The sequence below is a fragment of the Mercenaria mercenaria genome, chromosome 15 (genome assembly GCF_021730395.1).
Source record: "Mercenaria mercenaria strain notata chromosome 15, MADL_Memer_1, whole genome shotgun sequence".
NCBI classification, from domain to species: domain Eukaryota; kingdom Metazoa; phylum Mollusca; class Bivalvia; order Venerida; family Veneridae; genus Mercenaria; species Mercenaria mercenaria.
In genome coordinates, this window is record NC_069375.1 from 34,146,444 (window position 1) to 34,218,532 (window position 72,089).

General features: G+C 34.3%; 2 protein-coding genes across 2 annotated transcripts in view; one reads left to right on the forward strand and one right to left on the reverse strand.

Moving 5' to 3' along the window:
• The first annotated feature begins 18,675 nt into the window (after positions 1–18,675).
• On the forward strand, positions 18,676–35,828 carry LOC123550737 (L-amino-acid oxidase-like). The gene is made up of 7 exons (XM_053524965.1): positions 18,676–18,815; positions 19,449–19,670; positions 22,011–22,125; positions 23,016–23,144; positions 25,582–25,750; positions 26,341–26,507; positions 28,651–35,828. Exons 1-7 carry the CDS (start codon positions 18,808–18,810, stop codon positions 28,846–28,848), a joined length of 1,008 nt encoding a protein of 335 aa, XP_053380940.1. The 5' UTR covers positions 18,676–18,807; the 3' UTR covers positions 28,849–35,828.
• A 31,172-nt stretch (positions 35,829–67,000) lies between these two features.
• LOC123550695 (GTPase IMAP family member 9-like) overlaps positions 67,001–72,089 on the reverse strand; it is a 5,246-nt gene continuing 157 nt past the window's right edge. The window contains exons 1-3 of the mRNA XM_045339125.2: positions 72,053–72,089; positions 70,115–70,245; positions 67,001–68,814 (exon numbers count right to left, since the gene is read on the reverse strand). The exon at positions 72,053–72,089 is cut by the window's right edge and continues 157 nt beyond it. Coding sequence (XP_045195060.2) covers positions 68,380–68,814; positions 70,115–70,245; positions 72,053–72,077 — 591 coding nt within the window. The 5' untranslated portion in view covers positions 72,078–72,089 and the 3' untranslated portion in view covers positions 67,001–68,379. The remainder of the gene's footprint in view (positions 68,815–70,114; positions 70,246–72,052) is intronic.

Here is a 72,089-nt window from a genome sequence, read left to right on the forward strand (position 1 = left end):
GTTCATGAGAGGTAATGAAATGTGCAAAACTCTTAAGACAGTAGCGCTGTCTTTAGCGGAAATCTATTATACATAAATATAATACTATAATAATAGACGTACGTATTGATCTCAAAGGACGAAAAAGGTATAACAACACCGATTTAATGATATCTAAAATATTTTTCAGCCTACATTCTTTGATGCAGTTAGCTACACATATATCTAAAATAAATAGTTCCTATTATGTTTGCAGCTGATATTTTAACATACATGTTTACATAACTGATTTTAGGTGTGCTTTGCATTTTTGCAAGGATGATTTTAGATATGCTTTACATTATGCAGTGTGTTTTACATTTTTGAGTGGATGTTTTTAGGTCTGTTTTACATGTTTACATAAATGTTTATGCTTTACAATTGGCGTTTGCAATGTGGGCTCTTCTCCGCGATATATGACCATTTTGTGTCGATTCGCCGTAAAACCCGACTTACTCACTCACTCACTCACTATTTGAACTTTGTGTTTTAGTTACACTGCATATATTCTGATTAACATTAACATAACTAATTCGTCGCCGGTTTCAAATTTGTAGTGGACGGAGAAGCTGAAAGCCATGCACTTCCTGTTTTGGAATTGAGTTTGGGGTAGTTTTCACAGTAAAATTAAATCATTATATCGTCTTGCCAAGCTATCATAAAATATCAAAACGAAACCAATGGATATTCAATAAGTATAAACTCTGACGGGGAATCTTGACAGCCATTTTGAATTTGGAAAACTGTCAGGCGAGCTACATCTAGTGTTAAAGTGATATAAGGGCACTATATTTCACGTTTTTGAACTTTATTCAATAAGATTTTCAACAAAAGATGAAACATGGGAAAACTATTTTAGATATTTGAAAATTTTATTTTTTTGCAAAATTATGTCGGCCATTTTGAATTGTGTCGGCCATTGTGAATATAGGCTTTCAAAATAGGCTTTCAAAATCTTACTTTTTCGAAAATTAGATATAAGGATTTCATTATCAAATCCCATTTTGTCTACTTCTAACATAAAATATTACTTAAATGATCATTTTAAACAAGTCTTAGAAAATTGGCGGCCATCTTGGCGGCCATTTTGAATTTCAGACGCCATGTTGTTTTTGACGCTTGGTTCTCGATAGAAAAATTATTGTATAGTTTCAAACAATAAACATGCAAAGTTATTTGCTTGTAGAATTATATGAACGACTTTTTGTATTATCACTCTAACTATATCATCTTGTTTTGTGTGCATGAACACGGTAAGTGTTTCTGTGAATAAAGATTGTTTAGGTACAAAGATGCAAATATATACTTAATTATGAAACTGCATGTGTCGCAATTGTCCTGCCAATCAACTTCATACCCATTCATCTATTTAGACGTATACATGAACATATAATTTACACAAAGACAGATAAAAGGTATACCTGTATTTACCAGCCGAATTAAATCAGATACAAAGCTCAAATTTCAGGACTCTTTCTAGAGAACATTTTATATTAAGTTCGCATGGTTTATTTAGTAATGATTGTACTGTTTCTATTAAATATGACAATACATTTGTTACAGATTTCGTAATACATCAAATTTAAACAGGAGGTGCTTCAACCTATAGAAATTATGACGCACATAGACATTTCGGACCACAGAGGATATTGGCAACATCATGTTAATAAGGACGAATTAATTACTGTTATGAGACGTAGGCGTTTATTGAAAAGGGTGAAAATTATTGTGCATATTTAGTCTCCAAAATTCAAACAAATAAAATGAAAATATACAAAACAGATATCACATCATCTATCAAATTGCAAAATGCACATTTGCATTAATTTCCATAATATATTCAATTCGTCTTTTTATTAAACCATTATTAGTCTTTCATTTCCCATTTCTTAAGAGTTTTCAGATTAACAAGGGAAATCAATTTGATAGATAGCGGCTTTTGGCAAAAATAATTCAAAAGAAATCATACATTTGCATCAGCATGAAGCTTTCATCATTATAAAAGTACAAATATTAACTGATAATAGAAGATCAATTGATAATGCCAGTGGAAAACGAATTAGATTTATTTGTTTCCGGGTAAGTTCAAAATGATCATTCTTCACCGAGTGATCAAAAGATGCATATTTTCAGAAATAAATTCCTTCTCATAGCAAACTTATGAGAATCTATTAATTTAGTCTGATTGATTAAGGCTATGCCAAAAAGAGATGCCACTGATTTTTTTTTTTCGGAATCTATATGTAATGGAATGAATCGGAGGGATTACACGCTATAAATGTATGATAGAGACTATTGGTTTATAATTATGGATTGAAACATTTTTCTTTTATTTTAGAGATACGCATTTAATATTCTTAAAACGTTTTTTAATGATTATTTGCAAATGAGTTTCTTCTTTCCATCTTTGCTTATCACCATTTTAATATTAGTCTCTTCTCAGTATCGAGCAGGCAGGTGAATAGCTATTTCTGAAACAAAAGATTGCCAAATTGTATAACGTTAACCGCGCCATTAAAGGAAGATACTTTTGCCATTAAGAATACCATTCTGTTTCGCAAACTTTGCTTAAAAGCAGATAGAGCTCAAAATATGTTGTTAATTTCAACGAAATATTCACATAAAAAAGTTCATAATTAAAAACTTAGACCCATTTTAAGGTTTTTATCATATTGTTCTTTAATTTAAGTATAGAGTTGGTATTATTTATCTTACAGAGTCTGTGAAAAAATTATATGAACATGTCCTTGAATCACTCTGGCCATAGATTTATCAGATCAAGTGGTTCCAACGGTGTTTGAGCGGTGAATTTAACGCAGATCTGATGGCGAAATATGGCCGATACTATAAATTCCCGGTCTTGTAAGTACGATTTAAAGGAATTTCTACCCATTAAATAACGAATCAAATGTCTGGAGCGCAAATGTGTCCACTTTTTAGCACATGTGTCCATTAAGCTGTGATTTGTGCCATTTATTGAAACACTTCTTTACAGTCCGACGGGGAAGGAGATTTTTTACAGTTTTTGACAATATCGCATCAAATATAGTGTTAATCGGGAACAAGTAGGTATCAAAACACTTTCTATGTAAAGGGCTTCCTCTTAAAATAAATCGAGTATAAAAGAAACAATCGGGTTTGTTTCTGAAAAAGTTGGCCGAAAAACCTAATGCAACGCAGTTTCGATTGTATCGCTTCGCAACGCAATCAAGTGGATACCGTTCTGTGTCTTACTTGCTTCCGTCTTTAGAAAGTCATTAGAGTCTCACTATGAATAAATTTAGAGCGTTCTATATCATTATAATGATCCCGCCATTTCTAATATATTGTACTTTTACATATTTACATTCAGTATTGCATTATCTGTAATATTGTCATGTGTCTGGTTGTTCTTTATTTCTGATGTTAATCCACAGTCTTTCCCGAAATTGAGAAATTTTAGCCCAGGACACGATGAAGATTATTCGATTAAACCTTTACTGAGTTGAGCTATCAAAGAAAGGTCAAACGTATACTATACGGCGTCTACAAAAACGATGTATTGTACACTTTACGCATGTAACTTTTATATTTACTGTTTTTGTATTTAACCTGAGGGAAATATTGATTAAACGATGGAATATATGCGGTGATTGTTGTTTTATATGTACGGTAAATGCTTTCCTGAAGACAATAATAACATGACACGTTTGATTAATAAAACAAGACTTTACCAAATAAATAAAGATCGGCAATAAATCTCCCTCATTCAGTGTACGCGCGCATTGAATGTATACTATCAAACCTGTGTAATACCTAAACATAACCATTAAATTCAATAGGGGCGATTTAATGTTGGTGTTAAATAACATTGCTGACAATTAAAGCACGAAGTACTTTGAATGCCTACTGGAGGTAAGATTTTTCCAAAAGTACCTTTATTCCAGTTCGAGACGTTCGCCGTCCGGTTCTTGGTTCACCCGTCCATCCGTCCGTACGAAATTAAAAGTGCTTATACATGTAAATGAAAAAGTATTTGTCTTTTCCTAACAAGTTATTTACAATTTAGAAACGAACAAATTGCGCTCTGAAAATGCAACGGAAGCTCTCAGTGGTTGCTAATGCTCAGGTGCTCAAGGGGGCCTCGTATCGCCTCCGGCCTCCAGGACCTTCGGCTCCACCGGGGAAGACCCCAGGTAGGCCCCAGGACTCCTGCCTGAGGTTTTTTTCCTACGGCCGTGCTGTTCGCTTGACGTATCATGACGTTGTCACTATGATATATAATATGACGTAATTATTTCAACCTATTCATTCTCAAATAATTTCCTTATGAAATTATATTCAAGATATATTTCCTGCTGGTATGCAATCATGGCTGCATTTCCTCAAGCAAATTTCAAATGGACACTTATACATGTATTATACTGCTCAAATAAATGTTGAAGTACAGTGCCGATTTTTTAGCTTTCAAATTTAAATCATGTATTCCTACGTTTGTCCAGAATGCGGGAAGTCATATAAGCATCAGAAAACTCTAAACAGACATACAGCTTCACATATTGGGGGCAGGCCTCATGAATGTGCCATTTGTGGCATTGGGTCTTAAGAAACGAAGTGTACATAAATTATTCAAAGAATCATGACACGGCAAACCCTTCCTTTATGTGCCAAACTTGCGATAAATGCTTTACGACGGAATCCACACTTTATCAACACGCAATAATTCCCGGTTCAGTGTAGTAAATGTGAAAAGTTCTACCTAACGTCATCAGCTCTGAGAAAACATTACCAAGTTCATGAAGAGATAAAGAAGTACAACAAATGTTCCAAGCACTTTATACATCTGGATGAACACATCAAGTCAAGCGGACTAAAAATATATGTATGCATAACATTTTACTGTTAATTAAAATGTTATACACCAATAATTTGTGTATAGTGTTAAAGCAACGTTACGAATAAATCCCTTGTGCGTTTTATATGCTAATAACGTAATACAGGCCTTAGCTTTTTATGGCTAGGCACTAATGACTTTTTGTAGGACGGATATAACTTCGCAAGTAAGACACAGAACGGTATCCACTTGAAAGCGTTGCGTAGCGACCCACTCGAAACTACGTTGTATTAGGTTTTCGGCCGATTTTTCAGAAATAAACACGAATAATTCTATGAAAATACACACGCGTTGTTTTAAGAGGTAGCCCTTTAAATAAAAAATGTTTTAATGACTACTTGTTCCCGATAAACACTATATTTGATGCGATATTGTCAAAATCTGTCAAAAATCTCCTTCCCCCTTCGGACTGTACAGCAGTGTTTGAATAAACGGCACAAAACGCAGCTAAATGGACACATGTGCTAAAAAGTGGACACATTTGCGCTCCAGGTGCATCCACCGTTTTCATTTGATTCGTTATTTAACGAGTAGAACATCCTTTTAATCATACCTACCAGACCGGAAATTTATAGTATTGGCCATATTTCGCCATCTAAATTTGCGTAAAATTCACCGCTCAAACACCGTTTGACCTACTTATCTTATAAAGCTATAGCCAGTGTGTGAATATGAATGTTAGATTGTAGTCAAATGTGTTGATATCCTTTTTAGCTAAAAAACTTAAATATTAAGATGTTTATTGTCCAATATGAAATAATTTCTTGCCAAAATTAAGAAGTTAACATTCAGATGATTGCATAAATATGTAACTGAACACAAACATCTCCGTGGAATCCTGTGAAATGGTTGCTGCTGGGATTCTCCATATTACATTAAGTGAAAATTGAAATTATCATTTGATCAAAGCTCTGCATATGTAGATTTAAGAAATAATTCATAGCAACAAAATGCTTTAACACTATGCACGACGTGTGGTTATACGTCGGGCGTAATAATTATTTGAACGAAGTATTACCACCCGAGTGTATAAATAGTGTTAAAGCACGTTTGTGCTATAAATCATTTCGATTCTAATATGCCCTTAATCCCAAACACTAAATAAAATATAGAAGCGCTCTTTTTTGGTCGCAACAAAATCTTCGACGTCACCGCACGTTAACGTGGCGTTATTCTAGCGTAAGAGTGTTTTAACAGAGACAAACATATTAGAATACTTCATAAGACCTATGCTAATGTGGTGAAGAACAACTGTACTAAATACAAATTCGATCAACTAATTATTTGTGCACGCATCGCGTTTTAAGCTACTGAACTTGTTTCACTGGACAACTGACAGAGTGAAATACGCGGGAATACACGACAAATCAGATGTCTTCAACACAGGCTAAAGCCAAAATCACAAAGTAGATCTGCCGCCGTACGGCGAGTATTTGAGTGATATTCTGGCAACATTTTCCAGCATCCACCAAGCAGCAGGTTAAATCAAATGGCGGAATAGTATATAAATTTGGCCCATCGGACTGCATTCGGGGAAAATTGAAATGCAGCGGCGAGCCTGAGTATTTTTGGCCTTTGTTTAACCCGTCAACACATCGTCCGACTATTGGAAGAGGACTGGGATGGTGCTTGCTTAAATTGGGTAGTGACAAAAACAATGCGATTTCTGTTAAATGCTTTCAGAATCGAGCGGCGACCGTACTGTCACCGTCCAGACATCTGTAGCTGTCCTAACAGGAAATTCCGATGTACAGTAATCGACCTAATATCTGATGATGTCCGTCAGAGCGCATGGCATCGTTCATTTTATGACCATGACCTAAACTGGAGGTTAACCTATGATCTCTAGGTTGATGAAATATGCCGCTTAGGCAAACAATTATGCTATATATGATTTAGGCCCACTTGAACACAAGCAGTTCTCCCGAATCGTATACCAGAAGAAATGTTCACTGTGAGTAATAAATTATTATAATATAAAAATAGAAAAAACTGCTTGTAAATATATACCTTTGTACGTATACATAATATGTGAAGACTTCATTTCTGGTAAGTTTAAAATGTAACTTTGACTTTCTTGGTATAATTACCTTTTACCAAGAGTATCGTTTCCATAAGGGCTTAAAATAGCGATTTTGTTGTTCATTTTCACTGTCTGGTATAACTATAAATATTGATTCTCAGTGGACTTCTTTCTCCATGATTAAGGTAAGTAAATAACATTGCCGCTCCGTTTAGTTATAATACTATAATGCTTATGGAAGTTATTTACTATTCGAAGCAAAATATAATATATATATATTTTTGTTTAGATTTTCGTTATGATTTATTTTATTTTGACGTTATGTTATGTAAACGTAAATTGATGATGAAATAATTTAGATGATTAATGAATTAAAAGGGTATTTAGGGTACAAAATGCGTTGATTGGAAATGGATAAACGATTACTATGTTCAAGTTTAAATCTATTTTCTGACCCTAATCATATAACTAATTTAAAATGTAATTGATTAAACAACAGAAATTATATTTTAGAGAGAAAGCAATTTCTGCTAAGGGTAATACTTAGATAATGAGCTATGATCGGAGCAAAACCGTTTCTCCTATTTATATTTTTCTTACTCACATTGATTAAAGAGTACGAGCAATTCGGTTAATAGCTGCATTTGCCACATACTGTCTAGTAAAAATGTGTAAACATCTCATTCATTTTTATGACAGTTCCGATAATAAGCCCCTAAAGTAATACTTGTTTGAAATATTGTCTTCAAAATTGTACCTTTTATAGCCCCATATGTTCGATCTATAACTAGGTTTTATAAAAAGAAATTTTTAATTGATTCTAAGGTTCGAAACAAGTTCATAGTTATTCCTATGAATGATATAGTCATCGCACCCTTGTGGCAATAAATGGAAATGGCAGTGCTTTGATAGCTATTGACGACGAAATATGGTTGGTTTTAGAAGAAAGGTACGTTGTTTCTCTTAGTCAGAGATGTTAGTTTCCAATGTGTGTTCATTGATACTTTACATGTGTTATATGCAACATGTCGTTTGCTTTTGTTCAGTTATCAAAAACAGCGACATAATGATAGGTCATGATCCCAAATGCCTCTCTAATACTTATTTTGTAACCTGTAAGCACCTGAAAAAATACACTGACCTACTAGTTGAATGGTTTCCTCACATAAGAATATACACCCCTTTAGGACAAAAACGTGCACTCCATAACCGCGACCACACGATACATCTGTATATAATTTATACACAAAATTGTACATACAGAAATGAGGACAAAAACCTTATTGAACAACCGGTGGGAGTTTTTTTACGTTTGCTGCGGACCAAATCTCCTTATAATAAAATGTACAAGGGTCCATGCTCAGTTGCAAATGTTTTGTTTTTGACAGTGGCGAAGAAATAAACGTGAATATTCAGTGTTGTGATTCTTGAACTGCGATGCATGTCAAAGTTGGAAATACATGTTTTTGTACAAATCACGCAGTATGACTTGCTAACTTCAGTGTTAGGTTTCAGTTTTGTATACATACATTTTTCAAAGATACATCCAATAAAAAAGCTTGAAGAATTATGAGCGATTTTCATGGTCTTTTTCAAAGTTCGTTTGTATGCTCAGACTCAGTCGGTACTTTTGTAATGTTCAGTGTTTCTTTATCCTGACCTTAGCATTCAATATAATAATGGAATTTTTAAAACATAAGGGAAAGAAATGTTTGACTGTAAAAAAGTGTATTTCATTAAGATGTATTCATTTTTTATTTCTTGTAAACATGCAGACTACAAATAGAATACGATATCACACTGCAAAATATACTAACCCGGAAGTTAGTTTGACGAGTTATAATGTCGTTTAATGACAAATGCAATTGTCTTCATAATATTGTTTGTTTTGTTGGATTTAACGTCGCACCGACACAGGATAGGTCATATGGCGACTTTCCAGCTTTAATGGTGGAGGAAGACCCCAGGTGCCCCTCCGTGCATTATTTCAACACGAGCGGGCACCTGGGTAGAACCACCGACCTTCCGTAAGCCAGCTGGATGGCTTCCTCACATGAAGAATTCAACGCCCCGAGTGAGGCTCGAACCCACATCGATGAGGGGCAAGTGATTTGAAGTCAGCGACCCTAACCACTCGGCCACGGAGGCCCCCTGTCTTCATAATAGTCTGGAATCATTTAACTTTAATGACATCATTTAAAGAAGAGGTTTAAACAAGAAATACAGTAAAAGTTGCTTTAGCGGTCGCCTCTTTTAAGCAGGTAACCTGTCTTAAGCAGCCAGTGTCTCATTTCACACAATGGTCATTCATTCATTTTAAAAACTACCTGCATTAAGCAGCCATCTGCGGTAAGCAGTCATTTTTTCCCACTCCCTTGGCTGGCAACTTAAGACAGGTTTTTCTGTATCTTTAAAAAGAGATATTTGGCGTTGGTAAGCTTACCAGTGGGGGTTTAATATATTGAAAATGTTGGATTGCAGTACATTGTTACAGTACATATAAATAACAGTCTCCTGCGCGATATGTACATAAGAAGACGAAATTGAGACGCTTTGTACGAGTTCGAAAATACCTATGCAGTTTTAAATTAATACTGCATTTCTGACACTTTTCGGTAGATAAACCAAACATTTTGTGATTCAAAGACATGTGAAGCACCTTATTTTATTACTATTAGTTTAATCGAGCGGCTGAAATCAATCCGAAAGTACATAACAGAGTTCGCGGAGATAGCCGAGCCCACCACAAACGCCAACTACACTGTACATAAAAATACACAAATTTAAAGTTCCAAGATTTTTGTACAAAAACCAGTTATAATTCAGGTACAACTCCAATATAGCGTGTATAAGTACATCCTGTCTCACCGTAATCTTCTGTGCTTCTCCAACAAATGTCGTAAGAGAAGTATCTACTGTATCTATGTAATAATCTGCTGAAATGCAACGAAAGTTTTGAGACTCGGTTTTTTATTTCAGCCAATAAAAATACTCATGTATCCATTTCGGTCCATCCTGCTGATTTTTTACGGTTGAAGAATTATCAAAGTAGGTTGAAACAGCTAGACCAAACAACTTCCAAGATTGGACTTGCTGAGTAATTCTGTATTGAAAAGATTTATGATACAAAACATACATTACAGACAGGAAGAAAATGTAATAAACTATACTGAAGCATGGAAAATGTATATTATACAGCTATATTATGGTAGGCACAACAGAAAAACTAATAATTTAGTCTAAAATTTTGGTAACTATAGCAAAACCAGTATATTCCGGTAGGGGACCTTTATTGCTGATCAACAGTGGTTGGAAAGGCTGTTGTTTGTTTGAAAATGGTGAATGTAATGCTTTTAAACAGTTTTACACAATTTATTCATTATGCCACTAAAGTGGCGCTTGTTTATATTTGTTCCTCAGTTATCCATTATATGATCATAGATTTTCACATTGTTCACAATGCATAAAACAGAATATTATTTTAAAACTCATGCGCATATTGCTTCGATAGCAATAGATGACGTTGTTGCTATGATATTGATAAATATCTCTTATGAAATTTACATAAGATGCACAGGATTGGTGGATGCATAAATGAGACCTCTACAGATGGAGAAACTTTGGATAAAACCGTACCAGACAGCCATCTTCAGGCATAAAGTCTATCAAATGTTTTGTAAAGTACTAAAGTGACTAATAATAATGAAATGAATGGAAACAAGATGCTTTCTTTGGAAATGACGATCGCTCTTTGGTTGATTGTCTTAGGAGGTTTGTTCGACTTTTAGTAGATATTATTAATTTTCATTATGAATATTCCTAAGGAGAAAACATGTATTTCTGTAATGACTATTTATTTTAAAAGTCATATTTATTTATAAGAAAACAACAACCACAATGATAATAATAATATTAATCATAATAGTAATATTAATAATAATAACAATACTAAAGTAACTTTATTTGAAGTGGATGTCATAGCGGGGTTTTAGCCAGGCTATTATAGGGTGTTCAAAACGTACATGCAATACAAAGGTCGTATCCTGCATCCGAACACCCGAAATTAAATTAATCTTAGAGTGATTGCAATTCCTGTCAGAGTTTGCTTTTTTTTGACAAGCATGACCAAAGTGCAGCAACTTCTTTAATCTTGAAAGTTTATCTAATGGTACACGGGTTTCCATTTAAACTGAGTGTAATTTTAGCTCCATAAATCTGATAGTTTGAATATATTTCATTACAAAGGAATAAATACATGTTTGTAATAGAATTATTCACTTTTGTTATTTTAACAGATATATATTTTTTGAAAAGTATGTTAAGGAACATATATTCTGAAATCAGGGACAAAAGGGTCTGGCCTAAAGTTTTCTAACATTAGCGACGACCCTTCCCCAATAGCAGGTTAACATAACAGATGGATCTATAACTTAATATAAAATGCATTTTTATACAAAGAATCATGATACAAACTTTCGATGGCTAGACAAAAAGAAAAAAAATTCTAATTTTGGAATTTGATCACCCTCGATTCCTCTTGCCTTGTGTGCCCAAGGATAAAGATCAGCGACTGAGTACTTCCAATTATGGTATACAGTATATAAACCACATCAGTTACTGGAAGTTTCAAAGCGTCTGGTTAATTTAATAGATCACTAGACTTCTTTGAAAAGAGCAGAATTGTCTTAATCGGATAAATGATAAATACGAAAAACGTAGTATTTTTTTCTGTTCAGAGGATAATATTGTAGGGTACTGGTAAATAACTAAAATCTTTGGTTTGTTTATAAGAACAATTTTTAGCATCTTCATACAAATTGCCGCACGTACATTGTGGAATTGTAACGTAGATGATAGCTGAAAAGATCGTTGTTTAAGCTACTGCATTTTTTTTTGTATTCGGGCAAGATTCAATTGCAGGAAATGGTCACCTACAGGAAAATGTTGGAACGAAGGATGGGTTAAATAGTTTAATCAGCTTTATTTTGAATGACGAGGGAGTGTCTATATTCCGACGTTTTATATCTAAGACATTTAAAAGCGTAATAGAAGACGTTAGTACTGAATATCAGATGTAGAATTAATTTCAAGACGGCGGGCAACAGTTTCGTAATAGATATAGTTTTTCAGGCTGTATGAATTTGTACCTTTAACCGTACTAGGTAAAAGGTCATTTAAGTGGTTTGGTAAATCGGCATTATTGTATTTGAAAATAAGAAATAGTTGCTGTAATTAACGTCTGTCGGATCATGAAATAAAGCCAATTAATTTAATTTATCATGATATTTATGGAAGCATATCTTGTTACTGTTCTAGCGATGATGTTGGATTTTCTCAAATGATTTGTTTTCGTATGATGTACACTTATCCCAAAATAATAGAGGCATACTCTTGCATTGGCCTCACGTAGGATGTGTACATTTGATTGAGACATGCTCCTTTAAATTTAAATTTTAAAACTTTTATTTTTCTTAATACTTTAGATGCTAAAGATGTAGTTTAGACCAAAAAGTCTGCTGAGACATAACCTTGGAGCTATTGTGACAGCATACTTATTTTGATTGGTGTCACAAGTTTTGAATCATATGTCAACTTAATTGCCCCATGTGATTTTGGAACAACTTGTGAGTGAAAACAATTGTATCATCCTTTTATGGTCGTAAGAGTCGACAAAAGGGGTCTTAATACTTGCTTTTTGCTGTATCTATGTGATTCCAGCATGTATAAAACTTTTGATTCCATAACTCATATTTTCATTTCGATGTGAATGAGAAGTGGAACCAAAACATTTTCTCAAGTCTAATATATCAACGGGTATTATCAACAAATCTGACTCGGATTCATTACATGTAATAGAAAGAGCATTGAAACTCGAGGGTAAATGATTTGTACGAGGGGGCGTAGCCCCCGAGTATAAATCGTTTACCCGAGAGTTTTAATGTTCTTTCTGTTTTGTATCATAGCCATCCATATATGGTAGTTCAGTAGGCGTTCCACATTGCCATACACAGCTTAAAATCCTTGCTTTACCAATGTGTAAAGCTCAGGTAAAATAAACCAATGCTAGCACAGAAAATCAATACTGAAATGCATGTCGCTGTCTGCTATTAGAGACACGCCCATACACATTGGCATACTTTCCTATCCAACAGTGCGGTAACTAGCGTGCGGGTATTTAATACCAGCACACTTTTACTTACCCCACCCTGCGCTCAATGTATACGATTTACCTGCACCAAATTTGTTAAGAAAAAACACCGAGCTATGATACAAGTTATAAAAATATTCTGTTCTGATTTGATTACTTTCAAAACATGCTACAGTAATAATAGGTTTTGAAATAAGAAATTTTTATTATTTGTACCAGAAAGAGGAAGATAATTGGAATCTTCAATTTTGGCTTCCATTCATAGACAAGGGAAACGATTACCGTGCCTCATGCTGGCAGCTTAGAGATGACCAAAATGAATACATTGGGGACCGGAGGCGTACACAATTCCTTCGATACCATGCTGTAGTCTATCTATTTAGAAAATCTATCCATTTTTAGTAACACAATTTCATCAAGTGTATATGTGCGGCTGTTTTCTTTGAATGGCGCTTTCTTTTTGAACTTTTGTATTTGTTTCATTTTTGGTGTTTAACATCTTTCAAAGCCAAATTCATAGTATGTCTTGAACTTAAGAAAAGTAAACATAAAGCAGCTAAAAAGCCTAATGATATTAATAGCGTTTATTTTGCATTTCTTCCAATTTCGGACAGTGTTCAAAGTTTCCAAAACGTAGCTTTAACATTGAAATTTAAATACTTAAATGGTCAAGTTAAAAATTTTATTGAGCATTTCCTTCTACACTAAATCAAATTAATATCTTCGGTGTTATGTTTTCGATTTAATTATCTTTCACAGTCTTTCATCCTAACACAAGTACTTTGTGTACACGAAACTGTGTTTGCATTGTCGGAGAGGGGGAACAATCATATACATGTAAATATTATTTTTCGACTCGTGATCAGTCAATTTATCTTTTCTAAAGATAGCCCACTTTATTTCTATTGCCGCTTCTCGGAAGTAAAAGTAACAACAAGATACACTTTTTGACTGCCATTTATAGTTGTGGAGAGTAAGCGCTTACCAGAGCTTATAACGAACTGAAGATAAACGGGTTGGGGGCGAAAAACATTGTTGATGTTAGGAGGTATCCGCTCGTCAGAGGTTCCTTGACAGTTGGTTGTACAGTTCATACTATGACGACAAGTCGATCAATTTCAATATATTCAATAGGCCTCTTAACTTGTTAAAGAGCTGCAGTAGTTATTGACTGATGTCCACTATTCATAAATTTAATCATGAAGAGGGTTTCCATTGTGCGGAAAAGGGCAAAGGACGGCTTGTTTTTAAATCAATTTTCATTCTCTTGTAAATATATTTAGTAGAGGTCCAGAATGTTCTTTTGTGGAAATCATGTTACAACATGATACAGAAGTAAACAGTTCTAATGTTTTAAAAACGAAAACCATAGACTTGTTCGTAGTAAGAATGTGATCATGTTTGTTTGTACAACCAAGTAGTTTCATTAAATTAACATGGCTCGTGTGTCACTGTATGAATATTTTCTTAGGACTAAAAATGCAACACAGTAGTTACTTGTAATTATGAACAATACATACCACAATCGCCATACCAAATTACTTCTTAACAATTTATCTCTCGACTACGTATATACAGTAGATAATGTACTTGGACATAGACATCAAACATAGACAGAGAAAATGTATACCTACAAATAAATGAAAAGAAACAAAAATAAGTTGCATCAGTAGCATTTAATATGCTATATAAGAAGCTTGAGTTGAGTTAATAAGACATAATAGTTATCCCACCAATAGCAAAATGCACAAAACATTTCAGATTTTCATTAATTGCCATAATATATCAAGGCGTCTTTTTTCACTAAACGATTAATAGTCTTTCATTTTCCATTTCTTAAGGGTTTGCAGACTAACAAGGGAAATAAATTAAGTGGATAGATAATTAAAAATGCCGACGGAAAACGATTTAAATTTATTTTATTGTTATATTATATAATATTATTGTTTAAGGGTAAGATAAAAATTATTCTTCAATTAGTGATAAAAAATGCAATATTTTCAGTTATGGCGCAGCCACAAAGAAAGTAATCCCCATAAGCAGCAAACTTATGAAAATTCATGCATTTAATCTGATTGATTAAGGCTATACTAAGAAGAGAAGTCTCTGATTCTGTTTGCAGAATATAATTTGTATACCTGAGGTAAATGAACACAGACATTTCGTTGTATTCCTATTAATTAATTTTGCTGCTGGCATTCCACATCTTACGTTACGTGTAAATTGAAATTCTCATTTGACCGTAGATCTCTTAAAACTGTTTATCCTTCATCATAATACTTGTTCTTGAATATGCTGATGCGGTGTAAAACAAATGTACCAAATACAAACCGGTTCAACTTATGAATAGTCACGCATCACCTCTTAAGCTACTTCCCTGGATTATCTGGGCAACCGTAGTGAGATACACTAGGACACACTTTCCGACAGCCGGCCACAAGTTTATCGTGATCATATATAACCAAGCATTGACACACCTTACAACTTTATTCATATGATTTTTACGGTGTATCCGCTAGAACATCATTTTATTTAATTCATCTGTATGTGATTGGAATCCTGTTGAGTTTTGATACCCACAGCTTTCAAATACATCATCAGGGAAACACTCGAACTATAAATTATGAAGGCCCTGTTGAAGAGAGCACTAAACTATATGCAGAATAAATCAAAATAATCATTATATATATATATATATATATATATATATATATATATATATATATATATATATATATATCACTTTTACCAAACGGATGAGGATATACTATATTTTAATGAACGTTTTCTAGAAGGAGAAATGCAGGTTATGTTTTCTGAAGTAGGTGAAGAAATAACCCTTAGTGAAATAAGTAAGGCTATAAAGCAACTTAGATCGAACACTAGTGGTGGACCCGATTCATATCTAAACGAATTTTTTATACACGGAACAGACACATTAACTTTGTATTTTCATCGATTGTTTAATACATGTTTACGGACAGGTTATTTTCCCGAAACTTGGTCAGAAGGTTTCATCGTTCCTTTACATAAAGGGGGTGATTTCAATGACCCTGCGAATTATAGAGGCATAACGTTACTTAGTACATTGGGGAAACATTTTACACGAATTTTAAACGAAAGGTTAAGTAGCTGGGCTGAAAAATATTTCATATATATTGAAGCTCAGGCGGGTTTTCGAGAAGGAATGAGTACTGTGGATAATATATCTATTCTTAATTCACTAATAAGTCATTGTTTTGACAAGGGAGATACACTTTTTTTTGCGCATTTGTGGACTTCAAAAAGGCCTTTGATTTTGTTGTTAGGGATATTCTTTGGTTCAAACTTATTAAATATGGTGTACGCGGTAATATACTTAATGTTATTAAATCTATGTATAATAATGTCAAGTCCAAAATTAAAAGCATGGAGTCGTTAAGTGAAAGTTTCTCCTGTTCGCTAGGAGTTAGAAGGTGGGGAGAGATTATCTCCCTTTCTATTTAGCATATATTTAAATGATATTGAAGAGACCTTTTTATTGAAAGGCATTGAAAGGATAGACATTGGTAGCATAAAAATTTGATTATTGTTATATGCAGATGATATCATTTTATTTGCGAAACCAGCACATGATCTGCAAGAATCTTTAAACGTTTTAGCCGAATATTGTGATAGATGGAAACTAACTGTTAATACAGAAAAGACAAAAGTTATGATTTTTAGAAAAGGGGGAAGGCTAAGCCATAATATCAATTTCAGATATAAGAATATTCAGTTAGAAATAGTGAGTAAATTTAAATATCTTGGTATCTTATTTACCTCAGGTGGCTCTTTTAATGAGACTGACAAAATGCTTTCAGGACAGGCACTTTTTAAAGAGAATTCCGATAATTTTTTTCCTTTCATAGAATTTTTTTAAATTCATATATATGATAGGAAAATGTGTGCTGAAAACAATGAACAAATAAAAATAATAGGTCACCAGGTTTATTTTTGTGAAAAATTGCTTTGAACACACCCACTGTTGCTGAAACTGCCAGCGATTTTTGAACATTTTCATAATTTTCTGCTTTTTTTATAAATACCAACCAAAATATACAACCAGGCAGCACAATACGGTTTTTTTCTTATTACAGATTTTATCATATACTTACTTGATATCATAGTCATATTTGTAATACTCTATCCTTACAATGATGGGTACAAATGAAAAAAAAATATTGTTTCATATTTACTTTTGTGAACTTTTTCCAATGAAAAATACCCATAGTGAAGAATATTTTTTAAATTTTTTTCACAGATGTTGTTTCATTTTACGTTTTGAACGGTATATAGTTTCCCTAATTCTATTCAGTTGTAAAATGTTTTAAAATAGATTTTATTATTTAACGCCGGACATTGCATACACCCAGAATGTTATTGAGAATTCCGTAGACAGTCACGAGATTACTCGGCTAATCACAATTTTCAGAGCATCCCTTGTTGAACCGAACTGTGCATGAGCTCGGACTAAATATGGTGGACTTTGTGTTAGGTTACGGAGTTGGAGGTGATACTCTGTACTACCTCCGTGGGGAGCACCTCAAATACTCGGAACTTCCGACGAAAGCACCTTACAAGCTTCCAGATAAATCGCGTATTGATTTCAATACACTTCTTTGGTATGTTCCAAAAATAGAAACTGGCATATACACTTAAAGATATTCATCATTAACCTTCATCCTATTTAGCAAGAGGCGTTCTTTGCTCACCTTCCATTCACATTTACATAATCATTCTTTCAAGATTTCTTGCTTTTACCTTTTCTCTTTAAGTTACATTTAAAGTCTCATTTTAAGTTATTTTCGACGTCTCATTTACGTTACTTACGTTACTTTCAACCTCTCATTTACGGTACTTTCAATGTCTCATTTACGTTACTTACGTTACTTTCACCGTCTCATTTACATTACTTTCAACGTCTCATTTACGTTACTTTCAACGTCTCAGTATGAATTAAGTATAGGGTACGAATGACTTCCAACAGACGAATTGCCTTTTAGGAGCTATGTACAAATATCATTAGCTTTTCCCGGTGATCACGATCTGTAGGCATGTTCTTTCTACTGAGCTACTATTATCCGGTCGGTTTGAACATTGATAAGATCCTGAAAACAATCAACTGAGGACTGCTATTAAATAACGGAGTTGCTAGTTACCCGCTACATCTCTGCTGGTAATATGTCATTACAGTTCCGTTATCCGTACCAATCCAAGGCTATTTCGTCGATCTCCGTATCATTTCAGTTTCCGTATCATCAATTGAATATTTCAAATATCATGAATAACATAAACACTGAATGTACAGGCCCGGTTTAAGGGTCGCCCTTCTCTCCCAGTTGGCCGAGAAGTGACATATACTCATTAAAATTGCACCCAGCTATTTTGGCAAAGGAAAAATATTTTCTCGAAATTTAGACCCAAGAATGCACCAGAAGCCACCATTTCATACCTTAATTTCAAAATTGTCCATGGGGAGATACATATATTTATTGTCAAATAGTCGTTGTCAGTTGAGCGATTTACGGTCACTATGGCCCTCTTGTTTAACAATTAATAAGCCAAAAACTAGATATAATCAGTGTCACATTGTTTGCTTTAGATATTTTTTCTTTTTTTCAGGGAGTTTTCGATAACTTTACCACATCGGAGTACAGCGGCAATGAAAAGCTACTCCCGGAGAACAGGCAAAAAATCAAATCTTTAGACGGAATAGAGCTGACAATGCAAAGGTTTTACCTCACAGATATTCTCGTTACGATGTGATAACAATGATGCTATATTGTATATCAAGTTAAATAAAGCCTAAAAAGCTTATATACTCCTCAAATGCTATATTCGATAGACTATTTTCCAGTATTATACATGAAGAATGTTTATCATTTCATGAAAAGACGAACACTTCCGTATCACCATTGCTGTAATAACGTCCTTTCACAAAACTACCATTATTGCAGGATTTGAACTAGCAGTCATAAAATTTGCAAGACATTTAAAATTCGTTTCCTAAAGCTGTCGTTGGTGGAGACCTTCGAAATTATTTTCTAATGCTTTTTATAAGTTATATTTTCAGTTTGTACGCTTATTTTTGGGCTTGTTGTCAGTGATTCCATATACCTTAAACTTCTTTTACCCCTTCTATATCGTGAATATCTCATTAAACTGACCGTATAACATTTGCAAAGAAATTGTTTTTAGCCTAACTGGCATGTCAGTATTCATGGTCAGAGGGCTCGACTCTAAGCGTCATGTAAAAAGTACTCTTTGAATGCAACATGACTTAGCGTTTGTTGTTTTGATAGTCGCATTACTGTTGAATTATTGAAATTAACTACTAAAATATGTTTTTTTTCTTTGTAAAATAGCCGACGTCTTTTCGATGCCAAATACTTGGATACAGAAACTGCGCAGTACATTTCAGACGCGAGCTCGTTCAAAAACGAACACAGCGGATTGAGTGCCGCAAACTGGCTACCTATAAGCGACCCTAGTTTACCGTCAGGTCCGAATCCCGTGAAAACCGTGCAACAAGGGTTTCAGGCTATTCCAGAGACTATGGTTCAACAGTTCCTGGATGCAAGTTCAGCGTAAGATTTAGATACTTTGGATCGTAAAATCTTTCCTAATTTTCTATCCGTCAAGATATTACAAACCTAAGTTCTGTATTGGCTTCACTTTCCACTGACCCAACCAAGACTATAGATGTTATTACAATAAATACGTTCATTTTACAACACTTTTCAAACGTACCCGTAGTATTGCCATATAAGAGTGTATAATGGAATTTTATTGTTACAGTACTGATACAACATTTTGTATCTTTTTCGTCTTATTTGATTTCATGCCTGTTTTTATTAATTCATGTCTAGTTACTGCACATCAGTTTTCAGATGAGATTCTGTATGCGATAAGAGAATGAGAAATAAATATTGTAAATTCCTATTGTTAATATCACTATCGCTGCCACCGCCACTGCTGCTGCTCCTATTCACCACTCATCTCCGTCGCCTCCCTCCATCATCAACTCCTCTTCACTCTCCATCACCTCATCAGCCTCTTTTCTACCACCACGACCTCCTCATTCTCTCATCCATCTCAACCACCTCATCTTTCACACCTCTTCCTCTCCACCACCTACTCATCCTCTCCTCTCTCAAGTATCTCCACCGGCTCCTCATCTTCTACTCTGTCATACATCTCCCGCGCCTTCTCATCTTCTCCTCCATCTTCATAGTCGCCTCATCCTCTCCTCCATCTCGTCCGCCTCCTCAACCTCTCCTCCAATTACACCGCCTCCTCTTCCTCTCTTCCATCTCCACCGCTTTCTCATCATCTCCTCCATCTTCTTTGTCTCCTCACCTCCACTATCTCCATCTCCTCTTCTTCCTCTCCTCCATCTCCACGGCCTCTTCATCCTCTCTGTCATCTCATTTGTCTCCTCTTACTCTTCTCCATCTCCATCGCCTCCTCACCCACCCCTCCATCTGTACCGTTTCCATATCCTCTCCTACATCTCTACTGCCTTCTCATCCTCTCCTCCATCTCACCGCCTCCACATCCTGTCGTCCATCTCGGCCGCCACTTCAACCTCTCCTCTCTCTGCTCCGCCTCCTCCTCCTCTCTTCCATCATCACCGCTTTCTCATCATCTCCTCCATCTTCACTGTCTCCTCACCTTCCTCTCCGTCACGACCTCCTCTTCTTCCTTTCCTCCATCTCGACAGCCACCTCATACTCTCAACCACCTCCTTTGCCTCCCGTTACTCTCATCATTCTCCACCGCCTCTTCATCTACTCCTTCATCTATACTGTCTCCTCATCCTCTCCATCATCTCTGCTGCCTCCTCATCCTCTCCTCCATCTCACCCTCCCCTCATCTATATGCACCGCCTTCTCATCCTCTCCTCCATGTCACCGCCTCCTCATCCTGTCTTCCATCTCCACGGACACCTCAATCTCCTCCATCTCACCGCGTCCTCATTCACTCTTCAGTCTCCGCCGCCTCCTTATTCTCCCATCTATCTCCACTGCCCCCTCATCCTGTCCTCCATCTCCACCGCCTCTTCATCCTATCCTCCTCCATTGCCACCTCACCTTCTTCATCACCACCTCATCTTTCTCTCCTTCATCTCCGCCGCCTCCTTGCCCTCTCCTTCATCTCCACCGCCTCCTCATCCTCTCCTTCATCTCCACCGCCTTCTCATCTACTCCTTATCCTGTTCTCCATTTTTACCAACTCCTACTTCTCTCCTCCATCTCCACCGCCTCCTTATTCATTCCTCCATCTCCTCTGCCCCTTAATCCTATCTACAATCTCCACCGCATCTTCATCCTATCATCCTTCTCCAGACTCTCATCCTCTCCTTCATCTCCACCTCATCTTCTTCCTCTCCTCCATCTTCACCTCCGCCTTGCCCTCTCCTTTATCTCCAACGCCTCCTTATCCTCTCCTTCATCTCCACCGCCTCCTTATCCCTCCTTCATCTCCACCGCCTCCTTATCCTCTCCTCCATCTTTACCATCTCCTTATCTACTCCATCTACACGCCTCCTAATTCATTCATCCATCTCCGCCGCCTCTTCATTCTGTACTCCATATCCATTGCCTCCTTATTCTCTCTTCTATCTCCATCGTCTCCTTATCCTCTCCTCTATATCCAGCGCCTCCTTATCCTCTCCTCCATCTCCACCGCCTCCTTATCCTCTCCTCTATCTCCATCGCCTCCTCATTCTGTACTCCATCTCCACCGCCTTCTCATCTGTTCCACCATCTCCACCGCCTCCTCATCTTTTCCACCATCTCCACCACTTCCTCATCTGCTCCACCATCTCCAACGCCTCTTCATCTTCCACTAACGTGAGGTTGTAAATTGATAAAAATTGGGATCGTTATAAGCATATATACATAACAACATTGTGTTTATTTTAGAAACAGGTTTCATCGCAACCACCACCTACGAAGTATATCTAAGAATGAGGACGGGAATTACGTACTGACATTCCAGCCCACAGAAACACAAGCAGGCGTGACCTCGGATGACAAGGTCTTTTGTAATGTTTGAAATCCTAAATCTTGTTTAATTAATTCTAATTTATTTTAGACTGTATTTTAGACAGCATAATTCTTACTGACTTATTCTCGAATCCACTGGCACATCGTCACCAGTGGGGTATTACCTCTGATTTTACGACCCATACCTTTACCATTGGACTATGACTGTTTTATTTTGATCTGGGAATATTGATCACTTTCAAATAAAGACTGTCCAAATCGTGGATTTTATAAACAGGCTTGTCAGTTGACCAGTTTTATACCCTAAACAGTTTTATACCTAAAATGTAGTGTCGCTGAACCCCTTCTATTAAGATATTACATGTACATTTTAATTTACATATGATAAGGAACACACGCATCTATATTGTATTTAAGTTCCCAGAATTGTAAATATTACTTTAATGTATTCCCGATATTTTCTTTAAAACTTTAACATTTTAACGTTTTAAAACAGGTGAACGAGATTCTAAAATGCATTATGATTTAGAAAGAAATTACCAGTAGAAAAATGTTTAAGTGTAATTGATATAAAGGCATCCAAGACTGAAATGTAATACACACGACCTGAAGTCTGACATCAAACTATGATAGCCATTGGTCACTAGATGGTCCTTATTGCTTTTTAAATCGATTACGGATTCAAAAGAGCCCAACCGCTTAGCTCAATAGGGATAGCGCAGATCTACGGATCGCGGAGTCGTGAGTTCGATCCCCAGGCGAGGCGTATGTTGCCTTTGGTCAGTTGATAACCTGTATTGTTTTGGAATAATTAGATCAAAAGCTGAAGTAACATTTACCTCGAAACTGAAAATCACCTACCCAGTTACATAGCTGTTACGGAGCGGAGGTGAGTGTGTTTACTAACAGTCTTTATTACAGTCTGCATCGACAAAGCGTGCATGTGCCAGAAAGGTTGTACTGGCAATTCCTAAACTAGCGTTACAACACCTAGATTGGAAGGGTCTGAAGGAAGACACGGTGAAGGATATGCTCGACAACGCTGTTAGGGTATAGTATGCTTAGACATAATAACACTTTATGGACCGTTGTCAAAAAATTACATTTATAGCCCTTTGTAAAGATATTTGATTTACATTTTTGGGGTCATAGTCATTACATTACGTTTGGTGAACCATAACATGTAGATTTAATTTATCAAATAATCAAGGCCTTCGAGTGATTTATCAGTCAGAAATCAGATGCGCTGGAAATGAACCGCGAGGTCATGAGCCGAAGTGATTAAATACCTGCATCTGAACAATAAACCACACGAAGACATTGACTATTTTCATTCCTACTTGCTCTTTAAAATGTTTTAATAATTTATTTATCTGAGTAGTGATGAACCGGGCGTCATGTGAAAAATTGACGTCATAATTGACGTCATAATATTCTCTGACCGGTCTGTGCGGCAACTGTTGTTTAAGGTAGTTCTTCACGTTTGATAAGCCGGATGTGATGGCGTAAAGTCATTTATCCGGACAACGCAGAATAAAGCCTGGATTAGGCGTACTGAAATAAAAATCAATTTTTGAATTAATAGTAACCCGTGAGAAGTGGCACTGTTACTATCTTTCTAAAGTTAAATATCTGACACGTTAAATAATTCTAAAAAAATGTCTTAAAATTAGCTTGAAAAGTGCGGTTCCCTTTAAGCATAGTCAGATGTCTCTTATATAAGCAGACGGACCGTTACATTTTATTTCACGACATTATAGACCATATACTTATTTACGACTGTAAGAAGTTTCAATTAATTTTACATTGTAGAAAAATTTCTATTCACGAAAATGTTATGGAAGTTGTGATTTTCCCATAAACTCCCATTATGAAAAACTGCCTGAGGACCAGATTTTTCAAATCAGTCTAGCAAAAAAATTAAAAAAAAAAACAAACAAGCACGTGACCCTATCTTTTTTATTAGCTTAATTTTCTAGCTATATTCTGAAGTTTTGAAAAAAATCAGGGTTTAACCAAATTCTACGCTGTAGAAAAAGTTTTGATCTGAAGGTGCAGAACTGCCTCAACGCAGACTATATAGAGTTTGACCTTCTTCTTTGTTTAATTAGCAATCAAATCGGGCCCTGTTAGAATATGGTTTATATCTGTGATGTTCAGACCAGAGAATTATTTCCAGTCTGTTCTAGATATAAGACTTGCTGAAATAAGTACTGATGTACAAATTGTCTGTATAGGCCTGCTGGTATAATAGAAATACGGGCACATTAAGATGTTTACCGGTAAGAATTTAGCAACTCTGTTTCAGATGTAGTCGAGATGAAATCAAACATTTAGAAGTAGCACGGGTTTATTTGCAGATTCGTTCATTTTAGTTATGCTATAATAGTACACCGAGCAGTGACAATGTGTTCAGTGTGAATTATTATGATAAATCACTGTCCGTCTTCCGTCGTACTTTTATTTTGTCTTAAACGCCATCAAAGAAAGTCACGAAATTTTGCATAACTATTTGTTGGCTCTTCAAATGTGTTCAAATGGAATATTTAGTGTATGACCCTCTACCAAGATTTTGATATTTTACGTTCGTCTAAAACGTGGAAGGCATATTCACTATTGCCCATTGAGTTAAGCATCTGGAACATTAAAACTCTTCTTGTCAAAAACTGCTCACCCAATTTCAAAATTATTTCACGCAAGTGCTTCTTGGTTGATCCGCAAAACACATGTCTGTGAAGGGCGTAGCCACATTTCCCTGAGTGAATATTTTTGAAATTTAAAAAATATGTACATTAGATATTGATTGCCCGATTTTGAAATGCTTTCACATAAATATACATTAATTTTGATTACCATCTTTCAAGTTATTGTGATCGTCAAAACCACAGCCGCCAGATAGCATTGCCACTTTTTATATAGGCCTATTTAGTAGAAACAGGCCCAATTTCAAAATAATTACACAAAAATATTTTTTATTTTTGGTCATTATGGAATCACATATTTAAGTTTAATATATTCGCAGGATAGCCCAGGAGCTGTGGTTGGTCATTATGGAATTACAATATCTTTAGAGCAGAGGTTTGGTCACTATGAATTGTGACATATCTTTTGAGTTAGGATATGTAAAGGATAGCACAGGAGCTGTTATTTTGGTCATTATGGAAACACAAATTGAATTTTGACAAATCTTTTAAGTTAAGTATATTTGTTGGAAAGCACAGGAGCTGTGTTGTGGTCATTATGGAATCACGAATTGTGAATTAATTTTCAAGTTCAGTGTATTTGCAGGATAGCCAATAAGCTGTTATTTTGGTCATTATGGAATAATAAATTGAATCACGACATATCTTTTTAGTTAATTATATATGATAAATAGCCCAGGAGCTATTTTTCAAGGTCAGTATATATTTGTATATATTGTCAGTATGGTCCTTAAAGAATCACAGATGACATTGAGGCATATCTTTTAAGTTTAGTATATTTGCAGGATAGTCCAGGAGCTAAGATGTATTTTGGATATGATGATGCGTGGTGGAGAAACTTGAGTCTTGCAGCGCCATTTGCTGTATCAACGACGCCTCTCAGACAAACATATGACTATGCCGAGTCCAAATCAACGGCTAAAGCAGTGCTAAATCCCTCATATACTGACATGTGTGAGTGCATGTATTCTATAATATGTAAACTCGATTACGCGAAAGCCATTTCGACAACACCCAAACGGAAAAAAAAAATTGCACATCGGACTTGTTAACCTTGAAACATAAGTTACAGTCAAAGATCTAGTACAGGCAAAACATATACCAAAGGAGACGACCTGTAAGTAAACTTCCAGTTTACAGAGAAACATTACGTTTTAACCTGTGAATATGACAATTTGCAGTCATTTAAGATCCATTGTTATGAAATCTCTTGATCCTAAAACATAGAAATTGACTGTACTTTTGTCAGCTCACAGTCATATGGGATGCATGCATTTTACCGGATGTTATTCCTGGAGAGCGTTAGTTGTTGCGCTGAACATAGAAACAAAAGCTCGACGAGTTGAAACAACCTGATTGAAAAAGTAAACAAAATTGTGAATATAAGATTGATTTTCGGTCTGAGTAATTTTCATTTAGGTATGAGATATAGGGTTAATTATAAAGTACAAATGGAATCCATCAGTCTCTGTATGATATTAAAATTTCCCATGAATTCCGTATCACACGCAAATTAGGCTGAATATGATATTTTCATTTTGAAGATATGCCCTTTTGGGAAGAAATAGTAAGGAACGGAGATTTTCTACCATCTACCGATACCGGGGACATGTCTATCGCAATGTCTAATACAAGCGTCTACCTAGCCAGAAAATTGTATGCCGAGATCTTCAATTTGACAGTTGACGATGTACCTCAGCCCAAATCAGCAGTAAGTATTAGGGTTCAATCATGTTTGAGTCTGATCCTGATTTGTTTTCTTTGCAGTTTGCTTTGAAATGTGTATTTAAATATTTACTGTTTAAGAAAATATAAAATTCCATGTGAATTTATGGTTAAGCATTTGAAAAATAACTAATAAACCACAAGATGTATGTAAAACATTAACGAAACGTCGCTCAGTAATATGATCTATAATTGACGACACCTGTTTATATTTTATTACTCGTAGAATACACACACGCCATCGTACAAAATTAAAAAGAAACTGGATGCTAGTTCCAGTAGCATCAGGACTTGTATTCATCAACGTACATTCCAGACACGTCTATGTACACATCTATCACAATTAGGGCAGCTTTAACAATACAGTTAACATTGAAAGAACGGAATTAAAGTTCAGCATTTAAAGTCTAAGTTATGGAACGCCGATACGCCTTGCTAATTGCTAAATGTCAAGTAGTTAATACCGAACGACTGTATTCAATCAAATATTCTACCGTACACTAATTGCCAAACAATAAATGAACAAAAGTATGTTTAAAATACTAGTTTTCAAATACTTAAGGATCTGTATCTCTATATGACTAGCTGCTATTGTAAATGAAAATGACTTTCAATATTAGAAGAAATATTTATTCTACTAGACTGATATGAAGTAATAACAAGTTCTACCGGTCATGCGAACAAATGACCATACGTTTCCATCGAAAACGTTTTGGAACATTTGAGAAGAGAAAAATATGTATCGAAGGCCAATAAACATTAGAAGAATGATTCCTTCATTTTTACAAAATTATAATATTCTGAGCTTTTCATTAAGGAAAGAAAAACGCATTTCACATTTCACGGAAGGCCGATGATGCTAATTATCAGTAACTGTTGCTAAATGCGAAATACGTAAGGCCAAATGTTAATTGCGAATACTAAACATTAAACATCGAATGTCGAATGCTACAGAATCTTGTCTCTTTTAAGAACAAATTACTTAAAGTTTGAGACTAAATATTGCCAATCCAATATTTACATGTTCAAATCAGGCTGGTTGAACATTATATGTCTTCAAATAATTGGAATCTATTTTCACAAGTTTAAGAGAAAATGTCATTTACCTCTGGTTGAAGAATTTGAGTAACATTTTTCATTTGGCAATTGGCATCAAATATTTGACATTTAATATAAAGCATTTAGTATTCGCCATTTGGCATTAAAGCGACTGGCCTCCAGATCGTTCGACAACAAAAAAAAATAATATTTTTTTAGATATCTTGAAATAAATGCTATATTTCTTAAGAAGGCTTTAAAACTTAATTACTGACAAACTTTATGTTACGGAAACACATGAGACTTTGCTGTTTTTACTACTTTTTACGATGAAAATCGAAAAGCGTTTGCCATGCTTTTACTCCAGGTAAACTGTCTCGATTATAAATATCTATATTTTGTAGACATTTCTTTTACTACTTCAGCTATAGCGCTATTGGTTACGACGCAGGGTAAATGTCTTTATTGCCGTGGAGGTCAGGGGTTCGATTCCCGACGCGGTCATCTTTTTTTCTTGATTTGGAATTTTAAAGATATTTTAGAAACAAAAACTCATATTCTATTGTTCATAATATGACCAAACTTCAATTTGAAAGAAAGATTATTTTTAGACAAATCTGGAGGTCAGTGCCTTTAAGCAGCATAGTACATCGGTCTTCTGTAAACTCGTCGTTGGCAAAAAAAAGCATGGTGCAATTGGTGCCTGAAATTAACCATTTGGAATATAACGTGTGTTTGGCATTTTGCATGGCGCGATGACAGTTTCAAACTCTGAATGTTGATGAATATGGGATTTTACAAGATTTCTAATATTATGACGTTTGACCTGCATGTATTTGAAACTTTGCAATGAATAACCGAAGGCCAAGAGCAATGCGTTTTAATTATTCTTTTCCTTTATACTAATATTATTTTATTTTGGCTGTGATGGAGGTTCTACGCTTATCTTGAGAAATCAGTATTGGCCTATAATTATGATGTGCACTTGTGGCTACAGCAGGGTTCGAACTCAAGATACATGGGCTGAGTGACTGACACCCAAACCACTAGATTTACATTCCCTTTATTTTCCGTTTCGTTCTGTCTAACAGGTCATGGCCCTTTGGACAAGTTATCCGTACGGAGCAGCCTGGTATGAATGGAATCCGGGATACAGATGGGGTGCGGTCGAGACGAAAATGTTGAAGCCTTCTGACACAGATGATGTTTTTATTGCCTCTAATATTTTCTCGGTGCCCTGGGCTGAGGGAGGACTTGATATGGTTGAGAAAATGTTAAAAATTCTGTGAGAATCAGAATATGTCATTTTGATTTTAGAGGACACGATCGAATGTTGATTTACTGAGTATATAACTCATAGCTTATCGAAAAGCTGAGATCCTTATTTTTCATATTTTAGCACTAATTTTGATGCTGATAAATGTAGTCGCACTTAATCATATTGGTTGCGATCAAACTATAAGAAGGAATAGATATTCATTAACTATATTAATAATTACTGCAAAAAATGAAAGCAAATTGATCATCGAAATAAAACTCACACTCACCTGTAAAAGATAAAACGGTAATTAGAAAACCATGAAAACAATATTATAAATTTCAAAATTTTATTCTTTATTATAGTCTCATCCACATATATACAAATAATAAACCATAAAATATAAACAAACACAGAATGTACCATGGCATTTTACAATTAGTATTACATTAAACTATTATCACAGATACATGTAGTGCTACAATAATATAATTTTTTTTTATATTTTTATATCACAGATACACTTCTCATGTCGTTTTTTGTTTTCACATATATATTAATTTATCATATTTCTTTGTTATACCTTGAGATTTCTTCATCAAACATTGTGTTCATACCCGTACCGCAATAACATTATATTCTAGAGCCGATTATTCATTTAAGCAAACAGCTTTAAAGGGACTGACCTCCAGATTTTGGCTTCAAATTATCTTTCTTTCAAATTGAAGAGTAGTCATATAATGAACATTAGAATATGAGTTTTTGTTACTAAACTGTTTCTAAAATGTCAAATAAAGAAAAACGAAGATGACCGCGTCGGGAATCGAACACAGACCGCCGCGGCAATAGAATAATTTTCTGCTGTCGCTACCAGGAGTATGTGGAGGATTCAGTGTTTAATGCGCGATAAATATCGATATTTATAATCGAGAATATTAACCTGGAGTAAAGCGCTACAAACGCTTTGCGACTTTCATCGTAAATAGTAGTAAAAACTACTATTTCTCATGGTTTCCGCAACATATAGTCTGTCAGTAATCAAGTTTTAAAGCATTCTTATGAAATATAGCATTTATTTCCATATATTTGAAAAAATATTTTTGTTGTTGTCGAACAATCTGGACGCCAGTGCCTTTAAGATTAAACTCATCTAAGACGCTAACCGGAATATAAAGTGATACTGGGCATATTCCATTTGTTTGAAGAAGAAATCTTAAAATTCAAATTATCTTAACCACAACTTGTATGTATGAAACTGATAAGAAAGTACTAATTGATGTTTTGTAAACAGCCGCGATGCAGCAACAAGCGGTTACCCTTACCAGGAAAAATAAGCCAGACAAAACCCTTTAAACCATTTGCACAATTTTATTTAAATCCAGCATATGAATCAAACTTGCTGGGGCAAATTGGGGTTTATATGTTCAAGACTTTTCAAGGGCGTTTTTGTCCAAAAACACAAGGTAACAAGCCAGAATAATAAAGCCATATTGTTAAGTGATAATCAAAGTGATAATCATTTCTCTAGTACAGGATGTCAAACTTAGCAAAGTCAAAAGTAGGAAATGTCAATCATAGGTGAGATAATTACCTTAAGGGTAGAATTTACGTTTCACTGATTAAAGAATTGAAATACGATTTTTCATAAAGATGAAAAATCAGATGTTAATTAAAATATTGGAATCAAACAACATGTATCAAAATCCAAGTCGTATATTCACATATAAATTACAAGCATCATTTTGATATCAAATAAGTCCTACTGAGTTTTATAATTTAAATATAAAAAATGTTCAGCTTTAAAGCAATATAATAGAAAAGGTAAAAAAATAGATCCCAATAGCCATGTTAAGAATTGCAGTGACTAAATTTTGAAATATATGCGATATATAGTACTACATATATGGCAAGATGATAACATATCTTTGCCGCGGTCAGATAATAGGAGTAAATAAGCACTTAATAGTCAAATGTAATGAAAAATGTTTTAATCTATAGAACAAATAGACATAATTATACATATGAAATAACCATCTCTGAAGTATTAAGAAACAGGGTTTGGCTAAAACTCTTACAAAATGATAATCAGTAAAATTCAATTTCATTTGACCATTATTACACAAGTTCATAGAAATACATGTAGGTGCAGAAATGTAACTCTGGCTCTTTCAAATAGAGTATTTCTTGTGTTACAATACCTATTGCATTCAAGCAGTGCATGAATCTACTATTATTATTGACAATACAAAATAAGCTAAAACGCCTATCAGCTGGCAACGAGTAAAAATGCATTCAACCATAGCCTTTGTATCTGGTCATTTACGACCATTGTGGTATGTGAATAAACGAATGCACACATTGTAGGATGTAGGATAAATATACTGCCATTTGTTTTACATATCAAATCAAAGAGGTTTCAAAGCAGGATATTAACGTTAGAAAGAAAGCACGTAGACATTTGTTTCCATGTTCTCTCGGTCAATACGGATGTGGGTTCAAACCTGATTTAGGATGCAAAATTCTGCATGTGCTGGTTTAATGAAGGTCAGTGGTAATACGATGAAATGACGCCCTATGGGTTTTCCTCTATTATTAAAGCTAGGAAGTCACCATGTGACCCAGACTTATGTTGATGTGACGTTAACGCCCCTCCCAACCCCCAAAAACAAAAACAACACAAACCCAAAACACTTTAGTTCCTCTACTGTTCTAGTTAAAAAATACAAGCAAACAATTATAAGTAAATGTATTAGATAGGTCAGTTTTTGCAAGATTTTATTTAACTTTCAACACTGATAATAAAATCGAAATTGTAGTCAATGTAGCTAATGACTGTAAAAAATTGAAGGTGCTAACCCATGATAGGATAAAATGTTATGCATTTACAGAGTGACTTTGAGTTGTACATTTTTAACACACACCATTCATATATTGTATTAATATACGAAATTATCAATCGTCAAAATATTGCAATATATTTTTTCTGTATATTATTAGTATTCGCGAATCTTTTACTGACATACTTTATAACTGCATACTAACTTTAAATGATTACAATCTTCATCAAATGTATTTAACATAGATACATATAAAAAAAAACTAAATGGCATTGCATATTTAGAGTTACTTTTACAATTTGGTGTCATTTAGTATCTGGCATTTGTTAGAAATTATAGGTCCTGTGTCGTAATTGTTCATTTTCCAAACATACAGTTGGGACATAAGTTCTCATCAACGTTGACGCCAGAGTTACAGGGATATCAGTTTGTTAACTGACGCTCTCTAACAACGAAGAACAAAAGATAGGATGCATCCACGTCAGCAGTAACCAAACAAGAGGTCAAGCTGTTGTGAGTTTATACAAAATGCAGCTGCTAAATCTGCTCTTCTACTAGTTCCATGCTTTCTTGAAATATCAAGATACTCCATGAACTTCTTCATCCCCATTTTGGGGTCAAACTAGGTCAATCAAAGGAAAAGATTTTTATCACTCTTGTTGCCACCGTTATAACACTATCTTTATGAAACTTGGCCAGAATGTTTATCTAGATAATTCCTAGGCCAAGTTCTAAACTGGTTTATGTGGAGTCCAAAAACTAGGTCACCCACTAAAATCAAGGGAAAAGCTTGTTAACACTCTAAAGGCCATATTTATGACCCTATCTTCATGAAACTTAGTAACGTAAAGAATGTTTATCTTGATGATTCCAAGGCCAAGTTTGAAATTTGGTCATGCGGGATCAAAAACTAGGTCATCACTTAAATCAAAGGAAAATCTTGTTAACGCTTTAGGTGCCACATGCATGACCCAGTCTTCATGAAACTTGGTCCGAATGTTTATCTTGATAAATACAAGGCCAAGGTTAACACGTGAGCGATATAAAGTCATTTTGATCCTCTTGTTTAATGGACACACCCACACAATTATCGGTCATATGTCGACTTTCGGTGTATGACCCTCAGGGTGCCGTTCTTATGGGAATCATTTCATCATGTGCAGGCACCTGGTTAGACAAATCAACATTTCGTAGCTTCTTGACCAACCAAATTGAGGTTTCGAACACACAGCAGTGAGTGGTTAATCAGGTTTGTGTATGATATAGTATAATCTGGTGTTTTGCAATCATGACGGTTTTAATTGTGTATGCTCATTCTAACGAATCATGGCCAGATTCAGAAAATATCTGTGGTTTGCTGCCCAGCATGTTATCTCATTATCACTGACAAGCTAACTGACCACAGTGAATTATGGCCCAACACTGAAGGCTGATATAACACTGAACATCTGGGTAAATTGTATTAACTTTCTATGTTTTTTTCTGAATCAAAACTTATACAAATATGCTTTTTTGTTTGATATAGAATGCTCTGTGCCTTTAAAGCTGCTCATCCTCAGATCTTTGTCAAAATATTCAATTGCTTAAAATCGATATTGTTTGGAGAAAATGGCTAACAAATTTTTACTTTGCGGGGTAACATCTCGAAACTAAAACATTTTAAAGGAAATTTACCAAAAATAGTTTACGTTGATTAATCATTCGTGAATAAAGTAATGTAAGGCATTTTGATGAGACTCATTTTTTCTCCAACTTCTGAAGGCAAACAGCTTTAAAATCAGTGGTAAACTTAATCGTATTATAGGTTTGTACCAATACTTCTAGACTCATATTTATGTCCTCACAAGTCCCCATGATAATAGGACTCCCATCTCCTTGTTGAAATGCCTCCTACGCGGATGTGTATATAATTAAAATATTACACGATTATTTTATACAAATTTGTATACATGTTTGATGCGATGCTTATTGATTTACATTAACATTTTGTACATAAGTTTGGATAGTTTTGTGTTCCTAAATATTTTATTTATTTATTTATTTTGTTGGGTTTAACGTCGCACCGACACAATTTTAGGTCATATGGCAACTTTCCAGCTTTAATGGTGGAGGCAGACCCCAGGTGCCCCTCCGTGCATTATTTCATCACGAGCGGGCACCTGAGTAGAACCACCGACCTTCCGTAAGCCAGCTGGATAGCTTCCTCACATGAAGAATTCAACGCCCCGAGTGAGGCTCGAACCCACATCGATGAGGGGCAAGTGATTTGAAGTCAGCGACTTTAACCACTCGGCCACGGAGGCCCCTGTATTCCTAAATAAAGAATATTATAAAACTGTAAACACTCCATGATAGTGTGTGCCTAGACCTATCAAAATTGTGACTTGCATAGGCATTCTCTGAAGATGGACGACTACCACCTTAAAGGTTATCTATTAGGTGTCACAAGAAAGACTTGCCCGGTTGTCGCCCTTGAGAGGCCCTTTTTAGTGAAATGAACGAAGTCAAAAGTCATTCTGTGCATTTTTTTTCATGTATGTCATATAAAATACCTTATATCTTGGTCATTTATCGGTGTAGAACAACAATAATGGTATCACATTGAAGCTATAGCTTTGTACATTTATTTTCAAACACTTTATGCAAATGTTCGCACAAACATACTTTATGAATATTTATGAAATCTTAAAACGGGGTAAATAATTCGTAAAAAATATCATTTTCATATGATGCAAGGATCAAACCTTCAATATTTCTATTTATAAATGGCTAAAACATACAGAATTACGTTTGGAACGTAACTGTATATTAAAATATCTATATTTATAGTATCATTTATTAATTTTTAATATTAAGTGCTGTCAAATGTGGGTGGGGTAAATTAAATACTGAGAACAAAAAAAAAAAAAAAAAATCAAAAACTTACAATATTAAAATTTCTCACATATGAACCATATTTTAGATATTTAGATGTTTTGTTTTTATTATTGTTCTTGAATTATGTTATTTAAGCGTTTATCAGCTCATTTGCATACTCATGAATATTAATTACCATGTGAACAATTTATAAGATATGCATTTAAAACAATTTCATTCATTACACATATATCTCGAGTAAACCAATGAAATGACTCTTAACAGTTTCATAAAATTCTAAGTTCAGCTGGTAACTGTTGCATGCATAAAAATATTAGAAGTATGAATGAATATGTAACTTATTTACTTCTTCAAATATGACATAATACTGTATGCTGAATACATAACACATAAAATTCATGGAAACAAACAACTCAAACAAACCGCAGTTCAGTCTAGCTCTTGTTGTTTATATATATAATACATAATACAGTTATAGATATCAATTGTTATTCATAGCTTAATTGTCCTCATTGCCATTCGGATTTCTACATTCGGTAGCCTCGCATGCACATTCAAACATGCACACCTGTCCAAACAGGTAACATTTGCACCTAGCAGTACAACACTTCGTTTTGCAGCCGCATTTGACAAAATGCATGCACGAGCTAAGGACAGAAGGTCTCGTTATCCATGAGACTAGAGGTCTTCTGGATAGTTGATCCTAGAGGTAACAAAGGAAAGTCGACTCTGGCAAAAAGTTTACTGACCAGAAACTCGGGAATCATATTCAATGACTAATTTTAAAAACAATATGTACTTGTACAATAAGGAACCATTAGTGATATTTGAAGTGGGCAAAGATAAGACTGAACGAGGATGATGAGACCCCAACCCCAAAAGACAATTTGAAAATCTTAGAACAATCGAAGAATGGCTATGCCATAAGCACTAAGTACGTTCCGGAGAAAAAAGTGTTCAAACCACCTGTTGTTCTGGTTTTGAGCAACCATTTGCCCCAGAAGAAGCAGTTATAACTCTGGATCGATGGAATGTGAATCAATTCATGGACGACAATATAACATATTTTAGTCAGTAACATGTAACTGTAATATTTGTATAACATTTAACATTTTGATTAACATATATTTTGATATGACGTTTAACATTTAAAAACTGATATGTATGACATAAATGACGTTTTTAACATGGCAAAACCTGATGATGTATATTAGTATGTTGTTATAATATGTTATTTTTGAAAGCCCTACAGCTTGTTTGTTAGTTGAATATGTATGCATAGTAAATGTTATCTTTACGATTTGTGTTCTGTTTTTAATCAGCAAATAGGTTCTACATTGTACGTGACTTAAAGACGACAGACGACAGAACAGATAAATGTCCTTTAAGAATTGTTGGAGGGTCTTCTTTGCTTGAAACTGGCTGCGTTATTTCAAAATCTACCAAATCAGATACATTAATATAAATGTCTATTTCATCTTTACACAGCTCCGAATAGTCTGTAGTATCACCATTGATGTGATGTAACTTATTACACTAGAACTGAGCAGCAGCGTCCTGAACGTCTTTGTCATATGAACTTCCTGATAACGAACTGACAGGTGGAAACGCTGTGGTAAATCTAAACTTATTGTAATACGAAATCCATTTCTTGAAATATTTCATTGAAATAAAAAAAATGTAATACATATGTACTTCCTCAGGAGATACTGGTTATATTTCTTATAGCCTTTACTTTAATGCTAAGTAAAGATTTTTAAAAATAGTCCAGGTGAGGAAAATAATTTGAAATGATCTCTTACATCATATATTTTTGTTTCTAGATTCCCATAGTAAGTCCAAAATTAACGCTTCTAAGTCTGACGATTAACATTGTTAAATTGTATTGCTAATTCTGAAAGGTATATATGTTGTACATATATGAAATATCATTGCGGTACTTCTAGGTTTGATGAAAAGCTTCAATAATGCCAAACTGGGTCAAAATATATAGGTTTTGATGTAAAAGAGTAAAAAGTACTGTTAGAAGTTAAGTTAAATGAATAATTAATGAATAATATTGTGCCGTTGAAACTTGTAGAAGAAATGCTATCCACTTGCTTTCAATGTTTTTTATTCGTTCCCGATCGGATTCCGTCAGTTCTCTTGGTTCCGACACCTTCGCTGAAAAATACAAAATGTTGATATAACATTCATTAGCATAATTTTCTCGAAAGGCTATCTATTATAAGCAACTAAAATAAAAATACATTTTAACTATATTACGACACCTATTTATGTTTGAAGTATCAAGCTCATGCATGCACCTTTAATAAATGTTCTAAACAAAAACTGCCCCTTTTATCAGCGCTTTAAAAAAAGTTTAATACGTAAGAAGTACTTCAACCAAAAGTAAATCTTGTCATTTCAGTGATTTATTATTATTAAAGCAACTTGTTACTTTGAATAATGTTAGGGTAGTGGCTTATTAAGAATATAGGTGAAAGAAGGTTATGCTAGGTTTCACAGCACATCCAAAACACATTATATTTGACCGAGGAAAAAATCAACGTCGGGTGGATTTTTCGAGATTCGCATTGTGCCCAAAAGTAATTGATATATTTATCAAAACAAAACAACAGCTGGTCGGAACTATTTTCGACCTAGGAAAGAATACAATGCCAAATCAATATCTCTAGTTCAAAGGACCGATGCTGCATGGAAATCAAACTGGACAGAAGCTGAATCGTTTATTATTATTGTTAATTCATTCTGAGTATGTTTATCTATTCCAGACGCAAAGTTTTGAAGTATTCAGTAGCAATTAACATGTTTTTCATGATTTCATTGTAAACAGAATAGCTGAAATGATGTGGAATACGTGACAGTTTGTTGATAGACTTTGTTGGAGTGTGGTTACTCTAAAATAGGTCTGAATGCGCGTATAGAAATAATTATTGTCTTTTCTGAAGTATATATAGCAATTGAAGTAGTACCTTATAGATGACAAACTCTGTATGGTACTGATACGTTCATTCATTTAGAAATGTAAAAACCTACATCGTGTGTAGCATTGTCAAGAAATACGTTATTAGAAAAGAGGTGAATAATTCTGACAAAAACTAAAACAATATATACTTTCTTAATATAACCTAGAATGAGGATATGTGACAATAATTTAATAGGTGGGGACCAATAAGGTCTACCATGCATCCCAGAGACTTTTTTTCATAGGTACCAAATTGTTCGGCAGGACCAACTCTTTCAAAATGTTCCCATGAAAAAACTCTTTTGAACTATATATGATTTCACTGTTTCCACGGCAACCGTTCATTTTTGAAAAGGACAACCATATAATTGAATATCAGTCATATCTTGGTCAGTTTTGATGATAAAACAATAAAAATGGTGTCAAAATGGAGCGAAGACATTGGCCTTTAAATAGCAGCATTTTTATGCTAATTAACATTTATGCATATTCATGAATATTATTGAGAATATTACAAAATGAAAACATTTTATAAGAAAATAATATTTTCTAAGTTTGAAATCAATTTTAATGTACCAAACAGTTTTGGTCTGTTCTGAAAGTCTGTCAGTATTTTCCTGTATAGTATTTTGTAACACGGATGGTATTTTTTACTCCAAAATAGGTATGTTTTAAATTAGCTAATTTGCATAAAATGAACCACTACCACAACCAACGTCTCGGGAAACAAGATATAACTTAAATTTAATAAAATGATATAATTAATTGTTATCAATAAAATAACAATTATTTGAGCTATTTTGTTTGGAAATGTAGTTTAAACACATTTTTTGAAGGAGGGAACAGTATGTAACATACGTTACACATGTTACGTTACCATTTCAATAACCTTATTTTATGACATCAATTATTTAGAAAATATAGATTCGACAGTTTTGAGGCCATACCAAATTGATATGTCGTTCGTCGGAACTACCGCATCAATAATTCCATTCCCGAGAAAAAAAAAATAAAAATTACCCGCCCGCACGTACATAAAAATCTCCGAAAAAAATTTTTTTTTTTCGATTACGCGGTCCGGAATAATAACGGCAAAACAGGTTTTATCGCTGTTTTAATGCGTCAAAGTGATATTGATCGGATTTCATGCGTCCGTAATACATGTAGCTGATGATCCAAACTCAAAAAAGTCAGGAATTATGGTGTTGTTCATCATCTGTTTTAAATCTGGAGTGTCTGTGCTAGTGCCACACATGGCCTTCGATGTGCCGGTAGGTAATGAAATAGGCACATTCTACTTTTGTTCAATACAGTGAAAAGAACGAAGCCCGACTTGTAAGACGTGTACGGGGATGCAGTTAAAATATTTGGAAATATTGTTCAGATATAAAGTTTTCAAACCATTTGTTATCAGTTGTTTAATTCAGCATGTTAGATCTAGAGCCCAAAGCTGAGGCCAACTACTAGCTTAAAAAAATATTTGTTCACAGATCCTGACCGACCTATCACATTGCATTGTCTCGACCCAAATCTTTTTGAATGTAACTCCTTTAAATAGTACATCAATCAGATATTCTATCAAAAAGCATTTAGTCAATTTAAAAATTGTTTAGCTTTTCAAATAAGTAGTGTTGATATGAAAATAATTTCTAACAAAATCTGTCCTTTTGTAACCACAGTTTTGCCTGTTTGTACACATGATGCCAGGATATATTTAAAATTGGCTGTAAATTGATTGAACGAAAGAAACTGAAAAAAAAACAGACTTCCCCAACTCTAAATTTCTAGTTCAGTCAAAGCACAACAAACAACACTTTTAAGGGTGGTCATATTGGGATCGTTCTTTGTCCGTCTGTTATTATTTTTGCCTGAAATGAATCTCTACCACAAAAGCTTAAGCTAGCCTGATCATGATCTGTCAAAAAATTATTCCAAAGGGATTCGAGCAATGTCTAAGCATCTGTATGCCCAATTCTGTCAGGTCTCACTGGTCAAGTGGTTTATTACTTCCCCTGTCACCTCCATGGGTTGGAGTTCCACTAGGGGCACAAATTTGTTCATGTGTCAAAGCCATCTAACTGTGTTTCAGAAGAAATGTTATTCCACACATTAAATAGGCACGTCTTCAGATTAATGTAGAAAAATCAAAATTAAAAATAAGACACTCATTCCTTAGTAATTAAAATTACAAAATAAAAAAAAGTGATTCAGTGAGTTCTGGCAAGAATTTATTTGCAAAATCATTCATGTAGTCTTTAAAACATATAGAAAAGCTATATACTGTGTTACCCACACTGTAAATATTTGATTTCTGTGTTATTTCTAAAGAAATGTTAACTTTATATATAATCATAACCGCCTCCTCAAGGGTTCAAGCTGGGAAAAAAAATAAAAAAAGCCCGCTCGCTCCACAAATCTACCCGCCTCTGAAAAAATCAAAACTGAGAAAAAAAAAAATAAAATAAAAATTTCGCTCGCCCGCTCCTATTTTTTTTGAAAATTTTCCGAAGAACTATTAATCAGTTTGGTATGGCCTGATCTGGTCCGAATGTCTCTGAGTGTTTTCTAAATAAGAATAGCATTTTGTTACTCGGAAGGTAAATAATTTTTCCTCATTAGGTATTTTAGCTAATTTGCATAAAATTAATCTTTGCTAAAACAGACATCTCTGGAATCAAGATATCTAAAGTTGAACAACATGATGAAATAAACTGTGGTCAATAAATTACATATCTACAAACCTTTGTGATTTTTGTAATATGCAACTTGAAAACTTAGAGCATTTGTTCTAGGAATGTTGCTATCTACAAATCTTGTGGAACAACTTAATTCAATTTCTTAAACAAAAGAAAGTTGAAGTAGATTTGATATATAAAGTGTAATTTTTGTGTTTTTTTTTTTGCAAAATAGTGTGAAAAAATAGTGCATTAAACTTAATCATTTATTTGGTGAAGTATTATATATTTCAAATGAAAGAAATAGAAAAAGAGCTCCATGTTTTGAGTCATTTATGCATTAATTGAAAATAAGAATCAGTATAGAAAGTGAAATAGCTTTCGTTTGTGGTAAAATGAACTATCATGAAAGGAAATGGTCCATGCTTAAGATAACAGTAGATGAAAATCATATTTAAAGGCCAAAAAATAATAGGTGTATGCATGTTTTATAAATATATACATATTCCTTTGACAGTTAATTTATATTTAGAACAGTGCAAGTGAATAGAAACTGGAGACGACGAATCAAAACAAGAAAAAACGACAAAACAAAACAAACAAAACTTTTGACAACAAAAAAAACCCCCAAAAAATCCTTTTTTTCTCTATTCCATTTTTTTTAATTATTATTATCAGTTTTACAGAAAATTATTTCTCATTTTTTATTCTGTTGCAAGCTATTAAACTTCGTCACATACAGCAAATGATATTTTTTTGAGAACTTAATAAAAGTAATTTGTTATTGTTCTTCTGTAGCATTTAGCTAGATATGTAATAATTATATGTATCATGTGATGACTATATTTAAAAATACATAAATAAAAAAGATACTGATACATATATACATACATAGATAGATAGATAGATAGATACATACATACATTCATACATACATACATACATACATACATACTTTATAGTTGATTTGTGGTAACCTTTAAGCACGCGGGCTGACCATCGTTATTGACGTCTTCATTACATTGACTTTGTTTTCGATATTTTTGTAATAAGTTTTAGTTTTTAATTATTTAAAAAACATTGTATCATTTTAGAAATGCAATTATTCATTTACAAGAAGAGATCAATTTCACTTAACGTATAAATACAATTAACTGAAGCTTGTAGACATAAGACTGCCCTTGACAATTTAGACTCGAATGACCGATTGACGTTAAAATTTGAGTGGACATCACTTAAATGTTATAGAATATTAACAATCTACGTATTTATTGAACTTTCCTCGTAGTATTGAACTAAGGTTTAGTTTAAACATAAGTTGTGAAATTATTCCCCTAAACATTTTCAGTGTGCATAAATATTTCACGCGGAGATTCTGCAGCAACTATTTAGAGATACGTGTATCAGAGATTCCTAGATGCAACTGTATCTGACTCCCGCGGTAAATTTGAAATAAAATATCTATAAAATCTTCTTCTGTTTTTAAAACATTTATTGTATCTTTTTTTCTGTAAAGGGGTTTAACACAAATGTTTTCTTAGTGCATAAGGCTAAAGGGGATGTATATCATTGGCAATATTGCCATAAAGTTTTTAGAGTACACAGAAAGTACTGGTGTGAAAACCAGTAGAAACATATCCTGGTGTATATGATTTGCACATACTTGAAAATAATGTATGTTTATGTTACTACTTCCCAGTCTACTTATAATACATTTTTGAAATCAAACGGGAACCATCAACTCCCTCACTGGAAAAGTGTATCTTCACTGACCATTATTTCTCAGGTAATTGTAATAAAACCTCAGAATGATACACCAGATGAAAGTTCAAACTCCAGACCTGAAATTCATGTGTCCGTGAACTGAGACACATCTCTTGAAAACAACTAATAATTCTTCTATTTTAGGCAGGTCTCGATTTGATAAACACATCATTCCCTCCTGTCAACAGAATCACAGAGACAGTTACACAGGTGCAAAAACAGAAAACATAGACAAGATGAACTAATACGGAGGTAAAAAAAAGATGTACAAAAAAAGATGGGCTAAGCCTGATGAGGCATATTCTTTGGCAATTTGGTTGACTGAATATTTAGTTTGAGCGATGAATCAGGAAATTTGTTTGGTTGTATTTCATCAATAATTTGTTTAATCTGTTTCACGAATCCTTCTGAATAAGTGAACTTTTTCTTTAGATTTCTTTCTAGTGAACGCTTGTCTTTCTGCTTAAGACAAATACAAAAAACATACAGATGTTTGATGGGGAATTTTACATTTAAATCAATATGTAATGATGAAATATGTACGTAAAACTGTGCACAGTGTATCTTTAATGAACTGTGGAATAAAACGTTTTGATGAAATCATTTCTATCTGTCTCGTAATTAAATGTAAATAAAATACAGAATCTCGTTGATATTTAATGATACTAATCTTTTATTACTGAAACGAATATTAATAGATTAAAAAACTTAAAACTAAAAACACAATTGCCACGCTGGGAAAATTGTATATAAATATACATTAGTATAATTATACATGTGGACTATTTCACAAGTCTTTGAATCAATGAGTGATTTCTTTTCGTACGAGGGAACTCTTGTCTTTCTATGTTAAACTAATGGACACAACTATTGGATAAACAAGAATACCATTACTATACCTAATTTCACTTTCACATTTAGCAGTTACTTTCTACGTTCGATCATTCATATATCGGCGCTATTGACCCATTTAAATTAATGTGTCGCGAAACCCTTCAACAAAATATCGCTGTTTCTTAAAATATATATAACATATACAGTAACTGAAAACTGATGTGGTCTGTGGAGGATATAAAACCGTTTCAGATTTTTTAGCCGTTGAATGAAACACTTCTATAATTTTGCTTCTAACGTTTTATTGAAAATAAATGTTTAAAATCTGCTGCAAATATCTTCTTAAATATTATTGTTTTATACCGGTAAAGATATATCAAAATATCTGATCACACCTGTACTAAGCCCCAGAAGCAAAACTTGCACGATATGGAAACTTATGAATGGAATGTTAAACGGAAAGCGGTTAAATGTGTCCCAGCGCTTATACAACAATCTTTTCTACTATTCGAGAACGCATTTAATATGACGATCACAGACTGGTTACGACATGGTGAGTAAGTCGGTAGGAAAGGTTTGAAATCGTCTGAAAATTCTGAATGTCGTTACGTTGTCCGTACAACAAGTGCAAAACATTCAATGATAGGAGTTTCTGTACTACTGGTCCAACACTTTGGAATAAACTGCCGTTAGAACTACGCAAAAGTAAATCACTTGACACATTCAAACAAAATCTTAAGACACTATTTTTCACAGATTTCGCGGCATTGTTTTGAATTTTTTGAGAACTGTTTATCATGTGAAAAACAGCAGGTAATAGTTCTTAATGTGTCAGTCACACTACACCGTAAAGCGTTAACGGACGCAAAATGTATAGAAAAATTGCTCCAGAAAGTTATCCGGTGACGAAAAGCATCCCCCGCTGCTGCTCGGTGCTCTCGCGATCGGCATATTGGGCGCATAAAACGCACAATGACAGCAAGATTAACGCACACATATAGGACAAACAACGTCCAATAAACGGATATCAATTTACTAGTAACGGGTTTGTACCGCGTAAAACGCATGAGAAACTGACAAAACGTTCTCGTCAGTTATCGTCCGTTAAACATACGTTTCATCCGTTGTATTCCGGCCTTGAATCAGGTCCTCCGGACAAGAACGGATGCGAACCGGACGAGTACAGAATTGGTCCGAGAGCTCATGGACTTTTATTGCAACAATTGAGGCCAAAAGAAGTTTATACCTTTTTGGAAACAATATTTCATATCCTCCATGAAAACCAATTTCTTAAGTGTCAAAGCCGTGCCTATCTATATTTTGTTGACTTATGTTTGTGATAGGGGTGGTAAAACTCTCTTGTAAAAATTTAGAGGGTAGTAAGGTAAAGATTACGTCTACCAGTGTTTTCACTGTTTAATTACAGTAAGTATCTGATTGTCAGTAAATAAATATAATGTCATGTCAGCAAAAAGAAATCCATCAAAAAGGAATGAAGAGCAAACTTAATATTTATGGTCAAATGTCAAATTTATGTACAAATCACAAAAATTGGCATATTTGAAATTTATTTTTATCTTTAAAAATTAGTTTGTTATCATAAGTCACTCAGTTTTATATATGTATTGTGTATATATCAACCAAAGTCAGAAATGCAAATCTTATTGCAAAACGTCAAGGTCAACCCTAATAATAGAAGGTCAAAGTTCATTTTCATGCAAAAATGTGAAAAATTTTACCTTTACTTTCTTTCAATCTGTTTAATATGTATTCACATTTTTAGTCACTGAAGTTAGTTTGTTTTAATGTCTGTATGCCAGGGAAAGTCAGCGGTACAAATGTAACCCCAAAACTTCCAAGGGTAAAGCTTATGTCAAAGGTCAAAGGTCAAATTTGTGTGAAAAATTGTATGTATAACTTCCTGTTTGAAATACAACAGCTATTTCTGATCATTATTAGTTATTGCTCGTGATTAATTTTAATGTACATATGTCCCACAATGTCAGTAATAAAGATATCGTCTGAAAGCAGACAAGTTTAAATGTGATATTAAGGGTCAAAGGTCATTTTCATGTAAAAGACTGAAAAATGACCCCTAATAACTTGTCTGATTTCAGACAATATCTTTATTACTGACAATGTGGGACATATATACATTAAAATTAATCACGAGCAATTACTTATAATGATTAGAAATAGCTGTTATATTTCAAACAGGAAGCTATTCATGCAATTTTTCACAAAAAATGACCTTTGACCTTTGATGTAAGCTTTACCCTTGGCAGTTTTGGGGTTACATCTGCACTCCTGACATTGCCTGACATGCAGACATTAAAACAAATTTACTTCAGTGACTAATAATGTAAATACATATTAAACAGGTTAGAAAAAGTAAAGGTAACATTTTTCACATTTTTGCATGAAAATGAAATTTGACCTTCAATTATCAGGGCTGACCTTGACCTTTTGCAATAAAATTTGCATTTCTGACTTTGGCTGATACATACACATTACATATATAAAGTTGAGTGACTTATGATAACAAACTAATTTTTAAGAATAAAAACAAATTTCAAATATGCCGATTTTTGTGATTTGTACATAAATTTGACATTTGACCTTGAATATCAAGTTTGTCCATCATTCCTTTTTGATGAATTTCTTTTTGCTGACATTGGTTGGCATATATACATTTACTGACAATCTGATAGTTACTGTAATTGAACAGTGGAAAAACTTGTAGACGTAAACTTTACCCTATCCCCTAAATTTTTACAAGAGAGTTTTACCTCCCCTATCACAAACATAAGTGAACAAAATATAGATAGGCACGGCTTTGACACTTAAGAAATGGGTTTTCATGGAGGATATGAAATATTGTTTCCAAAAAAGTATAAACTTCTTTTGGACTCAATTGTTGCAATAAAAGTCCGTGAGCTCTCGGACCAAATAGGGAACGCACGAGTAACGAACAAAACGCATATCAGCGCATTACTACCGTACATGTAACGGACAACTTTGTCCGGTGGTGTACGTTCTAAAGATTGAACATGCTCAAAACACTCCACCAGATGGAACGAACGTCGTCGGACAAGGAGCACAGGCGCCGCATGAGAAACGGAAAAGAAACGCATGCAAACGGACACGAACTGGTTGAAATTTTTGTTATACGTTGGACGTCCGTTAACGCTATACGGTGAAGTGTGACTGAGACTTAAATGCTTGTAAAAGGTTTTATATTTCAACATTTATATTTTCAAGGTTTGTTTAATAAACGCACTAGCTGGTAAGGCTCTATGGGTAAGGTAGGGTGTAATATTTCTTTCTTAAATAGTATATGATTGGACCATTTGTGAGGGGTGGGGGGGGGTGGGGGGGGGTTGAACATCTATATGCAGCACATCTGGGCATACCGGATGCTTTAAGCACTGGTATTCGCAGTAGGGGTAAAATGACCTCAAGGGGAGGGTTGCGTCATGACTGTTTGTTACAACACGGCTGTTATTTTTTATTATTGTCACTATTAATATTGTTATAATAACTATTATTATTATTATGTACAACGTCATTGAATATATCATTGTATAGAAATAGGCGTTAATCAATTTTTTTTCAATTTCAAATTCAGAGTCGCGGCAAGTAAGTACACAATGGGTCGTACGAAAGACTACTGTTGATAAATCAAAAGAGTGACTGAAAATAAACATAAGACCCTGGTACTAAAAAGAAGTTATATTGATCCTTTTAGGAAAAAAAGCCTGTTTGCTTTCTGTCAAGAAAGACAATCGCACATATTACTTGATGCTCTGTAGGTGAATAAGTACAAACGGCAACCAAGTAGTCTTACAGTCTTAATATTTCAAATACATATGAATTCAACAATTAACACAAAATATGCCAATGCAGATAATATCGATAATCACTATTTTTGGACGGAAACTTTTCCTCTACAGCTAAATTCTTTAGGGAAAATTATACCAAGCCCTGGTACTGACAGAATTAGTTACAGTTACTATTGATAATCAAGATCTTCTCGGGAAGTCCATATTTATTTCATTGCACGTTTTCTTCGTTGGTTGATTCTCGGTCCTTCCGCGGAAAGCGGGAGTGACAACTTGAACATGTCGCGGACAGTCGCGTTCTCGACTCGTCACAGAATCCTATGTATTCGACTCTTACATGTACTTACACATTCACAATTCTACTGCAGCTAAGAGTGGTCAAAGCTAATAGCTAATAGCATTTACAAGTTGCAGTCAGTGTATTATACATTCAACATCAAAACTTACAGAACTGAAAACTTCTTACACGGGTTATATATTATAGCCCATCAGAATCAGCTAATAATAATATACAGTAACCGTTCTCTACTTAGACTGTCTATATTTCAAACATTTTTTGTAAATGGTCGACATACGTTCTTTCTCGTTGACAAAATGGTTTCAGTGAGAAGACATTTGTGATAAGAATTCAGTTCTGTATTAGAACTGTAATGAATGTAATAAAATGTTGTTGACAGCCACTGACCATGAATAAAAATATCCAAGAACTCTCAAGAGATAAATCAGAATGCCAGACATTGGCAAATGTTTCATCACCAAGTTTCATCACCCAGTCGTGATATCCATCATGAAAAATTTCTTTCTCGCAGATCGCTTGCCACAGACTGGGCTAAAATGGTCGACCTATTCTAAAATGACAGTAGCAATGGAAATAATGGACTATGGAAACTTCATAGGTCAAAGACTAAATTATTGTTCAGTTACGTTTGAGATCCTACGGAAACTATTAATCCTAACCTTTGAAAGGCTTCTATCAAATTTAAACGGCAACGAAATATAGTAGAAAGGTAGGGGCTTATTTGCACAAATCAAAATTGACATGTATACATCTCATCGAAATAGTTTAAAGCACACATAAAGCCACAACACTATTGGAATATGTTGATATTCGTATATTCTACAAGCCTGATATGAAGTAATAACAAGTTCTATCGGTTATGCGGATAAATGATGAAACTTTCCCATCTAAAACGTTTTGGAACGTTTAAGGAGAGCAACAATGTGTATCGAATGCCAATGAACATTAGAAGAATAATTCATTCTACAACACTACTCTATTCTCAGCTCTTCATCTAGGAAGGAAATAACTATTTGACATTTCGTGGAAGGCCGGTGCGCGATGCTTATTACCAGTGCGAAACACGTAAGACCAAATGCTAATTATGAGTACTAAATAAAACATCGAATGTCGAATGTTACAGAACCTTATCTCTTTTATATCTTTTAACTGGACATTTTAGACTAAACATTGTCCAGTGTTTGTATGACTGGTTTGACATGCCATGTTTTAAATCAGACTGGTTGAACAGTATATATTTTCAAATAATTGAAAGCTACTTTCACTAGTTTAAGAGAAACATCTCGTTTACTTATAGTTGAAAAATTTTACTATTAACATTTTTCATTTAGTAATTAGCATCAAATACTTGACATAAAGTATAAAGCATTTAGCATTTAGTATTCGCAATTTGGCAGTCAGTAGCTAAGTACACCGTCTTCTGTAAACTGCAAGCATTTATCGATGGCAAAATGCAAGGTACAATTGGTACCTAAAATAAACCATTTGGTATACAACGTGTGTTAGACGATTTGCCTGGTGTGGTGACCATTTCAAACTCTGAATGGTGATGAATACATGAGTTTTGAAGATTTATAATTATATCAAGACGTTTGACCTACATGTACTCTAAAATTTTTTGCAACACTTTTCAATAAATAACCGAAGGCCAGGAGAAATGCGTTTTCTTCATTTCTTTTCCTTTATACCAATATTACTTTAATTTGACTGTGATGAAAGTTTTACGTTGATCTGGAGAAATCATTATGGGCCTATAATTACGATATGCAGTTGTGGCTACAGCAGGGTTCGACACCAAAACCACTAGATTAACGTTCCCTTACTTTTTTTAATGTTTCGTTCTATCTAAAGCTACAGTCACACATACGGATATGTCCGTGCGTTGAGGTACGGTGCGGATAGGATTAGTATGTGGGTGTATATAATACCCCAGTCACACATACGGAGCAGTACGTCTTAGTACGGGAAAATGGTGAGAAACAGGAAACAAACAAAACAAAACAGGACGCGAATAAGTACGGATAGGTACGAGGTACTACGTTGAATTACGTTTTACTGCGCCTTGCAACTTGCCCAGCGCACGGACGGGTCTGCGGTAAACTACGTTGAACTATGCTTTAAGCAATGGTCACATTTACGTTCACGCACGTAGTTGGTCGTAGTTCATTTTAAACGTAGTTTGTCGTACGTTGAAGTACGTGTAAGTACGAACAACTACGTTCAACTACGAGTAAATCAGGTAGGGTTAACTAGGGTATCACTACGTCTTACCACGAGTTACTACGTTACACTACGTATATACTACGATCGAAGTACGAACAACTACGACAAATTACGATCAACTACGTTGAGCTACGGAAAAGCGTTTAGCCGTAGTGGAGCCCTAGTTTAGTTTAGCCGTAGTGGAGCCCTAGTTGATCGTAGTTGAACCGTACTTTCGATGTGTTTTTCTTGTACTACGATCAAAAACGATACATACTACTGTTAAGTACGATCAAGTACGTTTAACTAAGATCAACTACGTTCAAACTACGGTCACAGTAGGGTCAAAACATCGTAGTTAATCGTAGTCAGATTTTGAACATGTCGAAAATTATTTGCTTACTACGGACAAATCATAAGTTCGAACTACGATCATTACTACGTTTGACTACGATTATCTACGTGTAACTACGCTTAGTACGACCAACTACGATCAACTACGATCAACTACGATCATTCCTTACTACGATTAACTACGTGTAGTGTCCACGCCATAAGTACGAGCAGCCTCGGATGACTACGTTCGACTACGGCGTGGTACGTAACAGCACGGATAACTACGTTTAAGTACGTTTAACTACGGATGAATAAGTTTCAGCCAAGTTGGACTAAAGTCACGCTCAAATGGCTACGGTTCGCTCAAACTTTTGTGCATATTCAAAAGTTGGAGAAACTTGCAAGTTTGGAATATGTTTTGAATACGTTTTGACCACGTTTTGGTACGGATTAATACGAATGACTACTCTGAGGTACGGCTCAGGTACGGATCGATACGGATTACTACGTTTCTGTCCGTAGTTAGACGTAGCTATTCGCGCCGTATGTGTGACTAGGGTATAACAGATCATGGCCCTTTGGACAAATTATCCGTACGGATCAGCCTGGTATGAATGGAATCCGGGATACAGATGGGATGCGGTCGAGACGAAAATGTTGAAGCCCCTTCTGACACAGATGATGTTTTTATTGCCTCTAATATTTTCTCGGCGTCCAAGCTGTACGACTGGACTGAGGGAGGACTTGATATGGTTGAGAAAATGTTAAAAGTTCGGTGAAAATCATGATATAAAATTGTGACTGTAAATGGTCGATATATTGCAATAAAATTTCTTAAAACGTACTGTGTGGATTTTTCACTTTGATACTAACTATAAATGTAGACAATCCCCACAAAATGTTTTTGACCTGGCTAAATATATAACTTAACTGCGAATGTTCAGCTGCGTTAACAATTTCAAATCATGTAGTCAAAAATCATGGCTGTTTAAATAACAGTTCTTTTTTTTGCAGATATGAAATTTGGACATAAGATCTCATGAATACTGTTTGTTTTCGGACATTAGGTTATTTATTCCATTTAACGACAGCATCCACGTAAGCAATTTCCTAACAAGAGGTCAAGGCATCGCAATTGTCTCGCCAACGTTTTTGCAAAGTTTAATTATATTTTGTTATAGTATCTCCATTGTATGTAATGATAACTAATAGCCTAAATAGCTAAACAACTATTGTACTCTCAAATGTTACAAATAAAAGAAAAATTGTAAATTAGCATCCTTGCTTCTTACACTTGTCTTGAGGTACTAAATATCAAAAGTTGGTTGCTAAAGGAACGCAATTATACATCAGGACGATGCCCATGTGCAGTGTTTCCAGGTCCAAGTAAACTTTTCTGTGTGACTGCAAATAGTCCATAACTGTATTTTAAGCCACAGCTACGAGGCATTCTTATTCAATCATGTCTTAGGTAAGAACTCTATCAGGCACACTGAACTTCCAATGCTTTACAGTAAAGGTGAATAAAGTTCAACCTACAGCTATATATTTATGTTCGCCATCACGTTTTAAAAAAACCCCTGATGTTTCCACATAAGTTATTTCATTAAATACAAATATGTAAAATGTCTGCAGTATTTTTGATGATAACATATTACACATGATTTACCTTTGAAAATAAGTCATATCTATTATGAACAATTAAGTTATCATAAAAGTACAGTATGTAGAATAATAGGTATTGAATTATAAATAAATATAAAAATAAATTCCTATAAAACTAGATGTGTGTCCATATGACACTGGTGCCTCCACTTCCTGTCACTATACACTGTACAGTCATCTGTTACCAATAAGTAATTCAAGACTTAGACTATCTTTATATTACCTTGGGTAGAGAATGCTAGTCATCGGGGTGGTGGGGCTATGGATACTTTAAACATCGTCAAGAAACGCAAGATAAAAGAAACGGAAATATGTTTTTTTGAGGGGTGAGTATGGGGGTTATAGACCATTAGTACATTATGTTGACTAAGTCAAGGGTCATAAAATCTGGAAAGTAGATCCCTCGGAAGCACCGAGAACAAGGCAAACAGTGAAAATTGCAGACTCGGTTTGATTGAGTCCGTTCATGAGCAGTAATGGAAAATGCAACACTACCCACGCCCCCTAGCACCGGCTTAAGCAGTATTCAATCTTCAAATCTAAATGAGTTGAAATCAATAATCCCGAAGGACCAGAAAATATAACAACACTGAGATGAAGTCGGGGCGACTTTTTACGGCCGCCACACAGCACTTAACACCCGCTGTTGTGAAGTAAATAAAATCTGGAAAGTAGATCCCTCGGAAGCACCGAGAACAAGGCAAACAGTGAAAATTGCAGACTCGGTTTGATTGAGTCTGTTCATGAGCAGTAATGGAAAATGCAACACTACCCACGCCCCCTAGCACCGGCTTAAGCAGTATTCAATCTTCAAATCTAAATGAGTTGAAATCAATGATCCCGAAGGACCAGAAAATATAACAACACTGAGATGAAGTCGGGGCGACTTTTTACGGCCGCCACACAGCACTTAACACCCGCTGTTGTGAAGTAAACAAAATCTGGAAAGTAGAATCTTGTATTGTGGAGTGAAATCCAAAACAAAACTCCGGATGCACAAGTTCACATACTGAATAATATATTGTTTCATGACTCTATGTCACATATTTCTTGAGATATATGCGACACAAAACTTTTAAGCCTTCTATGAATAGATTTACTAAGTCAAAGGTCATAACTTTTGTCTAGCTGTGTGAAATCTCAAACACAATACCAGATGCACAACTTTATATGCTGTATAATATTCTTATAAGGTTTTAAGGCTCTGGGTCAAATACGTTTTGAGTTACATGCGACACAAACGTTTATGCATATTTCTGACTAATTCAAGGGCCATAACTCTGGTTTGACAGAGTAAAATCCCAAACAAAACCTCAGGTGCACAACTCCATGTGCTGAATAATATTCCTGTAAGGTTTAATCAATCCTGATTTAATACTTTTTGAAATACGCGTGACACAAACTTTCAGGTCCTTTAAGCATATTTTTGAATAAGTTAAGGACCATAACATTAGTCTGGCTGAATGAAATCTGAAACAAAACCCCAGGCGCACAACTTCACATGCCGAATAACAATCCTCTGAGGTCTGATGACGCTAAGATAAATACTATTTGAGATATGCACGACCCAAATTCGGACGGATGGTCGGACAGACGAATGGACAAGGGTAAATCAAAGCGCCCCCACTCGTACTTACACACAATAACTAGCACAGAAAGTTTTGACAATGAGAGAGCATTTTCAATGTGATTGTGTTTAATAATGGTCCATCTGCCCTCTCATGCACAGTTTAGCAAGAGTGCTATATAACAGTTTCTCTTAACATATTTTAAAAACATGACGCATTATCTGCGAATTGGCAAGTAACCTTTGAAATGCTCCTTAATTTTCAATTTTTCGCATCTGTGTCTATCTGTTCCCTAATGCAAACTTCATTTATATTCATTTAAACATTAAAATGATCACCACAGCATGTGCGACAGTTCGACTGATATCGGATTAATTGTCTGATCACTGGAACCAGTTTTCAATTACTAGAATTTTATTAATGCCAACAATTTTCAAAAAGTACAAGTCTCTAAATCTATTCTTGTTGAAAGTATCACATATGCAAGTAATTATAAGTAATTTGTTTGTTTGTTTTGGGTTTAACGCCGTTTTTCGACAGTATTTCAGTCATATAAGTAAAAAGAAGAAAAAATAGTGATCAAGCGACGTGATATGTTAGTTGTAAAACAAAAACGCGTATAAATAATACCAAATTGCTTTTAAAAATGAATAGTTTAGGTGTTCGTAATTAATTTCAACTTTAAATGTCTATTTACAAATCGCAAGACATGTCTCAAAATATTTGGGTTGGTGGGAACTTCAATAAAAGACATTCACATTGCTGAAATCATGACACATTTCAAATAATCAATAAGACAAGGTGTCAGCTGAAATACGGACAAGATTCATTTGATCAGTTAAATTTGTAGAAAATACTAATACCACGTGTCAATTTAAGTTCTGTTTTATTTGGCGCTGTAGTCATATAAATGCTTGCATTTAGACGGTCAGCAAACTAGAATATTTTGTTGTTGTTCTGTAAAACTTCTGTAGGTACATAACAAGAAGTATCAAATTGAGAACAAACACAATGTTGTAGCGCAAATTTAATAGCACATTTATGAAAGTTAATAGTGTCGTCGGTTGAAGTGAATCAGTAAACCAATTGAAAATAAATCCAGTGTCATACTATCTGTTCTAACTTACTTAGTTTTCGTGTGCTGGCCAAAATTCAAAAGCCTTTGCATTTATTTAATAGTGGTATTTTAAAGACAATTTTAACCTGTTCCATGTGTAGCTGATATTTTACTGAAATGTTAGTAATATGTTGTGTTTCGGTACACAGACTGAATGAAATTTGGCAGAAATATTATAAATGAAAAAAGAAGAAGCAAAAATATTACACAAAGTAACAAAGAGCTAGCGTTGAAAATACGATACAAGGGGCGGTCGGAAAATATCCGGACTTCTTGCTCTTGTGAAGTTTTACAAAGTTATTTTGTGTTGCATATTATTATCACACAGCTTTCATATAAATGGTCATTATATTGCAATAAAATTTTTTAAAATGTACTGTGTGGATTTTTCCCTTTGATATTAACTTTAAATGTAGACAGTCCCCACCAAATGTTTTGACCTGGCTAAATATATAACTTAACTGCGAATGTTCAGCTGCTTTAACAATTTCAAATCATGTAGTTAAAAATCATGGCTGTTTAGATAACAGTTCTTTTTTTGCAGATAAGAAATTTGGACATAAGATCTCATGTGATTTAATACTGTTTGTTTTCGGATATTAGGTTATTTATTCAATTTAACGACAGCATCCACGTAAGCAATTTCCTAACAAGAGGTCAAGGCACCGCAATTGTCTCGCCAACGTTTTTGCAAAGTTTAATTATATTTTGTTATAGTATCTCCATTGTATGTAATGATAACATTGTATGTAATAGCTAAACAACTATTGTACTCTCAAGTGTTACAAATAAAAGAAAAATTGTTAATTAGCATCCTTGCTTCTTACACTTGTCTTGAGGTACTAAATATCAAAAGTTTGTTGCAAAAGGAATGCAATTATACATCAGGACGATGCCCATGTGCAGTGTTTTCAGGTCCAAGTAAACTCTTCTGTGTGACTGCAAATATTCTATAACTGTATTTTAAGCCACAGCTACGAGGCATATTAATTCAAGCATGTCTTAGGTAAGAACTCTATCAGGCACACTGAACTTCCAATGCTTTAAGTAAAGGTGAATAAAGTTCAACCTACAGCTATATTTATGTTCGCCATCACGTTTTAAAAAAACCTGATGTTTCCACAGAAGTTATTTCATTAAATACAAATATGTAAAATGTCTGCAGTATTTTTGATGATAACATATTACACATGATTTACCTTCGAAAATAAGTCATATCTATTATGAACAATTAAGTTATCATAAAAGTACAGTATGTAGAATAATAGTTATTGAATTATAAATAAATATAAAAATAAATTCCTGTAAAACTAGATGTGTGTCCATATGAAACTGGTGCCTCAACTTCCTGTCACTATACACTGTACAGTCATCTGTTACCTATAAGTAATTCAAGACTTAGACTATTTTTATATAACCATGGGTTGAGAATGTTAGTCATCGGGGTGGTGGGGCTATGGATACTTAAAACATCGTCAAGAAACGCAAGATAAAAGAAACGGAAATATGTTTTTTTGAGGGGTGAGTATGGGGGTTATAGACCATTAGTACATTATGTTGACAAAGTCAAGGGTCATAAGTCTTGTATTGTGGAGTGAAATCCAAAACAAAACTCCAGGTGCACAAGTTCACATACTGAATAATAAACCTATATTGTTTCATGACTCTAGGTCATATAATTCTTGAGATATATGCGACACAAAACTTTTAAGCCTTCTATGCATAGTTTTACTAAGTCAAGGGTCATAACTTTTGTCTAGCTGTGTGAAATCTCAAACACAATACCAGATGCACAACGTTTATGCCGTTTATGCATATTTCTGACTAATTCAAGGGCCATAACTCTGGTTTGACAGAGTAAAATCCCAAACAAAACCTCAGGTGCACAACTTCACGTGCTGAATAATATTCCTATAAGGTTTAATCAATCTTGACTTAATACTTCTTGAAATACGCGTGACACAAACTTTTATGTCCTTTAAGCATGATTTTGAATATGTTAAGGGCCATAATATTAGTCTGGCTGAATGAAATCTGAAACAAAACCCCAGGCGCACAACTTTACATGCCGAATAACAATCCTCTGACGTCTGATGACGCTAAGTTAAATACTATTTGAGATATGCACGACACAAATTCGGACGGACAGACGAATGGACAAGGATAAATCAAAGCGCCCCCACTCCTACTTACACACAACAACTAGCACAGATAATTTTGACAATGAGAGAACGTTTTCAATGTGATTGTATTTAATAATGGTCCATCTGCCCTCTCATGCAAAGTTTAGCAAGAATGCTATATAACAGTTTCTCTTAACATATTCTAAAAACATGACTCATTATCTGCGAATTGGCAAGTAACCTTTGAAATGCTCCTTAATGTTAAATTTTTCGCATCTATATCTGTCTGTTCCCTAATGCAAACTTCATTTATATTCATTTAAACATAAAAATGATCACCACAGCATGTGAGACAGTTCGACTGATTTCGGATTAATTGTCTGATCACTGGAACCAGTTTTCAGTTACTAGTATTTTATTAATGCCAACAATTTTCAAAAAGTACAAGTCTCTAAATCTATTCTTGTTGAAAGTACTCACATAAGCAAGTAATTATAAGTAAAAAGAAGAAAAAAATAGTGATCAAGCGACGTAATATGTTATTTGAAAAACAAAAACGCGTATAAATAATATCAAATTGCCGTTAAAAATGAATAGTTTAGGTGTTCGTAATTAATTTCAACTTAAAATGTCTATTTACAAATCGGAAGACATGTCTCAAAATATTTGGGTTGGTGGGAACTTCAATAAAATACATTCACATTGCTGAAATCATGCCACATTTCAAATAAGCAATAAGACAAGGTGTCAGCTGAAATACGGACAAGATTCATTTGATCAGTTAAATTTGTAGAAAATACTCATACCACGTGTCAATTTAAGTTTTGTTTTATTTGGCGCTGTAGTCATATAAATGCTTGCATTTAGACGGCCAACAAACTAGAATATTTTGTTGTTGTTCTGTAAAACTTCTGTAGGTACATAACAAGAAGTATCAAATTGAGAACAAACATAATGTTGTAGCGCAAATTTAATAGCACATTCTTGAAAGTTAATAGTTACGTCGGTTGAAGTGAATCAGTAAACCAATTGAAAATAAATCCAGTGTCATACTATCTGTTCTAACTTACTTAGTTTTCGTGTGCTGGCCAAAATTCAAAAGCCTTTGCATTTATTTAATAGTGGTATTTTAAAGACAGTTTTAACCTGTTCCATGTGTAGCTGATATTTTACTGAAATGTTAGTAATATGTTGTGTTTCGGTACACAGACTGAATGAAATTTGGCAGAAATATTATAAATGAAAAAAGAAGAAGCAAAAATATTACACAAAGTAACAAAGAGCTAGCGTTGAAAATACGATACAAGGGGCGGTCGGAAAATATCCGGACTTCTTGCTCTTGTGAAGTTTTACAAAGTTATTTTGTGTTGCATATTATTATCACACAGCTTTCATATAAATGGTCATTATATTGCAATAAAATTTTTTAAAATGTACTGTGTGGATTTTTCCCTTTGATATTAACTTTAAATGTAGACAGTCCCCACCAAATGTTTTGACCTGGCTAAATATATAACTTAACTGCGAATGTTCAGCTGCTTTAACAATTTCAAATCATGTAGTTAAAAATCATGGCTGTTTAGATAACAGTTCTTTTTTTGCAGATAAGAAATTTGGACATAAGATCTCATGTGATTTAATACTGTTTGTTTTCGGATATTAGGTTATTTATTCAATTTAACGACAGCATCCACGTAAGCAATTTCCTAACAAGAGGTCAAGGCACCGCAATTGTCTCGCCAACGTTTTTGCAAAGTTTAATTATATTTTGTTATAGTATCTCCATTGTATGTAATGATAACATTGTATGTAATAGCTAAACAACTATTGTACTCTCAAGTGTTACAAATAAAAGAAAATTGTTAATTAGCATCCTTGCTTCTTACACTTGTCTTGAGGTACTAAATATCAAAAGTTTGTTGCAAAAGGAATGCAATTATACATCAGGACGATGCCCATGTGCAGTGTTTTCAGGTCCAAGTAAACTCTTCTGTGTGACTGCAAATATTCTATAACTGTATTTTAAGCCACAGCTACGAGGCATATTAATTCAAGCATGTCTTAGGTAAGAACTCTATCAGGCACACTGAACTTCCAATGCTTTAAGTAAAGGTGAATAAAGTTCAACCTACAGCTATATTTATGTTCGCCATCACGTTTTAAAAAAGCCTGATGTTTCCACAGAAGTTATTTCATTAAATACAAATATGTAAAATGTATGCAGTATTTTTGATGATAACATATTACACATGATTTACCTTCGAAAATAAGTCATATCTATTATGAACAATTAAGTTATCATAAAAGTACAGTATGTAGAATAATAGTTATTGAATTATAAATAAATATAAAAATAAATTCCTGTAAAACTAGATGTGTGTCCATATGAAACTGGTGCCTCAACTTCCTGTCACTATACACTGTACAGTCATCTGTTACCTATAAGTAATTCAAGACTTAGACTATTTTTATATAACCATGGGTTGAGAATGTTAGTCATCGGGGTGGTGGGGCTATGGATACTTAAAACATCGTCAAGAAACGCAAGATAAAAGAAACGGAAATATGTTTTTTTGAGGGGTGAGTATGGGGGTTATAGACCATTAGTACATTATGTTGACAAAGTCAAGGGTCATAAGTCTTGTATTGTGGAGTGAAATCCAAAACAAACTCCAGGTGCACAAGTTCACATACTGAATAATAAACCTATATTGTTTCATGACTCTAGGTCATATAATTCTTGAGATATATGCGACACAAAACTTTTAAGCCTTCTATGCATAGTTTTACTAAGTCAAGGGTCATAACTTTTGTCTAGCTGTGTGAAATCTCAAACACAATACCAGATGCACAACGTTTATGCCGTTTATGCATATTTCTGACTAATTCAAGGGCCATAACTCTGGTTTGACAGAGTAAAATCCCAAACAAAACCTCAGGTGCACAACTTCACGTGCTGAATAATATTCCTATAAGGTTTAATCAATCTTGACTTAATACTTCTTGAAATACGCGTGACACAAACTTTTATGTCCTTTAAGCATGATTTTGAATATGTTAAGGGCCATAATATTAGTCTGGCTGAATGAAATCTGAAACAAAACCCCAGGCGCACAACTTCACATGCCGAATAACAATCCTCTGACGTCTGATGACGCTAAGTTAAATACTATTTGAGATATGCACGACACAAATTCGGACGGACAGACGAATGGACAAGGATAAATCAAAGCGCCCCCACTCCTACTTACACACAACAACTAGCACAGATAATTTTGACAATGAGAGAACGTTTTCAATGTGATTGTATTTAATAATGGTCCATCTGCCCTCTCATGCAAAGTTTAGCAAGAATGCTATATAACAGTTTCTCTTAACATATTCTAAAAACATGACTCATTATCTGCGAATTGGCAAGTAACCTTTGAAATGCTCCTTAATGTTCAATTTTTCGCATCTATATCTGTCTGTTCCCTAATGCAAACTTCATTTATATTCATTTAAACATAAAAATGATCACCACAGCATGTGAGACAGTTCGACTGATTTCGGATTAATTGTCTGATCACTGGAACCAGTTTTCAGTTACTAGTATTTTATTAATGCCAACAATTTTCAAAAAGTACAAGTCTCTAAATCTATTCTTGTTGAAAGTACTCACATAAGCAAGTAATTATAAGTAAAAAGAAGAAAAAAATAGTGATCAAGCGACGTAATATGTTATTTGAAATACAAAAACGCGTATAAATAATATCAAATTGCCGTTAAAAATGAATAGTTTAGGTGTTCGTAATTAATTTCAACTTAAAATGTCTATTTACAAATCGCAAGACATGTCTCAAAATATTTGGGTTGGTGGGAACTTCAATAAAATACATTCACATTGCTGAAATCATGCCACATTTCAAATAAGCAATAAGACAAGGTGTCAGCTGAAATACGGACAAGATTCATTTGATCAGTTAAATTTGTAGAAAATACTCATACCACGTGTCAATTTAAGTTTTGTTTTATTTGGCGCTGTAGTCATATAAATGCTTGCATTTAGACGGCCAACAAACTAGAATATTTTGTTGTTGTTCTGTAAAACTTCTGTAGGTACATAACAAGAAGTATCAAATTGAGAACAAACATAATGTTGTAGCGCAAATTTAATAGCACATTCTTGAAAGTTAATAGTTACGTCGGTTGAAGTGAATCAGTAAACCAATTGAAAATAAATCCAGTGTCATACTATCTGTTCTAACTTACTTAGTTTTCGTGTGCTGGCCAAAATTCAAAAGCCTTTGCATTTATTTAATAGTGGTATTTTAAAGACAGTTTTAACCTGTTCCATGTGTAGCTGATATTTTACTGAAATGTTAGTAATATGTTGTGTTTCGGTACACAGACTGAATGAAATTTGGCAGAAATATTATAAATGAAAAAAGAAGAAGCAAAAATATTACACAAAGTAACAAAGAGCTAGCGTTGAAAATACGATACAAGGGGCGGTCGGAAAATATCCGGACTTCTTGCTCTTGTGAAGTTTTACAGAGTTATTTTGTGTTGCATATTATTAACACACAGCTTTCATATAAATGGTCGATATATTGCAATAAAAATTTTTAAAATGTACTGTGTGGATTTTTCCCTTTGATATTTACTTTAAATATAGACTGTCCCCACCAAATGTTTTTCACCTGGCTAAATATATAACTTAACTGCGAATGTTCAGCTGCTTTAACAATTTCAAATCATGTAGTTAAAAATCATGGCTGTTTAGATAACAGTTCTTTTTTTGCAGATAAGAAATTTGGACATAAGATCTCATATGATTTAATACTGTTTGTTTTCGGATATTAGGTTATTTATTCAATTTAACGACAGCATCCACGTAAGCAATTTCCTAACAAGAGGTCAAGGCACCGCAATTGTCTCGCCAACGTTTTTGTAAAGTTTAATTATATTTTGTTATAGTATCTCCATTGTATGTAATGATAACATTGTATGTAATAGCTAAACAACTATTGTACTCTCAAGTGTTACAAATAAAAGAAAAATTGTAAATTAGCATCCTTGCTTCTTACACTTGTCTTGAGGTACTAAATATCAAAAGTTTGTTGCAAAAGGAATGCAATTATACATCAGGACGATGCCCATGTGCAGTGTTTTCAGGTCCAAGTAAACTCTTCTGTGTGACTGCAAATAGTCCATAACTGTATTTTAAGCCACAGCTACGAGGCATTTTTATTCAAACATGTCTTAGGTAAGAACTCTATCAGGTACACTGAACTTCCAATGCTTTACAGTAAAGGTGAATAAAGTTCAACCTACAGCTATATTTATGTTCACCATCACGTGTTAAAAAACCCCTGATGTTTCCACATAAGTTATTTCATTAAATACAAATACATGTATGTAAAATGTCTGCAGTATTTTTGATGATAACATATTACACATGATTTACCTTCGAAAATAAGTCATATCTATTATGAACAATTAAGTTATCATAAAAGTACAGTATGTAGAATAATAGGTATTGAATTATAAATAAATATAAAAATAAATTCCTATAAAACTAGATGTGTGTCCATATGACACTGGTGCCTCCACTTCCTGTCACTATACACTGTACAGTCATCTGTTACCTACAAGTAATTCAAGACTAAGACTATCTTTATATTACCTTGGGTAGAGAATGCTAGTCATCGGGGTGGTGGGGCTATGGGTACTTTAAACAACGTCAAGAAACGCAAGATAAAAGAAACGGAAATATGCTTTTTTGAGGGGTGAGTATGGGGGTTATAGACCATTAGTACATTATGTTGACTAAGTCAAGGGTCATAAGTCTTGTATTGTGGAGTGAAATCCAAAACAAAACTCCGGGTGCACAAGTTCACATACTGAATAATATGTTTCATGACTCTAGGTCACATACTTCTTGAGATATATGCGATACAAAACTTTTAAGCCTTCTATGCATAGTTTTACTAAGTCAAGGGTCATAACTTTTGTCTAGCTGTGTGAAATCTCAAACACAATACCAGATGCACAACTTCATATGCTGTATAATATTCCTGTAAGGTTTTAAGGCTCTGGGTCAAATACGTTTTGAGTTACATGCGACACAAACGTTTATGCATATTTCTGACTAATTCAAGGGCCATAACTCTGGTTTGACAGAGTAAAATCCCAAACAAAACCTCAGGTGCACAACTCCACGTGCTGAATAATATTCCTGTAAGGTTTAATCAATCCTGATTTAATACTTTTTGAAATACGCGTGACACAAACTTTCAGGTCCTTTAAGCATATTTTTGAATAAGTTAAGGGCCATAACATTAGTCTGGCTGAATGAAATCTGAAACAAAACCCCAGGCGCACAACTTCACATGCCGAATAACAATCCTCTGAGGTCTGATGACGCTAAGTTAAATACTATTTGAGATATGCACGACCCAAATTCGGACGGACGGTCGGACAGACGAATGGACAAGGATAAATCAAAGCGCCCCCACTCGTACTTACACACAATAACTAGCACAGAATATTTTGACAATGAGAGAACGTTTTCAATGTGGTTGTGTTTAATAATGGTCCATCTGCCCTCTCATGCACAGTTTAGCAAGAATGCTATATAACAGTTTCTCTTAACATATTTTAAAAACATGACTCATTATCTGCGAATTGGCAAGTAACCTTTGAAATGCTCCTTAATTTTCAATTTTTCGCATCTGTGTCTATCTGTTCCCTAATGCAAACTTCATTTATATTCATTTAAACATAAAAATGATCACCACAGCATGTGAGACAGTTCGACTGATATCGGATTAATTGTCTGATCACTGGAACCAGTTTTCAATAAATAGAATTTTATTAATGCCAACAATTTTCAAAAAGTACAAGTCTCTAAATCTATTCTTGTTGAAAGTACTCACATATGCAAGTAATTATAAGTAATTTGTTTGTTTGTTTTGGGTTTAACGCCGTTTTTCGACAGTATTTCAGTCATATAAGTAAAAAGAAGAAAAAATAGTGATCAAGCGATGTGATATGTTAGTTGTAAAACAAAAACGCGTATAAATAATATCAAATTGCTGTTAAAAATGAATAGTTTAGGTGTTCGTAATTAATTGCAACTTAAAATGTCTATTTACAAATCGCAAGACATGTCTCAAAATATTTGGGTTGGTGGGAACTTCAATAAAATACATTCACATTGCTGAAATTATGCCACATTTCAAATAAGCAGTAAGACAAGGTGTCAGCTGAAATACGGACAAGGTTCATTTGATCAGTTAAATTTGTAGAAAATACTCATACCACGTGTCAATTTAAGTTTTTCTTTTATTTGGCGCTGTAGTCATATAAATGCTTGCATTTAGACGGTCAGCAAACTAGAATATTTTGTTGTTGTTCTGTAAAACTTCTCTAGGTATATAACAAGAAGTATCAAATTGAGAACAAACACAATGTTGTAGCGCAAATTTATGAAAGTTAATAGTTACGTCGGTTGAAGTGAATCAGTAAACAAATTGAAAATAAATCCAGTGTCATACTATCTGTTCTAACTTACTTAGTTTTCGTGTGCTGGCCAAAATTCAAAAGCCTTTGCATTTATTTAATAGTGGTATTTTAAAGACAATTTTAACCTGTTCCATGTGTAGCTGATATTTTACTGAAATGTTAGTAATATGTTGTGTTTCGGTACACAGACTGAATGAAATTTGGCAGAAGTATTATAAATGAAAAAAGAAGAAGCAAAAATATTACACAAAGTAACAAAGAACTAGCGTTGAAAATACGATACAAGGGGCGGTCGGAAAATATCCGGACTTCTTGCTCTTTCTCAAAAACCGTTAAATATTTTACAAAAAATGTTTTTATTCTTTTCCAAAGAATTACTCACCTACGTCTTAACAGAGGCAGTATGAGAGGGGGTATTGTTATGCAAAAGAAGGACATGTTTCTGGGCTAGCCTATGACGCAACCTTTTCAGTTTTTCTTTACAATATTACATCTGAATAATATCTAAAAGTCATAATCTTTTGGCATGAAATAAGCCAGCATTATTCTCAAAAAGTAACTAGCATAACATTGCTAGCAGAGGGAGACAGCATAAACTTCTTGGGAATTTGGGAACCAACCCGTTTCCACTGCTTTGAATGAGCTCTCTGTGAAATCCAGTTATCAAAGGTTGAACGGGATTTGCAGGCTGTAGAAAAACGTATCACCCTAAAAATGCAAGAATTGTATTACAGATCTCTGTCCCTCCAGCTTAGAGTCCGTGGTAGGCCTAACACCTAGCTTGTTTAAATGCTCAAAACTCAAAACTGTATACACACTTCTCATTCACAATACTTCGCTGATGTATAATGTGTGTAGGTATAGTAGTCGCAACTTGACCGCGATGGTTGACCTTAGGCTGATTATTCATATCGATTATTTCATTGTAGAAATAAGGGGTGCCTAGGGTAGCCGTATATATTTATATGGAATTAGTTTGTATACAGTGCAGTCTCAAAGTATGTATACTTACATTTCAAACTTTCCAATACACTAATTTATATTTACACAAATTTATATTTCCATTTTCTCGTGCAGCTCGTGTTTTTTTTTCAACAAAATTTCCTTGACATGTACAATACTGTGTATATAAGTAGCGTTGCCGTACATTACTGTCACTGGAAAATGGCCTTTTCCTTAGATGCCCGAAAAATCATTTCAAATGTTACTAAATATTTTGAAAAAGATACTTCAAATCGAGCCATTACTAAAATATTATTATGTTTGTACATGTATGTTTAAACTAATGTCTTTAAATAAAAAAATATGAAAAATTAATAAAATAAAAAAAAAAATAAAAACGCAAAATATAATAAAAATCAAATAGCAAAAGACTAAAGCCAGAAAAAAGCTGAAAGAGATAAAATAAATTAAAAAAAATCCCTCACAGGGCTCGAACCTATTACTCTATATATAACTTAACAAAAACAAGTACTTGAATTCCAGCGCTTACACCACTGCAGTAAGTCTATATCACGATAAATCTACGTCAGTTTTAAATTTATGAATGCAAAGAGAGGAAACGTACACTCCTTTTCAATAATAGGTTGTGCCTCATTATGTATTATAATACAAAGGTCAACCATCGGGGTCAAGTTGCGTCCACTATAGTTGCACGTAGAAAGAAAGGAGCATGAAAAGTCCGGATATTTTCCAACCGCCCCTTGTAGTTTAAAAGCAACTGGGCCGTGAACATTCAACGTTAGACATCGAATTAGTTTTTTTCTGCTAAAATCTTATTACTGTGTTAATGAAACAACGCAGAAGTGACTTTCACGGTAAAATAGCAACTACATATTTTGTAAAATAGCTTAGTTATTGTCGAGGCAGTGTCGGGGATGTCGCACAGAAGCAATTTTGATTTACCAGCTTTGGTAAAATATCCGTAATCCAAATAAAACTAAGATTGAAGACCCCTTTCTGAATGGTGTGTAAGGAGCTCAAGAACAATGCATTTCCTGTAGAAATTGCCAAACATATGACCAGAAGATAATAGGTAAGGGTAGATTTCTCGGAAGCACAGAGCACCACAAACACAGCCTTAGAGCCACGCATTTGAAAAGTAGGCCCAGAGAAGCTGTAACGGAAAAATATTATAGACGGGTTGCTTCAAAAATCCAACAAGCACATTTTAATATTATGCAAAATATAGAAAAAAGGAGGGAGGAAGGGGTAGGGGTAGAAAGGGAGGTGTTGAATGGGAAAGTGGAACAAGGATGAATATTCAAAAGTGAATGCTACGTTCCTTAATCACAGTTACCCTGAAACGTAAACCACAGCAACGCAGACACAAACACACACACATATAACTAACTTACATCGATAAGCAGGCAAGTAAGATATAACGACACTGTAGGGCACCGCCCAAGACACACAGACGCACAAGCACATAAGCAGGCAAAACAACAATCGGGCACCGCCTTAGGATTCCGGTAGCCAAAATTAAGGTGGGCACGATAACTTACTCATAGTAAAAGGGGAGGGGATGTCAAAGCAAGGGAGCGCAAATACAATGGGAAAGGATTGGGGGCGGGGGCGATAGGGGGAGTGAGGAGAAAGAGGAAAGAAACGTTAACAACAAACAAGACAACATACGCAGCACAAAATACAAGACGGACAGAAATTAAGTTGAAAATAGGGGCACCGCCTTGGAACGGTCAGTTACATATGTAAAGGAAACTGGGGGTTTAAACGCGTTAAGGGCATGTCAACCTCGCACTTACCCTGTTTGCAACAAGTTAGACAACACAATGTAAATACAATCTTTCCACGCTGAGAAAGGCTCTAACATAAAATTATGGTAAATCTATTGTAAAATTATATAATTCTACCACTTCATTATTGCAACACAAAATACAAGACGGACAGAAAATAAGTTGAAAATAGGGGCACCGCCTTGGAACAGTCAGTTACATATGTAAAGGAAACTGGAGGTTTAAACGCGTTAAGGGCATGTCAACCTCGCACTTACCCTATTTGCAACAAGTTAGACAACACAATGTAAATACAATCTTTCCACGCTGAGAAAGGCTCTAACATAAAATTATGGTAAATCTAAGGTAAAATTATATAATTCTACCACTTCATTATTGCAACACAAAATACAAGACGGACAGAAAATAAGTTGTAAATAGGGGCACTGCCTTGGAACGGTCAGTTACCTATATAAAGGAAACCGGAGGTTTAAACGCGTTGAGGGCATGCCAACCTCGCACTTACTCTAGACAACACAACGTAAATACAATCTTTCCCCGCTGAGAAATGCTCTAACATAAAATTATGGTAAATCTAAGTTATAATTACATAATTCTACCACTTCATTATTGTTGGATAAATTGCGATTTAATAATTTCCATTTCGTTATGAAATGTACAGAGGATATTTATTTGTTCCATTGTAAGATGGAAATATCTTTCAATCAGATGGCGTATGAATGCATGATATGGTGTGTAAAATATTTTGATATGGCATGTAAAACAAACAACTAAATCCTCTATATGTTTAATATCCTACCAGTGAAAATTCATTTTTACTGTCAAATTACGTACTACGACTATTTCAATAATTATTTGAATAGAATTTATTAAATGACCATGGTTAACATACCAAACACTTTATACCAAAATGTAAACCATTATACTGGGTGAAGCACATACCATATCGCATATAAAAGAATACAAATCTGTAGCACATCTACAATTAAAATTGATTTTACCAACTTTATTATGCTATTTCCTTATAGGTATATACACATATTACAAAAATTGAGCTGATGTCATATCTAGGTATAAGTAACACACAGAGAGTAAAATAATGAGTTGCCTCCGATGTCATAAAAGTCTTATTTTTCACATCAAAGTAAAGTTGTCTTGATTGTTTCACAACGACTAAGCGTTATCTTCAAAAATTTATTTATACAAGATCTGAAATGAATCTGTCCTTTATGAACATGACAAGAAAACATCTAGTATATAGCTTTTGCGAGTTTACAATAAAGTGCATCTGCTAAATTTGCCCTTACAATATTCCCATGCTTTCGTAAAATATCCCGATAATCCATGCAATTCTTCATCTCCATTTTCCCCTTTGTTAACCTTATCTTTGAAGTCATCTATAGGCTCCCCAGGTGTGGGCTGCACAGTTGTAGGCTGCCCAGTTGTAGGCTGTCCAGGTGTAGGTTGTCCAGTTGTAATTGTAGGCTGCCCAGTTGTAGGATGCCCAGGCGTTTCATAGTATACACTATCGATGTCTATTTTACGGTCTCGTCTAGAACTTGGCCTCTGTTTAACGCGGTGAATTTGTTCTTCTGATTGGTCAGATGCAGACGTTTGTTGTAGATCTGAATAATATCTACTTTCATTTTGATATTATTTTGCAAGTATTAAATTTTGAGATATATTGCTGTTTGACTGATCATTAAGTCTCCCAGATACCTGAACGGTTTGGAAATATGACTGGTCAGTACTAGTTTCTGGAATTTGTATTTCGGATGAAGAAGGATTATCCGAGTCGATCCTTTCTACGTCTTGTCTCATATGTCGCTGTCTGCCTTGTGTGTTACAGATTCTTTCGTTCGAGCTGCTATCAAATATTGGCAGATTTCCCATGCTTCCATTTCCACATATTTTACTTTGTTCATTGAAAACAGCTACACTCGAAACTGCTGATGGTGTTTTGTCTTGCAAGTTTATACCTGCACTGTACTGGTTTCTTTCGTTTCTTCGTTCGTCGGCATTTTCTGTGGACAATGTAAAAACTTTATCCAAATATTCGCATTGATTGCCATTTAGTTTCATGCTTAAACCATTTTGTCGCAAAATATGTATTGATTCCATTGTCAGTTTTTTGGGGCATTTACTGTTAATGTATTCCTTAGCCAACTGGAATGCAACATTTGAAAAATGCCGACTACAGTTTTTTTTGCTTGATGTTTTCAGCCACCTCAAAAAGACGTTTAACCTGGAGGTCTTTTATTTCGTTGGAAGCTTTATTATTCAAGGGTATTACGTTGTCACCACATGTCTTTACCAATGCTGCAAGTTTCTCTTGAGGATCTTCATATATGTACTCTCGTTTGTCATCTTCACTGTCAGTATCAGTAAGTATAACACATGCAAACTTTTCTACACCTGGACCAAACCACTTGAAAAATAGATCTTGTGTTTTCTGTAGTTCCTCTGTAAATCGACCTTTCATCAGAACAAAAGCTATCACATGGAAGCCAGGAGTGGACAGAGCAAGAGCTTTCAGTAATTCCTTGCGTATGGCATTGTGATCTAAATCTGTATCAAAAATTCCCGGAGTATCTACGACTTCAACCACTTTTCCAAACCGTCTGTATTTCTACAATAGATAAAATTATGTACGTTTAAGAAACATTAGATATAATGAATAATAAAAGGAATTTCATAATAGTAAAATTAACTTTACTCCACAATCGTAAAGAACCAAAAATCACAAGAAACACTGAATTCAAGTATAAAAATTCTTTTTATAGCCTTCCCAAGAGACTGCTGTTGTTAGTAAATTCAATAGTCTATAAAAACCGTTAGGCTTCATCTAAGTAATTGATTAATTTATGAGTTTAAATCGAATAGTCATTGCCAATGCCTCTGAAATTGCAAACACGCGTTGAAAAACAAGTATTCTAACTTACAAATATACAAAAACAATCGAAAGAGCATTAAGTTTTTAATTTAATATATATTTGGAAATATATTTTTTTTCAAAGATAAAGCTTTGAACCATGCCATAATATAACTTTGATTAATGAAGGAAAAAGCTCAAAATACCCTAGAAAATATTGGACTTAAACAAAATATCTCCAAGAAGAAAGAACAGAAGGAAATTTTGCATTTAATAATCCATTGCCTTGCCACCTGAAAAAACCCATTTCACTTGATTTTTTTTTCAGCAATTTGATGTGACCTGTTATCTACACCTTGTTTTTTTTTGAGAAAATGTTAGCATTTTATATTAGAAATGCTAAATGCATTTAATTGTTCTTTAATGACTGCAAAATTTTGTTAAAGTCATCAAATCAATATATTTATGGGATTGCATCATTAAATTTCGTTGAAATGTGTTCATCATTATAAGTAGCATAAACTACCAGAAAATCGTATAGACAATGGCAAAAAAAAAGTTTTACTCACAAAAGTCACTACATGTAAAGTCTTATTCTAAGGTTCACGTAAACAAAGAAGAAACCAGTTTTATAACATTTTTTTCACGGATTCTGTATACTAATAGAAGTATTCATGTGTGCTAAGGATCGCAACCCAACCCCGCCATTTGTTTTAGCATTTGAACACAATTTTAGAGACTTTCCAGCTTTTAGTACTTTTCAATACTGGACAAGAACGGATTGGTTTATGTACAATCAAGTAATATACAAATGCGCACAAAACTATTTAGGAAACAGACATAAAACTAGTAATTCCTCCCTATGGTTGTTTTATAGAGACTAGGAAGAAAATGAAGTGGTAATGTCCTAAATTTCAAGTCAGCGACAGTAAAAAATACTGTTCTGATTGTGCAGCTGAGTTACATAATACTGGTAATAAGTTATGAATTTTCTTTTACTTATTTATTTCGATAATTTCGTTCATTTCTAATCATATGCAATTATTGATTGTCTCACCTTTGACCATTTGCACGTCTTTGTCTTCGATTTCGATTGTCCAGATACTTCAAATACATTATCCCCAATGATTGTGTTACCAGTGGAACTTTTACCATGTCCAGTACGTCCAATCAGCAAAATTCTGAAGTCTATAAATAGAAATTATAAAGAGAAATGTTGAAGGGTTTATCTGGAAGAATATCTGTTTAATAGTGTTTTTACTAATTTCGACGAAACCACTGCCAATTGCCATGGTTAGTGCTCTTTGAGTCAAAGGACTGTCAAATGTGCGTTGGTTCAAGATAAAATTAAACATAATTAGACATTTTACCACGACCCGATTTGTTTTCCTATTAAACAAAGAAGACTAAAAACTGTGTGTTATTATTCAGCAATTCATTTTTCTGACGTCACAATTAGTACGTCATGGCGTTGGTCGGCATAGCGGAGCGCTGGAAAAGAAATCAACTGAAAACATGCACATATTTGATGGATATCGTCAAGGACGTAAACATTTATAACATTTTAGAATCGAATTAATATATCTCAAACAGCACCCTCGTGATATAATTCCTTCGCATGTAAACTCCAAACAATGATTTTATTGAATGACAAATCACTGCTTGGGTTATATTATTTCTTAATCATGGAAAAGTTAACAATACAACGGTGGTAATATCCTCTCTCCATACGCCCTCCCTATAATCAGTCACAACTGGTGTCATTTGACATGCTACTTAAGTTATAAAACAGTCAAGTTATTCAAAATACAGTTTGGTTCTATGTGAGCGGAGCAGTTATAAGTGGAAAGGTACTTTAATTGTTTCGCCATTGCATTGCCATATGTTAGTACTCTAATCAATATTTGCTTCGTTATTTTTAAACACCATTTTTCAAGAGTATGTCAGTTATATACAGCGACCAATTATCCTAATCAGTGACATACTGTGTTTCTTGATTTCTTTCAAATATTACACTATTCCCTAAAGTAAATGACAACTTTCCAACATGAGACAGACAGGGTTTGAGTATGAAATACGACAGACGTATTGTCCTTTTGTAAGTAATACAATGCACCTAGCTGGGCATTCGAACCAACGACCTACTGATTTTAAGTCTGGTGTTATCCGGATGGGCCCTTATTAACTTTTACACTGCTAAATTTCTAAGATAGACTGGTCCATCATTCAATTTGGGCAGTTCACCATTTATTATTCAAAGGGGTGTGCAGGCTGATATTGGTCTGCACTGGTCGCAAAGGCAGAATCACATGCCGCCTAGCAGGCTAAAGGTAAGAACAATAGAATTTACGTTATTAATCTGTAAAATTGTTTAAATTCCTTAGATACCGTAACAATAGGGTACTCTGACCTACATCAAGATAACAATTAAATAAATAGCCACGTGGTTATTATCAAACAATGCAATGATTACTTATATTTTTGAAATAGTGTTGTATCTACTGTTATCTATGAGGTAATATGAAATTATAGTATCTTGTAAACAGAATTAAAGCTAGAAATAGCAGTTTAACATATTTCATATATACAAGGCCCACATTTTAATATAATTAAAATGGGATAAATCTATCATACTGGTCTATGGCACCTCAATCTGAATTTCGATATTATTTGATCGATGGCAGAAAACGTAAAACGAAATTACATTGATAAACATGACACAGAAATGTATATATGACAAAAAGATTTCCTTAAATGATATCAAACCGTTTCTGCAAAGACGTTAATTTACTGGTCCCCACTGATCACTAACTCATACTTTGCTTGCCATTTAGAACCTTTTTATTTTCATTTCCATAATTACTTTGTATACTAGGTAGAAAATTTAAAAGCTCTAAGATGACCTCCATATTTTTATCTTAAATAACATGAAATGAATGATAAAAAACAAAACAAAAGAAAATACATCCACATTTATGAGAAATGATAATCTTACCTGATTCTGATGACTTAGAATCCATTCCATACCCTCA

What these genes read in the sequence shown, in the direction of transcription:
- LOC123550737 (XM_053524965.1), top strand. An exon ending in TGCTCGACAACGCTGTTAGG is followed by an intron (nt 23,145 to 25,581) that starts GTATAGTATGCT and finishes GTATATTTGCAG; the next exon opens with GATAGTCCAGGAGCTAAGAT. An exon ending in TCCCTCATATACTGACATGT is followed by an intron (nt 25,751 to 26,340) that starts GTGAGTGCATGT and finishes TTCATTTTGAAG; the next exon opens with ATATGCCCTTTTGGGAAGAA.